The 69,615-nt window shown below is 48.5% G+C and overlaps 15 non-coding genes and 3 pseudogenes across 15 annotated transcripts; all 18 read right to left on the reverse strand.

Annotated features, from left to right (window-relative positions):
• Positions 1-14,703: 14,703 nt before the first annotated feature.
• Positions 14,704-14,822, reverse strand: LOC133117401 (5S ribosomal RNA). Its single transcript, XR_009706095.1, has one exon. It is a non-coding gene; the product is annotated as a 5S ribosomal RNA (ribosomal RNA).
• Positions 14,823-14,885: 63 nt separating this feature from the next.
• On the reverse strand, positions 14,886-15,054 carry LOC133117225 (U1 spliceosomal RNA). Its single transcript, XR_009706018.1, has one exon. It is a non-coding gene; the product is annotated as a U1 spliceosomal RNA (small nuclear RNA).
• Positions 15,055-19,304: 4,250 nt separating this feature from the next.
• LOC133117591 (5S ribosomal RNA) lies at positions 19,305-19,423 on the reverse strand. Its single transcript, XR_009706137.1, has one exon. It is a non-coding gene; the product is annotated as a 5S ribosomal RNA (ribosomal RNA).
• Positions 19,424-19,486: 63 nt separating this feature from the next.
• On the reverse strand, positions 19,487-19,650 carry LOC133117726 (U1 spliceosomal RNA). Its single transcript, XR_009706268.1, has one exon. It is a non-coding gene; the product is annotated as a U1 spliceosomal RNA (small nuclear RNA).
• An 842-nt stretch (positions 19,651-20,492) lies between these two features.
• LOC133117603 (5S ribosomal RNA) lies at positions 20,493-20,611 on the reverse strand. Its single transcript, XR_009706148.1, has one exon. It is a non-coding gene; the product is annotated as a 5S ribosomal RNA (ribosomal RNA).
• Positions 20,612-20,674: 63 nt separating this feature from the next.
• On the reverse strand, positions 20,675-20,838 carry LOC133117727 (U1 spliceosomal RNA). Its single transcript, XR_009706269.1, has one exon. It is a non-coding gene; the product is annotated as a U1 spliceosomal RNA (small nuclear RNA).
• Positions 20,839-21,680: 842 nt separating this feature from the next.
• On the reverse strand, positions 21,681-21,789 carry LOC133117414 (5S ribosomal RNA; annotated as a pseudogene).
• Positions 21,790-21,852: 63 nt separating this feature from the next.
• LOC133117729 (U1 spliceosomal RNA) lies at positions 21,853-22,016 on the reverse strand. Its single transcript, XR_009706270.1, has one exon. It is a non-coding gene; the product is annotated as a U1 spliceosomal RNA (small nuclear RNA).
• An 828-nt stretch (positions 22,017-22,844) lies between these two features.
• On the reverse strand, positions 22,845-22,963 carry LOC133117638 (5S ribosomal RNA). Its single transcript, XR_009706182.1, has one exon. It is a non-coding gene; the product is annotated as a 5S ribosomal RNA (ribosomal RNA).
• A 63-nt stretch (positions 22,964-23,026) lies between these two features.
• On the reverse strand, positions 23,027-23,190 carry LOC133117212 (U1 spliceosomal RNA). The gene has a single exon (XR_009706012.1). It is a non-coding gene; the product is annotated as a U1 spliceosomal RNA (small nuclear RNA).
• Positions 23,191-24,031: 841 nt separating this feature from the next.
• Positions 24,032-24,140, reverse strand: LOC133117484 (5S ribosomal RNA; annotated as a pseudogene).
• A 63-nt stretch (positions 24,141-24,203) lies between these two features.
• On the reverse strand, positions 24,204-24,367 carry LOC133117197 (U1 spliceosomal RNA). The gene has a single exon (XR_009705998.1). It is a non-coding gene; the product is annotated as a U1 spliceosomal RNA (small nuclear RNA).
• Positions 24,368-25,209: 842 nt separating this feature from the next.
• LOC133117615 (5S ribosomal RNA) lies at positions 25,210-25,328 on the reverse strand. The gene has a single exon (XR_009706160.1). It is a non-coding gene; the product is annotated as a 5S ribosomal RNA (ribosomal RNA).
• Positions 25,329-25,391: 63 nt separating this feature from the next.
• LOC133117223 (U1 spliceosomal RNA) lies at positions 25,392-25,560 on the reverse strand. Its single transcript, XR_009706016.1, has one exon. It is a non-coding gene; the product is annotated as a U1 spliceosomal RNA (small nuclear RNA).
• A 14,065-nt stretch (positions 25,561-39,625) lies between these two features.
• Positions 39,626-39,744, reverse strand: LOC133117741 (5S ribosomal RNA). Its single transcript, XR_009706282.1, has one exon. It is a non-coding gene; the product is annotated as a 5S ribosomal RNA (ribosomal RNA).
• A 63-nt stretch (positions 39,745-39,807) lies between these two features.
• On the reverse strand, positions 39,808-39,974 carry LOC133117241 (U1 spliceosomal RNA). The gene has a single exon (XR_009706031.1). It is a non-coding gene; the product is annotated as a U1 spliceosomal RNA (small nuclear RNA).
• A 7,502-nt stretch (positions 39,975-47,476) lies between these two features.
• Positions 47,477-47,595, reverse strand: LOC133117765 (5S ribosomal RNA). Its single transcript, XR_009706304.1, has one exon. It is a non-coding gene; the product is annotated as a 5S ribosomal RNA (ribosomal RNA).
• An 8,251-nt stretch (positions 47,596-55,846) lies between these two features.
• On the reverse strand, positions 55,847-55,956 carry LOC133117563 (5S ribosomal RNA; annotated as a pseudogene).
• Positions 55,957-69,615: the final 13,659 nt, after the last annotated feature.

Below are 69,615 nucleotides of genomic sequence, written 5' to 3' on the forward strand. Positions count from 1 at the left end.
CAGGTATCATCCGTCTCAAACCCGCTGAAGAAAATGACAACAGTTCTTGGGATTAGTCGCTGCCCATTAGCTAAAATGAAATTATCAACCTTTAAGAGAATAGCAGCTGCAGGGCTGGCTGGGGGGATAGTGCTGATAATAGGCTTACTGTGCAAGCCCATTCCAAAACAGGTAACTGATTATCATAAAAGAGTGGCTGCGAGCAGCAATTGGTACTGGTGGGTTAACAAAACAACACTGCCTCACCATCCCACAGGTGACTGCCTGGTGTGTAGTGGGCCTCAATTTGCCTATAGTTCCACACCCTCATACGTGGAGTAAATGTGAGGCCTTCCACACAGGGCCAGAAATGAAGGCGTGGGATAAAGAACAGGAGAGGTTAAACTGCAAGTGCCCAACGTGTGCAGTGGCGGGGCTGTGTAACATTAAATGTCCTGAGAAAAACTGCACAAGCAGCATATCGTGGTGTGTTAATGGGAAAGCAAACGCCACCTCCTGTTTGCCACCAGAACACTGTGCAAACTAGACGAGACCGCTGTGTGAAGCCGAATGACTAACAATGCTGTCAACAGGATTGTACAATCTGACTAGCTCTCATATGGCTGCAAACTGTTCCCATTTTGAATGGAGGTTCATGCCCGATACTGAGTGTCTGTCAAGGAATAGATCTAATAATAGTAATCAGGAAGTGGGCAACTTCCCGGCATTCGCCAGGACCATTAAAGTAACCGGAGGGCGAGAGCCCCTCAATCCAGGAGACCAATGTAATACTGCCTTCTGCCTAAATACTGTACTAATGTATGACCAAGGTACAGCAATGGCTGACTTGTGGTGGATGTGCGGAGGCACCCAATTGGATGGGAACCTGTGCTAGAGTAATGTTAGCAAGGCCATTCCAAATTACCACAGGACCAAAAGAGCACCCAAAAAGGCAGAAAAGAGAGGTACTCCTGCCACCAGAATTAGATGGAAATTGGTTTGATGGAATAAGCACTCCCCACAGGGTACCTGACCAGTACAAAGTGCTTAACCTTGTAGGATATCATGTTCTCTCGGTATTCTGCCCCTGGTGTGAAATGGGTAACCATGCAGGTTGGATAAATTTGATATATTATATGCAAATGTATGAGGCAAACTTAACCACGACTGCATTAGGATTGATTAGGAACACTATAACCACCAGACAAAATAGAGCAGCATTGGACATGATAACCGCAAAAGAAGGCGGAGTCTGTTTAATGTTGGGGGAGCAGTGTTGTATTGTATTTGCAGCACTATGGGGGATGGAGAGGGACTAGACGCGGTTCTGACTCGGATGAAGATGTCTGAAAAGATGCAGGAAGGAGCAGGGACCACTGATTTGCTAGGAGGCCTAGGAAGGTGGTTCTCCGGCTGGACTGGCATCCTGATAACCGGACTGACGATTGTCGGACTGTTTCTGCTGCTCCTCGGGTGCTGTGGATGCTGCGTCCTCCCAATGCTGCAATGAAGAGAACAACGGCCAGTCTGTACCTCAGACTCGAACAGTCCAATAGAGAACCGGAGTATGATGATCAATATGATGATGTGAAGAGTAGAGTCTACTATAAAAATTAACCCTCTGTTGAAAACCTGAAGGGGAGAGGCAGATGGGTGGAAAATTGTAATAGTGTAGATTAATCATTAGGAGCGTTGTAATGATAAAAAGGAGGGAAATGTGGGGAAAAGTTTAAATATAACTGAAATATAACTCATATGGCATTAACTGTGTCATTTGTGCAAAGCATTAATGTGCTCACTTCTACTAATGTGCAGAGAGAAGCTGTCTACAAGTGGAAATGTCCTCTGAACTGTAGCAACGCAAGCAAATATGTGTCATAGGGCATGCATACCAGTAAGATAAGAGAAGCAGAAACATTTGTTTCAAATATCATCACGAGCTTGCAGAAAAAAAGGAGAACACCTAACCATGAAGGAGGGGGCCACACTGGATTGACCCCAGAGCTTAGAATTGTTTCTCTTGGTGCATGTGCTGGCTGCTGACTGGAGGGAGACAGGGACTGCCCCACTCTCCCCAGCAACTGAATGTGTATATAAGCTGTAACAAAGTATGAGGCATTGTTCTCCTCTTTGCAAGCGCTGGACCCGATATGTATATTGTATAAAGCTGTTAAACTCTCACTTGTGCAGAGCTGTTATTGTGTTACAGATTTGTATCCAACAAAAGTCATCACAAAGACGAGTGCATAATAAACGATGAAAACTTCCACTTGGCATCTTAGCTAGTTTGCTGGGTAGATCGCTATTGAAAAATCTTATCCATAAATGTACTGTTTAAAAACAATTTACTTGATATACATGTCTACTTGATTATTGAGTTGCAAAATGCCATGAAATGCCACTGAAAAATGATGCTGTGTGCAGAAAATATGTTTTACTGTTAGTGAGTGACTGATTAAACCCGCTGAGTGTAGATTTAACGTGAGGCTATGTGACTGTTAGCTAGTTACGTAGTTAGCTTATTTCGGATTTAAAGTTATTTTTTCTTCATTTATAAATGAAAATATTATTTTCATAAATGAGTTTTCATTGAACTAAAAATAACTAATAGAAAAGAATAAAACAATAAAAAAGATATAAAGGAAACCTATATAACTAATCAAAAAACGAGGAGAAAGAAGAGTACATTGATTTTTATTATTTTTTAATAGATTTTTTTTTATCAATTGTTTTTTTATTCAAATTGTTTTTAAACAGTTTTTTTTTTTAATCGGAATACACTATTGATACTTTTTTGGATTAGATTTTTTCTGTAAGACATTAAACAAATACATTTAATTTATTTTCTCGATCCTTCTCTCCTGCCCTCTTTCTCTTTTCTTGTCCTCTCTTATCTTCCCTTTAATTTTTCTCTCCTTCTCCTGAATTTTCCTTTACTTTCTCACTTTCTTTTCCTCCTCTCTCCATCTCATTCTTTTTCATTTTTCTCTCCCTCTTTTTTCTCTCTGCCCACTTCTGAATCATCCAGTTCTCTCCTCCACTGTTCTTCCTCTTGCTTCATCCTTTCTATCTTTTCCATCACTCTCAACCTCCTGTATTTCTGTCCCTTCGTTTTCTCTTCTGCTTATCCTCCCTTTTCCTCCGCTCATTCTCAGCTTGCCATTTCTCCTCTGCCCTCTCCTTTTCTTTCCTGTCCCTCTCGAGGCCTTTCTTCTTTTCCTGTTCCCTCTTTATCTGCTTTCTGGCCTCCATTTGTCTTCTCTCCATTTCCTCAGCCCTCCTTTCATTGTCTCTAACCAGTTTTTCCTTCACCTGCCTGTTCTTCTCCTGCTCTTTTCTTTCCATCTCCTGCACTTGTTTCCTCTGCTTTTCTCTTTTTCTCTGCTCCTCCATCTTCATTCTCTCTCCCTCCTTTGCCGCCATTTCCAATTCCTTCGTGTATTTTTTCCTCTTCCTCTTGCCTACCTCTCTCAGCAATCTTCCTTTTCTGTTCCTTCCTCATCTTGTATTCCTCCGCTCGCCTTTTCTCCTCCTCCCCTTCTCCTTCCTCTCCTCTCTCTACATCTTCTCCCTTTTCTCTTTTATTTTCCTCTCCCTCTCCAGGTTTCCTTCATCTTTTTCTCTCCTTTTCCGTTCCTCTAATCTTCCTGTTTTTTCCTTTCCCTCCATTTTGTTTTTCCCATAAACCTTTTCTACTGCTATTTTCGCTTTTGCTTTTCTCTCCTTTTCTCTGTCTGCCTTCTCAGATTTTAATCTTCCGTTTTCTTTCATTTTCTGGGCCCTTTCTATCTTTCCTGCATCCCCCATTTCACAATTTGTTGAGTCCTCCTTGTCTTTGTTTTTCCTGTCCGCCATTACCTCCGTCCTCTTACCGTGGGCTTTCCTCTCCTGTGCTCTCCAATTTCTCTCCTTCTCTAGTTTTGAATCCTCCACTGCCTGCTTTTTCATGTCCTCTATTCTTTTCTTTTCATGGCGGTCTTTTCTCTCTCCCTCTCTTCTCTCCCTCTCCTCCTCTTCCTTCTTTTTCTTCTTCTCCTCCATCACCCTCCTTCTTTCACTTTTTTTCTTCTCTCTTATCTTATCTTCCTTTTCTTTAGCTTTTCTCTCCTTCTCCTGAGTTTTCCTTTCCTCCTCTCTCTTCATCTTCTCTACTTTCTCTTTCATTTTCTTCTCCCTCTCCAGGTTTTCTTTCGCCTGCTCTCTCCCTTTCCGTTGCTCTAATCTTATTTGCTTCTGTTCCCTCTCCCTCCGTTTGGCTTCTTCCAGAAGCATCTTCTTCTCCATTTCCTCTTTTTCTATCCTATCCTTCTCCCTTTTCTCCTGCCTTTCCCTCAATCTCTGCGCCTCCAGCTGCCCTATCGTCTCCACCATTGTTTTCAACTCCTTCCTCTTCTCTCGGAGTTCATTCTCCCTACTTTTCTTCCCCCGCTCCTTGGATCTAATTTTCTCCGTCAGTTGTTGCTCCTTCCTGAGCTTCGCAAACATTTTCCTCTCCAACAGTTCTCTCCTCATGTCTCCCTCCACTCGCTTCCTCCCGTTCTTCTCCTTCTTCTTCCTCATCTTTTCCAGGAATATCTTCTCCTGCATTTCTCTCTTCAACTGCTCATTTTCTTTCTTTTTATCCTGGGCTTCCTTCTCTCTCTCTGCCCGCTTCTGAACGATCCTTTCCAGTTCTCTCCTCCTCTGTTCTTCAGCTTGCTTCATCCTTTCTGTCTTTTCCATCATTCTCTCAATCTCCCGTATCTCTCTGTCCCTTTGTTTTCTCTCCTGCTTATCCTCCCTTTTCCTCCGCTCATTCTCAGCTTGCCATTTCTCCTCTGCCCTCTCCTTTTCTTTCCTGTCCCTCTCGAGGCCTTTCTTCTTTTCCTGTTCCCTCTTTATCTGCTTTCTGGCCTCCATTTGTCTTTTCTCCATTTCCTCAGCCCTCCTTTCATTTTCTCTAACCAGTTTTTCCTTCACCTGCCTGTTCTTCTCCTGCTCTTTTCTTTCCATCTCCTGTTTCCTCTGCTTTTCTCTTTTTCTCTGCTCCTCCATCTTCATTCTCTCTCCCTCCTTTGCCGCCATTTCCAGTTCCTTCTTGTGTCTTTTTTCCTCTTCCTCTTGCCTGCCTCTCTCAGCAATCTTCTTTTTCTGTTCCTTCCTCATCGTCTGTTCCTCCGCTCGCCTTCTCTCCTCCTTCTCCTTTTCCAGGACTCTATTTGTTGCCTTTGTCCATTTTTGCTTCTTTAGGGTAAAACAAAATGGGACACCAGTTAGAATTTAGCAGTGGTGCAGTTAATACCCATAGTGGATTATATTATCCAATATTAAACACCGTTGGCAAAAAAAAGCAGACACAACTGGTAAGATATGTATGTCTATCAGATAGAGCCAGATTAAGTAGTTATAGTCCACCGTGAGTTTGCATCTTTAGTTATGGTAAAACCATAAAATGTTAACTATTTCAGTGGGTACATCACAGTGAGAACTTCACAGCAACATCGTGGTGCTGCAGATTATTCCTCTACAACATCAAGAGGATTGGACCTGACCATATACTCCATTGGTACCCTGACTTCACAGCTCTGTTAATACTATTCAGTGAAAACTTCACAGTCTATTTTGTGGTCCCTCGTCCTAAACCCTTCCCATGAGACATTATCGAATTCAAGGTACAGTGGAGTTCATTCGGGGCCTCGTGCTTCCAGAGCATTTGCATTTTGTTCAGCAAACAATCGCTTCCGTATGAACCACGGAACAGTCACAAGCCCATCAAAAAGTATTGTGCTAAAGTGATTGACCCTGAAATAAGTGCATATTTGCATTTCTATTTGAAAAAGCCCCAAATATTATTTTTTGAAATACTGACACTTGTTAGCATGCTCTAATCAATTTAGTTTAATTACCAGTAAACACTGGTGTCATTTTTGATTCATGGTACAACATATTACCATCCGCGCGTGCCAATGTGTGCTGAAACATTTGAATCTCTGGCCTCATATACTACATACTAAAAACGTGTGTGAGTAGAGACTATTAGATTTGGTTTTACGAATACTGCAGTACATACTTCCGTAGGGGAATGGCCACAGACCATCAGTGGCTCCACTTTGTTGTGCTTCGACTGGACAAGAAACACAAGAGTGAAAGAATAGTGAAGATAATGTACAGGCTAAAATATCCAATTAAGATGTATACAGTTAAGCAATAACTCTTTGGAAAGTAACATGTTTATTTTCTTCCACTACCTTCTTATTTACAATATTTCGTATGATTAACGTTAAATAATACATTCTCATTACTTACGAACATCGTGCATTCTCTAGTCTCTGAAAACGAATAATGAGCATGAACATATAGTTTTGCCATTTTATGTGGCACCCCCTTGTGACGCCACAGAAGAAAATTGATCTCATCTGTGAAGCGCCACAGCACTTCAACCTGTGTCTATCGTTGTGTATGTTTTCAAATTCGTCTTCTGTATCGCAGTCAACTACAATACAATTCTGCATGATTCACTGTCTCTAGCCTTGATCAATTAGTTAAGACATACATTTTAAGCCATACGTATGAATTTATTGATAGAACATCACTAACTCAATAGTCAATTGTATTTGTATAGCGCTTTTCACAACAGACTGTCCCAAAGACGCTCTGCGTAGTAACGGAAGGGAAGAAAAAATAGGAAATATCAGCCCTAAGCCCCACATAGCATATGAGGTAAACAACTCCCTCAAACAGTGGCGAGAAGAAAAATAAATCTCTGGATGAGCTGTAGGGGGACGCCCATCCTCATAAATTGAAACAGTTCAGGTATTAAACTAGCAGGTAAATTAGAAATTCCACATGGATGGAAGTAGAGTAGGCTATGCAGTTTAGAGGGTATGTGGATTCCAAATATGATTCCACAGTACGAGGAGCTTAGCAATACATTAACACATTTTACGAAATAATGCGTGCCCAAAGGCCTATAGATCGTTCTTAATACACATCACAAACCACGCGACCATGACTCGTGGAGGGACAACCTTGCCATATAACTCAATGTATTTTTTCCTCCAAAAATAGTTTTTTTAAAAATATCTCAGGTCAACGACAAAGGATACAAATACAGCGATAACACAGGTTTATATGGTTGCTTAAGTCGAGCTGATCCAGAGTGAGACAAGTCGTTCTTTCAAGTTGGATTTGCTATTTAAGTAGGCAAAATGTTACACCAGAACAAATTGAATATATACGAGTTCGTATCACTTTGTCACCGGTAAGCTTACTTTTAATGCGTTCAATCATATAACGCATTAAGTGATATAACTAACCAGTGAGCTGGAAAAATCCCAAGGATTTACCATGTGTAAAGTCCAAACTACCGAGCTACGAGATACTTTACAACAAAATCAGCTAATAAACGTTGTGCGACATGATTACTTGTATGTCCTAGCTAACTGGTTATATCGTAACCCTTTGGACGTAAAGTCATTCCGAAGACGTGTGGATAATCAACGATGAAAAACTTCCACTTGGCATCTTAGCTAGTTTGCTGGGTAGATCGCTATTGAAATATCTTATCCATAAATGAAACCTCTACGTGATTATTGAGTTGCAAAATGCCGAAGTGTTCTAGAAAAATGATGCTGTGTGCAGGAAATATGTTTTACAGTTCGTGCTGAGTGTAGGTGTAACGTTAGGCTATATGACTGTTAGCTAGTTACGCTGATGAGCTGATTTCGGTTGTCATCGCTTTTATGTTAGTATACTAGTAATGCATTAATCAAGGATTTAAAGTTATAGCTATCTAGGCTACGTTTGAACTGAAGTACAGCTGGTGCAACCCAATCCTACATAGGCCGACGTTAGATAATTTTATAGCTAGGCCTACTGCTTCAAGACGTTGGTGAGGACTCCCATTTCGATGAAGTAGCATAGTAGGCGAGAACGACTAGAACGACATGTAATGTGCTATCAAATTAGGTTTTTATAAAATTCATTTATTGTTCAAATTAACAGGACTACCGCTAAATTAAAATTGACAAGTTTCTACGTTTTGTTGAAGCAGCATATCCTTATTGAATAATTATTTCCGGTTTATCACAATGGGGCGTTTCACATCAATTTGCTTATTCGCTCCAGTTAGATTCAGTCGCCACGAGGATAAGCAGGCATTTGATGTCCGAAGTTGTGTTCCGTGTTACGTGTTTTATTTAATTAGAAAGTTAGAAACCAGAACTTGGGCATTGAATTTCATTTCTTGTCTTGTGTGAATGTATTTTCTATGTAGATTTTGGGCAGCTGTGTGTTTTTCTGTGGATTGTGTGCTTTGCAGCAGACTGTGTTTTTTAGGCTTGTTTCTTTTACATCTTATTTTGTAGTATTTGTCTTATTTTTTGGTATTATTCTTAGAGATGACTTTTTATACAATTCTTTACCACAGTCTTGCTTACTTTAAAAGTATCGTTGAAATTCTGTCTTTAACCAATTATGTTAATCCATAGCTTCACAATTCACAGTGGCTGACCATTCCAAACACGGGCAAACGCCCAAGAAGAAGTGCCCTCGGAGGATATTGGTAATACTGACCCCCGCGTGTTATATAAAAAAGAAGTTATATAAAAATCATGTTTTTTTTGTATGTTCTTATCGAAATTATTGTGTCTCACTGCATTAAAACATAAAGAAAACATATATGAATTCTTACTTGATTATGGCCCCTTTCATATACAGTGACTTATAAAAAATGGATATGAAAATTGTATGATTTATGCATGTAGAAATATAGTATTTATGCATGTCAACATATTAGAAATGAATGTAAATTTAACATAATTGTATGTATCTGTATGATTAATATAGTAAACGTACATGATTGTTGTGTGCCTCACTGCATGAAATGTGTAAGAATCATATATTGTTCTTATATGATTTTTGGCTTTTTAATGTATGTTAACATATTAGAAATGAATGAGACAGTAAACATGCGATTATTGTCTCACTGCATTAAAACATAAAGAAAACGTATATTAATTCTTACTTGATTATGGCCCCTTTCATATACAGCAAACATATAAATCTGTACAATTTGTATATGTTAAAACATAATGTTTATTTGTCAGCATACATAGCCATTTTCAGTCATTCAATCATGCTACTTACACAGCAGACATTCTCTTTAAACCAAAAGGAAACAAGAAAATAAATGTTTTGGTTTCAAGTCAGTAAGTGTAAAAGGGTGAACTATCCCTTTAACATTGAACACGCTGTTAAAACGCTTACCGTACTTGGATAAATGTCCATCATTAATAACCCTTTTTAACAAGACCAGGAAAGCCTAGTTGAAGTAGACAACTGCTGGTCACAACTGGTACTGCATGCAGTCCAACGATGGGAATAACTCACCCACTCACATAGGGGGCATTCTCTATTCTAGACAGGGGGCCTGCATGGGTCAGGCAAAAAGTTCTTCAGAGCCATCGGAAGGGCAAACCTAGCCTTAATTGTCAAAAAGCAGTAGGTTCCATCCTTTTGTTTGTCTTGCTGCCGTTTCTTGTGGCGGAGCTCATTGAGTTGATCCCATTTGAGAGGTTGTAGCATTGGGTAATGTAGCTATACTTTTATAATTATTATTTAGTCATACTCGCATCCTGTTCCGTTTCATTACATAATCTATTTTTGGTTAAGAATTGTCATCATTTACAGTGTTAATTTAATTAAATTAGCTTACTGTAGCATATTAAATTTAAAATACATATGTTTACAAACTGATGAGTGCAAACCGATGACTTCTAATTATTTTCAGGGTGGCAATTCATGCGTAATGCCTATGCAGTGCAGGAACCTGTAATATCATTATTTAGCTAATAATAACTACTGCAAATTAACAGGAACCATAGAATACTAACAACCTTTACAGAATCGTGTCATTTGAGTGAACCATCCCACACACACACCGCATCGCGCACACACACCTAAACTTACTGTAAAGTGCATCGACTTTCTTGGCATCCAGAGGCTCCCTGCTCTGTCTTCCCACTCAGGTTTGTCCTCGCAAATTGCTGTTCAGAAGGACATCCACAGGAAAGACAGACATGAGCAGTGTCTGTATGAAGACAAACATCAAAGTCGCGTTCCCAGCTGCAGCCCATGCCAGTTTGTCACAGAAGACCTGTGTTCCTGGATAAATTTCAACCTGTGAACACACAAAGAATAAAAATAATGGTAATAATTTGCCCCCATACATTAACTCCTTTTTTTATTGGGTAAGCAATTCCATTATTTTCTCTACAGTTTTCAAACACAAAAACTGATTTTAAAAAATATTTACTGAAGCTTTTCGCAAGTGTGAAATGTAGCACTTGTTGTCGTGGTGTAAAAAGTAACTTCAAAGCAGTGACTTCAGAAGTTGTGTTTGTGTATTACCACATTATTCTATTAAAACAATGTTTGGTTCGTGTCCAATAATGAACCATTTCTTGTAGAATCAATTCAAGCATGCTTTTAGCAAATAAGTTCCAACTGAAAAATAAAATAGAATGAACACAGAAAACGTCTGAAGACACCAAGACAGTCACTGTACACGCTGGATTCAAGGATACTGGTTTAGATATTGTAGTTTGAAAGCTACCATTTCAGTAAAGACTTCATCAGATGACTCTCTAAGTCTGAACATCTGTGGCATAGGAGAAGCTGATGTCTGTGGCCTGGGCGAACAGGATGATTTTAATGAAACTTCAGATGAGACATTCATACTTTCCAGACCTGGGTCGATTACTATTTGCCCTTCAAATACATTAAGTGCTGATTGAGCCTGCCTGGAGTGCCAGAAGGCCAGGGCTTGAAATCTCTGGGACCATTCCACTGGTTTGCTGTGTCAAGCAAGGGCAATCAAGCCGATATTTCGTTTTCTTGCATACATTCACCATATATTTCTACTTGGTACAATCAATTAAATAAAGACTAAAGAGAAAAGTAACGTGAGTAGTAAATAAATAGTATCCATACAGCCTTATTTTTATTCAGAGCTAGAAGCTGAGAGTAAGTTACCTGACTTTTATCAATGTCTGTTGAATCATCAGTCTTCTTCAAACCTCTTTGTTGGAAGGTGTTGACGTTTCAGTGGGGCCAAAGGTGAACTTGGAGCCAAATCCCTCAGCATATTTTGGATGTTGAACTTGTTGTCTTAAGTAAACCAAACACAATGTTAATTAATTTACTTAATTTGCTTAAACGTGACTTGAACTGTCCTAAGAAGCATGTTGATGGATAGGACAAAGCAGGATAGGGTAGATACTGTAATAAGGTAATTTGTTTTGCACATTCAAACGTCAGTTAAAACATACTCCATTATAACATTACAGACACAAAATAAAATACTTAATTCCATAATAACTCATTTCAAATATGTTATCAATGTCTGAGGTGTGACTGATCCAATCATTCACATATTGTTAATTTTGACTAAAAACGAATTACCAAGAAACTTACCAAGAAACTTACTTGGCTAGCTAGCTAGCACATTTTCTTATGCCTTAACTATTTAGCTAGCTACGTTAGCTGCCTCCAGGCTGTGTTGACGTTAGTCTACGACGTTAACGGTATTACCAGCTGTCGAATTACGTATATATCATGCTATGCATATTTTAATAATGATAGCGATATATTTTATGTGACAATTTATAGTATAGCGTACACGGTTTAACTTACCGAGTAACGTGAATGCTGTCCTCCACTGCCAAATTAAAGCCAACAAGCTATTTCAAATAACCGCAGCCGTTGCTCGCACGCTAAAATGTTTGACCAAAACATGTCTATTTAGGGGTGGTGGTAACAACTCATTTATTATAGCTCAAGTCACCTTACCATCTTTGATGGTTACATAACTAAATTCGAGCAGTTGATTAATAACATGGTGTGAGTGGGTGATCATACAGGCACATATGAATAGCCTACGCGTAAAAACGTTTATGAACCGTTATTAATTGCTATAATATTTAAATGGATCCTGTTACCCGTAATTTAATGCAGTGCTGCATTTAATCTATAAATTAAACCTCTACTTGATTGAGTTGCAAAATGCCATGTTGTTACCGAAAAATGATGCTGTGTGCAGAAAATATGTTTTACCGTTAGTGACTATGTGATTACAACTGCTGCGGTTTAACGTGAGGCAATATGACTGTTAACTAGTTATGTTGTTAGCTTATTTCGGATTGAAATTTATTTCTCTTCTTTTTTTCTTAATTTATAAATGAAATTTATTTTTTTCATTTAACTAAGAATAACTAATAAAAAAGAATAAAACAGAATCAAAAATGATATAAAGGAAACCTATACAATCAAAAAACTAGGAGAAAAGAAAAGAGACAACAAGAGTGTACATTGATTTTTATTTTTTTCATAAAAAAAATTTTTATGTAAAAATGAAACCGAATACTTGACTTTCTTTTTCTTTCTTTTTTAATTTCTAAATGTACATGCAAGAATAACAAATAAAAAAATCAAATATATGTAAAGGAAACCTGCATGATCTCCAGATTTTCTTTCGTCTACTCTGTCCTTTTCCGTTGCTCTAATCTTTTTTGCACTTCCTGTGTTTCTTTTATTTTCCTCTCTGTAGAATTTTTAAAGAGTTCAATATATTCCTCCGTACGATTGTCAGTAGAAAAATAAATGCAGATACGCCTTTGTTTCAAATAGATAGTTTAATATTGTAGAGTGGTTTTTAACAATTTAACGATTTTTACAATTTAAAAATCTTAAAACACACTCAATAACACAAAGGTCTACAGATGTCTTTTGGTAGACCTTGATGTTCCTCGTCTCCCACAGGACCTGCTTCACGGTGTTAATGATCCTCTGGACGCTGGAGATCGGTGGTCTTGCACCCTGCTGGCGGACCGTAGAGGATGCCCTCAGCCATCGGGGAGGACCTCGGCAGGCACCTGCTAAGGGAGAAAGAGGAACAAACAAGGCCCCAGACCCGCCTGGCCATGGAGCACTCCCAGAACAAATGGTAGATGTGTTCTGAGTCAGTGCATCTGTGGGGGGCGATACATAAATGTTCTAGTGGGGAGACACCTATGGGCTGTCATCCAGGCAATGTCTTTTTATTTGTTAGTAAGTCACTTGTGTGTCATATTTGCCCAGATCCCGGTCTTGCGGGTCCCGGACTGGCCCCCCCCCTCGGGAGCGTTACAATTTAGCCAGATCGTAAATGAGCCATGATCATTTTGTAGCTCCACGAGGTTAGGCCAGCCCTGGGCAGACCCGTCCTGTAGGCAAAGTCCTTCAGGGCTCGATAGACATAGGGGGGGTCCCAGCTGTAGGGTATGGTGAGGTCCAGCACACCCAAGCCCATTGCCCTGAGGAAGGGGGTGGCATAGTACCTGGCAAAGGTACCAGAGGCCTTACCCACCTTTCCTACGTTCTGGACAAGGGTGGCCAGACCCTGTACCATAATGATGGTTACGATATCTGGGACCCCCCGCCCCCCCCTTGAGGAGGGTGACACGTTTCAGTTTTTCCATCGTGCTCCCCCAGACAACGCTGAAAGCCATCCGGGTGATTAACTTCCCGGTGGCTTTATCTGGGGGAAACACCCTCCCCAAATAGAGCAGAATGGGTAGGACAATTGCCTTCAGGACAAGGATCTTACCCGCCAAGGGCCGTGCACTCCAGCTCCTGATTTTATTTTGGACGTGGCAGAGGGCTCCCTCCCAGCCGGGAAGGTCACCCCCAAGAGCTTGATGGTATTCCTACGCACAGGGAAGGAAACGGTCAGCTCCTCACTCCAATGTGGAGACAGAAACAGTTCACTCTTGTCCCTGCAGAAACCCCAAAAGATTTCGATACTGCCGCACAGCAAGAAAGAAAGAAACACGTGATCACAGTATCTCCCCTGCCAGGTAAGTATGAGTTGGAATCCGCAAGGGATGGGCCGGACCGCTAGGTGGTAGGTTGCACAGTTACGGTTTCTGAGTATTCGGCTAGCAGCCCGTCAAGTCACTATGTCTAGCCGGTTCAAAAGTCTGATTTGCGCTCTTGCGGCTAGCCGCATAAACGATGGCAACCTTTTCATTCATGTACTTCTTTTTTTTTCATGTGTTTATTATTTTGGCGTTTTCCCACCGCATTTCAAGGACGACTTTCTGTTTCCCCACAATGCAACAGTGTACATTGCCCTCAACCGCAAACAGAGCGCATTTCAGTCGCGGTGATGTCACGTCGAACACCAAGCCAGAGCCCTGCCGAAATGCGACACCTAAATGGACAAGTGACCGTGTGCAAGATGCGACGTGAGTTCCAAACGGTTCGTCGGGTGTGCTTGAAAATGGCCTCAAATTAAAGCTGACAGTCTGCACTTGAACTTGGTTGTCGTTGTGTCCTTTCAAACTGAAATCGCTAGAGCGCAGAACCAAAAGAAGAAAAACACGTGCCACTGTCCAATGAAGTGCGGCGCTCACTGTAACTCGGCAATCCTGCTTCATGATAGGCTACAGACGTGTAAGGAAAATGTGCGGTACTCTTGGTGTGAAGTGAATTTGCATTGCACTGATTTAGCCTGTGTTGTGTCTAAAATAGCGCCGTACGTAATGAATTTGGATGCTAGCCTTGTTCCTTTGCAATGCGCTGCCCAAGTGTCTGGGTAAGACATGAGAAGCATAAACGGGTAATAGACTAAACGATATAGCACTGTGCGCGACGTGTTTTGAACGTTGTGAAACAGCAGCGCCTGTCCAAAAGCATAGTGAAAAAAGCTTACAGCACCTGGTATTCCCAGGCGGTCTCCCATCCAAGTACTAACCAGGCCCGACCCTGCTTAGCTTCCGAGATCAGACGAGATCGGGCGTATTCAGAGTGGTATGGCCGTAAGCGAAGGAAAGGCAGCACAAGGGGGTATTTGCACATTAATCGAGTCTATCGTTTGACCACGTGATCAGGGGAGAGCGCGAACGCAGTCCCCCACTAGCAGAAATTATGCAGTCGAGATTCCCACATTTGAGGAATTCGCAGGGGTCAACACAGCCGGAGTGCAATGGCCGAGCCTCGCCCTGGGTGAACCGTTATTTCTTTTATTGAGTTTCACTTACTCTCCCTTTTACATTTCATTTACATTCATACTTACATTTACTTACATTTACTTACATAACACATATTTACATTGCAAACGTCAGACAGTAACAAACAGAGTTACATTTAAACATGACCGCAGACAATACCACAATACATTAAGACAGTAGACAGTACACAGTAAACATTACATACATTACCCAAGGGAAGGCTTCGGGAGTGTAGGTGTCCGGCTGTAGGTGTATTGTCCAGGGTGTCCGTGTCATATGTGTAATTCTGTGCTGTTGTGAATTTTCCATTTTGTGTTTGTGGTGCTCTTTCCGGCTTTGTGACAGTCCAGGTGATAGTAGTCCTTGATGTGGTTGGTGATCTGCCGGGTGATGATGATGTTGTGAAGTTCCTGTTTTTGAAAAAACATGATGTTGCGTGCGTCCCATAAAGTGTGCTTGGTGATGTTGATCACCCTCCAGGCAATCTCCTCCTCAGCAGATGTGATCCCGTTGCGGGGGCCGAGGAGGATATCCCGGAGGGTCAGTGACTGTGTGTCAGTGTATGTGTCCAGGAAAGTGAAAATGGATTGCCAGATAGATTTGGCCTTTCTGCAGTGCCACAGGAGGTGATCTCCGGTTTCCTTTTCGTTACAGCGTGGGTACGGGCATGTCTCCGCCAGGGCCAAGCTCCTCCTGAACATGAACACCTTGGTGGGGAGAGCTTTCAGCACAGCTAGCCACGCCAGGTCTTTCTGTGTGTTCAGAAGGCATGGGTGATTTATGTTTTTCCAAACTGTAGTGGCTGTGCTGTGGGTCGTGTTGTCGGGTCTGTGTAAATGTTCCTGTGCATTTGTGGTGTTTTTGATTTCCTGAAATGTCCAGTGAGTGAGCTGTGCAGTGTGCAGACGTGCTGTGTAGATGTACCGGCGGAGTGACCTGTAGGGCTGGGGGGGGTCCCAGGAGTAGGGGTGCCTGTGATCCAGGATGCAGAGCCCCAGGGGTCTTATGCTGGTGGTGAAGTAAAAACGGGTCATGTATCCGGTTTTGTTATTGCGGTTTTTTATGGAGTTGATGTGGTAGGCGAGGCTCTGCATCCTGATCAGTTCTGCGACGTTTGGCACGCCTCTACCCCCGTTCCTAGGGTCCTTCCACATGATCAGCCTCTTTACCCTCTCCTGCCTACTCCCCCAGACAAAACCAAAGACAATTTTGTTAATTTGTTTCTCGATATGCTTGTCTGGGGGAAAGATCTTTCCAACATAGGCGAGGATCGGGTAAAGGATAGTCTGTACTATGAGGATTCTCCCCGTCATTGACAGTGCCCTGGAACTCCAACTGCAGGTCTTAGCTCGAGCCCGGCCGAGGGCCCCGGCCCAGCTCCGGCCCCCGGAGTTGGTCCTGTCGAACGTGACGCCAAGGATGTTCACGGATGTACGAATGGGAAATGTGTCCGACAGGACCTGGTCGACCGCCCAGGCCCTGGACACAAACACCTCGCTCTTGGTCTTGTTAATTATTGCGGAGGTGGCTGTGCAGAAGTGGTCCACAGTCCTAATGATGTGCTGTACAGAGGTTTGTTCAGTGCAGAAAAGTGTGATGTCGTCCATGTATGCAAGTGCCTTGAGTTGTTCTGTGCACCCTGGGAGTGTGTAGCCGGTGATGTCTGTGTTTGTCCTGATTTTGTGTAAGAGTGGTTCCAGGCAGTGTATGTACAGTAGTGCAGAAAGTGGGCAACCCTGTCTAACCCCTGAGTGTATGGGAAAGTGTTCTGTAGTGTGTCCATTAACCAGTATTTTTGCTGTGTTGTTTTGATAGATGATGTGAATCCATTTTCTAAGACCAAGAGGGAGGTTCATTGCCTCCAGGACCTTAAACATGTAGCTATGGCCCACTCTGTCGAAGGCCTTCTCCTGATCTAGGTTAAACATGCAAAAAGGTTTCGACCGTTCGACAGAGTGGGCCATGATGTCCCGAATGAGCACCAGGTTATCGGCGGTCGACCTCTCCGGGACCCCGCAAGCCTGGTCCGGACCCACGACCTGAGGGGTAGTCTCCTGGAGCCTGTACATGAGGGCCTTCGCCAAGAGCTTGTAGTCGGCCCCCAAGAGGTTAATAGGCCTCCAGTTTGTCAGGCTACGCTCATCACCCTTGCCCTTGTAAATAAGGGTGATGACGCTCTCTGTCATCGAGGGGGCCAACCGGCCCTCACTGTACACCGCGGAGAGCACCGATGTTAAATCTACCTTGAGGTGTTCCCAAAAGGTTTGGTAGTACTCGGCCGGGAGCCCGTCGGGACCCGGAGTTTTGCCGGTGTTCAGGCCTTTCACCACGTGGGTGAGCTCCTCCACGGACAGACTCTCCTCCTCCTCTCCTTCTCCTGCCCGGGGTGCTATGGCTGGGATGTCCTGTAGGTATGTGTCCACCATGTGCTCATCCATGTGCTTTGTGCTATACAGATCAGTGTAGAATGCCCTGATGTGGTTGTGTATATTCTGTTCACCCGTGATGATTTGTCCTGTGTTGTCCAGTAATGTCTGTATGTGATTCTTTTTGTTCTTGATCTTCCTAAAAAAGTAACGGGTGCATTTTTCATTTTGTTCTAGGTGTTGAACTCTGCTTTGATGTCTAATTTTTTCCTGTTCCTGTCTATAGAGTGCTGAGAGGTTGTGTTTGGCCTGTGTGATTTCTTGTGCGACCTGGAATCCCTGTGCCTGTAGTGCTGCTAGTCGTTGGAGTGTGCTGTGCAATTTTTTTGTTTGTTCCCTCCTTTTCTGTGCCTGCCTGCGTCCTGCCGTGATGAAGTAACCCTTAGTGCGTGTCTTGACCATTTCCCACCATTCTACGGGTGACGTGAAGAGTTCCTTGAGTGATGCCCATTCTTGTAGTCTATTGATGTATGCCTGTTTTACTGCTTTGTCCTCTAGTAATGATGTGTTTAGTTTCCAGATTCCTCTCCCCCTGTGTGTTTGTGCTGGTGTTGTAATCTGGATGGTGAGTGCTTTGTGATCTGAAAAGAAGACTGTTTGTGCTGTGATGTTCTGTGATTGTATCTGATGGCTCAGAAGGAGGAGGTCTATCCGGGAAAAGGATTTGCCACAGGAACTCACCCACGTGTAGCGTGGCACCAGGTCCCGACCGGCGTCAGTGAGGGAGTAGTCCGCTATGACTGACGCCAGCTCCCGACTCGAGCGGTCCCTCCACGGCCGGCTCCGATCCTCATCCCTCAGGACACAGTTGAAGTCCCCTGCCATCACGACGGGGAGGTTTCCCAAAAGGATTGGACGCAGCTTGGGGAAAAAGGCTGTGTGCTCATTTTGGTTTGCGGGTGCATAAACATTAATAAGCTTAAAGTGAAAATTGTTATAAACAAGTTCAACTGCTAAAATCCTTCCTGCCTCCACCACTTTTTTCCGGGTTTTCGCCCTGGGTGAACCGCCTTCGTGATCACGGTATCTCCCCTGCCAGGTAAGTATGAGTTGGAATCCGCAAGGGATGGGCCGGACCGCTAGGTGGTACGTTGCACAGTTACGGTTTCTGAGTATTCGGCTAGCAGCCCGTCAAGTCACTATGTCTAGCCGGTTCAAAAGTCTGATTCGCGCTCTTGCGGCTAGCCGCATAAACGATGGCAACCTTTTTTTTCATGTGTTTATTATTTTGCCGTTTTCCCACCGCATTTCAAGGACGACTTTCAGTTTCCCCACAATGCAACAGTGTACATTGCCCTCAACCGCAAACAGAGCGCATTTCAGTCGCGGTGATGTCACGTCGAACACCAAGCCAGAGCCCTGCCGAAATGCGACACTTAAATGGACAAGTGACCGTGTGCAAGATGCGACGTGAGTTCCAAACGGTTCGTCGGGTGTGCTTGAAAATGGCCTCAAATTAAAGCTGACAGTCTGCACTTGAACTTGGTTGTCGTTGTGTCCTTTCAAACTGAAATCGCTAGAGCACAGAACCAAAAGAAGAAAAACACGTGCCACTGTCCAATGAAGTGCGGCGCTCACTGTACCTCGGCAATCCTGCTTCATGATAGGCTACAGACGTGTAAGGAAAATGTGCGGTACTCTTGGTGTGAAGTGAATTTGCATTGCACTGATTTAGCCTGTGTTGTGTCTAAAATAGCGCCGTACGTAATGAATTTGGATGCTAGCCTTGTTCCTTTGCAATGCGCTGCCCAAGTGTCTGGGTAAGACATGAGAAGCATAAACGGGTAATAGACTAAACGATATAGCACTGTGCGCGACGTGTTTTGAACGTTGTGAAACAGCAGCGCCTGTCCAAAAGCATAGTGAAAAAAGCTTACAGCACCTGGTATTCCCAGGCGGTCTCCCATCCAAGTACTAACCGGGCCCGACCCTGCTTAGCTTCCGAGATCAGACGAGATCGGGCGTATTCAGAGTGGTATGGCCGTAAGCGAAGGAAAGGCAGCACAAGGGGGTATTTGCACATTAATCGAGTCTATCGTTTGACCATGTGATCAGGGGAGAGCGCGAACGCAGTCCCCCACTAGCAGAAATTATGCAGTCGAGATTCCCACATTTGAGGAATTCGCAGGGGTCAACACAGCCGGAGTGCAATGGCCGAGCCTCGCCCTGGGTGAACCGCCTTCGTGATCACGGTATCTCCCCTGCCAGGTAAGTATGAGTTGGAATCCGCAAGGGATGGGCCGGACCGCTAGGTGGTACGTTGCACAGTTACGGTTTCTGAGTATTCGGCTAGCAGCCCGTCAAGTCACTATGTCTAGCCGGTTCAAAAGTCTGATTTGCGCTCTTGCGGCTAGCCGCATAAACGATGGCAACCTTTTCATTCATGTACTTCTTTTTTTTTCATGTGTTTATTATTTTGGCGTTTTCCCACCGCATTTCAAGGACGACTTTCTGTTTCCCCACAATGCAACAGTGTACATTGCCCTCAACCGCAAACAGAGCGCATTTCAGTCGCGGTGATGTCACGTCGAACACCAAGCCAGAGCCCTGCCGAAATGCGACACCTAAATGGACAAGTGACCGTGTGCAAGATGCGACGTGAGTTCCAAACGGTTCGTCGGGTGTGCTTGAAAATGGCCTCAAATTAAAGCTGACAGTCTGCACTTGAACTTGGTTGTCGTTGTGTCCTTTCAAACTGAAATCGCTAGAGCGCAGAACCAAAAGAAGAAAAACACGTGCCACTGTCCAATGAAGTGCGGCGCTCACTGTAACTCGGCAATCCTGCTTCATGATAGGCTACAGACGTGTAAGGAAAATGTGCGGTACTCTTGGTGTGAAGTGAATTTGCATTGCACTGATTTAGCCTGTGTTGTGTCTAAAATAGCGCCGTACGTAATGAATTTGGATGCTAGCCTTGTTCCTTTGCAATGCGCTGCCCAAGTGTCTGGGTAAGACATGAGAAGCATAAACGGGTAATAGACTAAACGATATAGCACTGTGCGCGACGTGTTTTGAACGTTGTGAAACAGCAGCGCCTGTCCAAAAGCATAGTGAAAAAAGCTTACAGCACCTGGTATTCCCAGGCGGTCTCCCATCCAAGTACTAACCGGGCCCGACCCTGCTTAGCTTCCGAGATCAGACGAGATCGGGCGTATTCAGAGTGGTATGGCCGTAAGCGAAGGAAAGGCAGCACAAGGGGGTATTTGCACATTAATCGAGTCTATCGTTTGACCACGTGATCAGGGGAGAGCGCGAACGCAGTCCCCCACTAGCAGAAATTATGCAGTCGAGATTCCCACATTTGAGGAATTCGCAGGGGTCAACACAGCCGGAGTGCAATGGCCGAGCCTCGCCCTGGGTGAACCGCCTTCGTGATCACGGTATCTCCCCTGCCAGGTAAGTATGAGTTGGAATCCGCAAGGGATGGGCCGGACCGCTAGGTGGTACGTTGCACAGTTACGGTTTCTGAGTATTCGGCTAGCAGCCCGTCAAGTCACTACGTCTAGCCGGTTCAAAAGTCTGATTTGCGCTCTTGCGGCTAGCCGCATAAACGATGGCAACCTTTTCATTCATGTACTTCTTTTTTTTTCATGTGTTTATTATTTTGGCGTTTTCCCACCGCATTTCAAGGACGACTTTCTGTTTCCCCACAATGCAACAGTGTACATTGCCCTCAACCGCAAACAGAGCGCATTTCAGTCGCGGTGATGTCACGTCGAACACCAAGCCAGAGCCCTGCCGAAATGCGACACCTAAATGGACAAGTGACCGTGTGCAAGATGCGACGTGAGTTCCAAACGGTTCGTCGGGTGTGCTTGAAAATGGCCTCAAATTAAAGCTGACAGTCTGCACTTGAACTTGGTTGTCGTTGTGTCCTTTCAAACTGAAATCGCTAGAGCGCAGAACCAAAAGAAGAAAAACACGTGCCACTGTCCAATGAAGTGCGGCGCTCACTGTAACTCGGCAATCCTGCTTCATGATAGGCTACAGACGTGTAAGGAAAATGTGCGGTACTCTTGGTGTGAAGTGAATTTGCATTGCACTGATTTAGCCTGTGTTGTGTCTAAAATAGCGCCGTACGTAATGAATTTGGATGCTAGCCTTGTTCCTTTGCAATGCGCTGCCCAAGTGTCTGGGTAAGACATGAGAAGCATAAACGGGTAATAGACTAAACGATATAGCACTGTGCGCGACGTGTTTTGAACGTTGTGAAACAGCAGCGCCTGTCCAAAAGCATAGTGAAAAAAGCTTACAGCACCTGGTATTCCCAGGCGGTCTCCCATCCAAGTACTAACCGGGCCCGACCCTGCTTAGCTTCCGAGATCGGGCGTATTCAGAGTGGTATGGCCGTAAGCGAAGGAAAGGCAGCACAAGGGGGTATTTGCACATTAATCGAGTCTATCGTTTGACCACGTGATCAGGGGAGAGCGCGAACGCAGTCCCCCACTAGCAGAAATTATGCAGTCGAGATTCCCACATTTGAGGAATTCGCAGGGGTCAACACAGCCGGAGTGCAATGGCCGAGCCTCGCCCTGGGTGAACCGCCTTCGTGATCACGGTATCTCCCCTGCCAGGTAAGTATGAGTTGGAATCCGCAAGGGATGGGCCGGACCGCTAGGTGGTACGTTGCACAGTTACGGTTTCTGAGTATTCGGCTAGCAGCCCGTCAAGTCACTATGTCTAGCCGGTTCAAAAGTCTGATTTGCGCTCTTGCGGCTAGCCGCATAAACGATGGCAACCTTTTCATTCATGTACTTCTTTTTTTTTCATGTGTTTATTATTTTGGCGTTTTCCCACCGCATTTCAAGGACGACTTTCTGTTTCCCCACAATGCAACAGTGTACATTGCCCTCAACCGCAAACAGAGCGCATTTCAGTCGCGGTGATGTCACGTCGAACACCAAGCCAGAGCCCTGCCGAAATGCGACACCTAAATGGACAAGTGACCGTGTGCAAGATGCGACGTGAGTTCCAAACGGTTCGTCGGGTGTGCTTGAAAATGGCCTCAAATTAAAGCTGACAGTCTGCACTTGAACTTGGTTGTCGTTGTGTCCTTTCAAACTGAAATCGCTAGAGCGCAGAACCAAAAGAAGAAAAACACGTGCCACTGTCCAATGAAGTGCGGCGCTCACTGTAACTCGGCAATCCTGCTTCATGATAGGCTACAGACGTGTAAGGAAAATGTGCGGTACTCTTGGTGTGAAGTGAATTTGCATTGCACTGATTTAGCCTGTGTTGTGTCTAAAATAGCGCCGTACGTAATGAATTTGGATGCTAGCCTTGTTCCTTTGCAATGCGCTGCCCAAGTGTCTGGGTAAGACATGAGAAGCATAAACGGGTAATAGACTAAACGATATAGCACTGTGCGCGACGTGTTTTGAACGTTGTGAAACAGCAGCGCCTGTCCAAAAGCATACAGCACCTGGTATTCCCAGGCGGTCTCCCATCCAAGTACTAACCGGGCCCGACCCTGCTTAGCTTCCGAGATCAGACGAGATCGGGCGTATTCAGAGTGGTATGGCCGTAAGCGAAGGAAAGGCAGCACAAGGGGGTATTTGCACATTAATCGAGTCTATCGTTTGACCACGTGATCAGGGGAGAGCGCGAACGCAGTCGCCCACTAGCAGAAATTATGCAGTCGAGATTCCCACATTTGAGGAATTCGCAGGGGTCAACACAGCTGGACTGCAATGGCCGAGCCTCGCCCTGGGTGAACCGCCTTCGTGATCACGGTATCTCCCCTGCCAGGTAAGTATGAGTTGGAATCCGCAAGGGATGGGCCGGACCGCTAGGTGGTACGTTGCACAGTTACGGTTTCTGAGTATTCGGCTAGCAGCCCGTCAAGTCACTATGTCTAGCCGGTTCAAAAGTCTGATTTGCGCTCTTGCGGCTAGCCGCATAAACGATGGCAACCTTTTCATTCATGTACTTCTTTTTTTTTCATGTGTTTATTATTTTGGCGTTTTCCCACCGCATTTCAAGGACGACTTTCTGTTTCCCCACAATGCAACAGTGTACATTGCCCTCAACCGCAAACAGAGCGCATTTCAGTCGCGGTGATGTCACGTCGAACACCAAGCCAGAGCCCTGCCGAAATGCGACACCTAAATGGACAAGTGACCGTGTGCAAGATGCGACGTGAGTTCCAAACGGTTCGTCGGGTGTGCTTGAAAATGGCCTCAAATTAAAGCTGACAGTCTGCACTTGAACTTGGTTGTCGTTGTGTCCTTTCAAACTGAAATCGCTAGAGCGCAGAACCAAAAGAAGAAAAACACGTGCCACTGTCCAATGAAGTGCGGCGCTCACTGTAACTCGGCAATCCTGCTTCATGATAGGCTACAGACGTGTAAGGAAAATGTGCGGTACTCTTGGTGTGAAGTGAATTTGCATTGCACTGATTTAGCCTGTGTTGTGTCTAAAATAGCGCCGTACGTAATGAATTTGGATGCTAGCCTTGTTCCTTTGCAATGCGCTGCCCAAGTGTCTGGGTAAGACATGGAAGCATAAACGGGTAATAGACTAAACGATATAGCACTGTGCGCGACGTGTTTTGAACGTTGTGAAACAGCAGCGCCTGTCCAAAAGCATAGTGAAAAAAGCTTACAGCACCTGGTATTCCCAGGCGGTCTCCCATCCAAGTACTAACCGGGCCCGACCCTGCTTAGCTTCCGAGATCAGGCGTATTCAGAGTGGTATGGCCGTAAGCGAAGGAAAGGCAGCACAAGGGGGTATTTGCACATTAATCGAGTCTATCGTTTGACCACGTGATCAGGGGAGAGCGCGAACGCAGTCGCCCACTAGCAGAAATTATGCAGTCGAGATTCCCACATTTGAGGAATTCGCAGGGGTCAACACAGCCGGAGTGCAATGGCCGAGCCTCGCCCTGGGTGAACCGCCTTCGTGATCACGGTATCTCCCCTGCCAGGTAAGTATGAGTTGGAATCCGCAAGGGATGGGCCGGACCGCTAGGTGGTACGTTGCACAGTTACGGTTTCTGAGTATTCGGCTAGCAGCCCGTCAAGTCACTATGTCTAGCCGGTTCAAAAGTCTGATTTGCGCTCTTGCAGCTAGCCGCATAAACGATGGCAACCTTTTCATTCATGTACTTCTTTTTTTTTCATGTGTTTATTATTTTGGCGTTTTCCCACCGCATTTCAAGGACGACTTTCTGTTTCCCCACAATGCAACAGTGTACATTGCCCTCAACCGCAAACAGAGCGCATTTCAGTCGCGGTGATGTCACGTCGAACACCAAGCCAGAGCCCTGCCGAAATGCGACACCTAAATGGACAAGTGACCGTGTGCAAGATGCGACGTGAGTTCCAAACGGTTCATCGGGTGTGCTTGAAAATGGCCTCAAATTAAAGCTGACAGTCTGCACTTGAACTTGGTTGTCGTTGTGTCCTTTCAAACTGAAATCGCTAGAGCGCAGAACCAAAAGAAGAAAAACACGTGCCACTGTCCAATGAAGTGCGGCGCTCACTGTAACTCGGCAATCCTGCTTCATGATAGGCTACAGACGTGTAAGGAAAATGTGCGGTACTCTTGGTGTGAAATGAATTTGCATTGCACTGATTTAGCCTGTGTTGTGTCTAAAATAGCGCCGTACGTAATGAATTTGGATGCTAGCCTTGTTCCTTTGCAATGCGCTGCCCAAGTGTCTGGGTAAGACATGAGAAGCATAAACGGGTAATAGACTAAACGATATAGCACTGTGCGCGACGTGTTTTGAACGTTGTGAAACAGCAGCGCCTGTCCAAAAGCATAGTGAAAAAAGCTTACAGCACCTGGTATTCCCAGGCGGTCTCCCATCCAAGTACTAACCGGGCCCGACCCTGCTTAGCTTCCGAGATCAGACGAGATCGGGCGTATTCAGAGTGGTATGGCCGTAAGCGAAGGAAAGGCAGCACAAGGGGGTATTTGCACATTAATCGAGTCTATCGTTTGACCACGTGATCAGGGGAGAGCGCGAACGCAGTCCCCCACTAGCAGAAATTATGCAGTCGAGATTCCCACATTTGAGGAATTCGCAGGGGTCAACACAGCCGGAGTGCAATGGCCGAGCCTCGCCCTGGGTGAACCGTTATTTATTTTATTGAGTTTCACTTACTCTCCCTTTTACATTTCATTTACATTCATACTTACATTTACTTACATTTACTTACATAACACATATTTACATTGCAAACGTCAGACAGTAACAAACAGAGTTACATTTAAACATGACCGCAGACAATACCAAAATACATTAAGACATTACTGAGTTTCACTTACTTTCACTCTTACATTTCATTTACATTCATACTTACATTTATTTACATTTACTTACATAACACATATTTACATTGCAAACGTCAGACAGTAACAAACAGAGTTACATTTAAACATGACCGCAGACAATACCACAATACATTAAGACAGTAGACAGTACACAGTAAACATTACATACATTACCCAAGGGAAGGCTTCGGGAGTGTAGGTGTCCGGCTGTAGGTGTATTGTCCAGGGTGTCCGTGTCATATGTGTAATTCTGTGCTGTTGTGAATTTTCCATTTTGTGTTTGTGGTGCTCTTTCCGGCTTTGTGACAGTCCAGGTGATAGTAGTCCTTGATGTGGTTGGTGATCTGCCGGGTGATGATGATGTTGTGAAGTTCCTGTTTTTGAAAAAACATGATGTTGCGTGCGTCCCATAAAGTGTGCTTGGTGATGTTGATCACCCTCCAGGCAATCTCCTCCTCAGCAGATGTGATCCCGTTGCGGGGGCCGAGGAGGATATCCCGGAGGGTCAGTGACTGTGTGTCAGTGTATGTGTCCAGGAAAGTGAAAATGGATTGCCAGATAGATTTGGCCTTTCTGCAGTGCCACAGGAGGTGATCTCCGGTTTCCTTTTCGTTACAGCGAGGGTACGGGCATGTCTCCGCCAGGGCCAAGCTCCTCCTGAACATGAACACCCTGGTGGGGAGAGCTTTCAGCACAGCTAGCCACGCCAGGTCTTTCTGTGTGTTCAGAAGGCATGGGTGATTTATGTTTTTCCAAACTGTAGTGGCTGTGCTGTGGGTCGTGTTGTCGGGTCTGTGTAAATGTTCCTGTGCATTTGTGATGTTTTTGATTTCCTGAAATGTCCAGTGAGTGAGCTGTGCAGTGTGCAGACGTGCTGTGTAGATGTACCGGCGGAGTGACCTGTAGGGCTGGGGGGGGTCCCAGGAGTAGGGGTGCCTGTGATCCAGGATGCAGAGCCCCAGGGGTCTTAAGCTGGTGGTGAAGTAAAAACGGGTCATGTATCCGGTTTTGTTACTGCGGTTTTTTATGGAGTTGATGTGGTAGGCGAGGCTCTGCATCCTGATCAGTTCTGCAACGTTTGGCACGCCTCTACCCCCGTTCCTAGGGTCCTTCCACATGATCAGCCTCTTTACCCTCTCCTGCCTACTCCCCCAGACAAAACCAAAGACAATTTTGTTAATTTGTTTCTCAATATGCTTGTCTGGGGGAAAGATCTTTCCGACATAGGCGAGGATCGGGTAAAGGATAGTCTGTACTATGAGGATTCTCCCCGTCATTGACAGTGCCCTGGAACTCCAACTGCAGGTCTTAGCTCGAGCCCGGCCGAGGGCCCCGGCCCAGCTCCGGCCCCCGGAGTTGGTCCTGTCGAACGTGACGCCAAGGATGTTCACGGATGTACGAATGGGAAATGTGTCCGACAGGACCTGGTCGACCGCCCAGGCCCTGGACACAAACACCTCGCTCTTGGTCTTGTTAATTATCGCGGAGGTGGCTGTGCAGAAGTGGTCCAGAGTCCTAATGATGTGCTGTACAGAGGTTTGTTCAGTGCAGAAAAGTGTGATGTCGTCCATGTATGCAAGTGCCTTGAGTTGTTCTGTGCACCCTGGGAGTGTGTAGCCGGTGATGTCTGTGTTTGTCCTGATTTTGTGTAAGAGTGGTTCCAGGCAGTGTATGTACAGTAGTGCAGAAAGTGGGCAACCCTGTCTAACCCCTGAGTGTATGGGAAAGTGTTCTGTAGTGTGTCCATTAACCAGTATTTTTGCTGTGTTGTTTTGATAGATGATGTGAATCCATTTTCTAAGACCAAGAGGGAGGTTCATTGCCTCCAGGACCTTAAACATGTAGCTATGGCCCACTCTGTCGAAGGCCTTCTCCTGATCTAGATTAAACATGCAAAAAAGGTTTCGACCGTTCGACAGAGTGGGCCATGATGTCCCGGATGAGCACCAGGTTATCGGCGGTCGACCTCTCCGGGACCCCGCAAGCCTGGTCCGGACCCACGACCTGAGGGGTAGTCTCCTGGAGCCTGTACATGAGGGCCTTCGCCAAGAGCTTGTAGTCGGCCCCCAAGAGGTTAATAGGCCTCCAGTTTGTCAGGCTACGCTCATCACCCTTGCCCTTGTAAATAAGGGTGATGACGCTCTCTGTCATCGAGGGGGCCAACCGGCCCTCACTGTACACCGCGGAGAGCACCGATGTTAGATCTACCTTGAGCTGTTCCCAAAAGGTTTGGTAGTACTCGGCCGGGAGCCCGTCGGGACCCGGAGTTTTGCCGGTGTTCAGGCCTTTCACCACGTGGGTGAGCTCCTCCACGGACAGACTCTCCTCCTCCTCTCCTTCTCCTGCCCGGGGTGCTATGGCTGGGATGTCATGTAGGTATGTGTCCACCATGTGCTCATCCATGTGCTTTGTGCTATACAGATCAGTGTAGAATGCCCTGATGTGGTTGTGTATATTCTGTTCACCCGTGATGATTTGTCCTGTGTTGTCCAGTAATGTCTGTATGTGATTCTTTTTGTTCTTGATCTTCCTATAAAAGTAACGGGTGCATTTTTCATTTTGTTCTAGGTGTTGAACTCTGCTTTGATGTCTAATTTTTTCCTGTTCCTGTCTATAGAGTGCTGAGAGGTTGTGTTTGGCCTGTGTGATTTCTTGTGCGACCTGGAATCCCTGTGCCTGTAGTGCTGCTAGTCGTTGGAGTGTGCTGTGCAATTTTTTTGTTTGTTCCCTCCTTTTCTGTGCCTGCCTGCGTCCTGCCGTGATGAAGTAACCCTTAGTGCGTGTCTTGACCATTTCCCACCATTCTACGGGTGACGTGAAGAGTTCCTTGAGTGATGCCCATTCTTGTAGTCTATTGATGTATGCCTGTTTTATTGCTTTGTCCTCTAGTAATGATGTGTTTAGTTTCCAGATTCCTCTCCCCCTGTGTGTTTGTGCTGGTGTTGTAATCTGGATGGTGAGTGCTTTGTGATCTGAAAAGAAGACTGTTTGTGCTGTGATGTTCTGTGATTGTATCTGATGGCTCAGAAGGAGGAGGTCTATCCGGGAAAAGGATTTGCCACAGGAACTCACCCACGTGTAGCGTGGCACCAGGTCCCGACCGGCGTCAGTGAGGGAGTAGTCCGCTATGACTGACGCCAGCTCCCGACTCGAGCGGTCCCTCCACGGCCGGCTCCGATCCTCATCCCTCAGGGCACAGTTGAAGTCCCCTGCCATCACGACGGGGAGGTTTCCCAAAAGGATTGGCCGCAGCTTGGGGAAAAAGGCTGTGCGCTCATTTTGGTTTGCGGGTGCATAAACATTAATAACCTTAAAGTGAAAATTGTTATAAACAAGTTCAACTGCTAAAATCCTTCCTGCCTCCACCACTTTTTTCCGGGTTATCTTGACTGAGTTATTCTTGATTAATATTGCCACCCCATCTGCACGTGCCACACTCGAACCCGACCACACCGAATCCCCTATGGCCCATTCATTCTGATAATCTATGTAATCTGTTAAAAAGGGGATTCTACACTCTTGTAAACATAAAATGTCTGTGTTTTGTGTTGTGAGGAATGCCATGACGTCTGCCCTTTTCTTATTGTTGTGAATACTGCGTACGTTTAATGTGAGGATGTTTAATGTGCTCATGATTGTTGTTGTAGTGGTAACTAGTGCAATGACAGTGGTGTATGTATGGTACTGCGTCCAATCCATAGCTGATCACGGGAGGTGATATTTACTTCTGCCCTTTCCCTGTTCTAGATTCTGGAGGACCCCCCCCGGGTGGATTGGAGGAGGACCTGGCGGGCAGAGTGGTGAGGGGTGTGGCTGGCTTACCGGCTCTCGACGCACCCAGGGCTGCCTGCGAAGCGTGCACTGGTCCAGCTGTGTCCGGGCGGGTGTCAATGTAAAGTTTGGTGAGTCGGAGTGTTTCCCTAGATACGCGTGTCTGTGGGGGTGGTCGTGTCTGTGGGTGTTGTAATTTGACCGTCCTGTCTATAACTTCTCCCCATATGTAGTCCAGTTCAGGTGCGTCGTCTTTGTCAGGTGTGCTGTGTGAAGTTCTGGGTCTGGTGGGTTTTGCTGGTGCTGGTTGTGCTGGTTCTGTCATCGTTTTCCCAGAGGAGCGGTGTGTCCTTGGGGTGACTACGGGTTTGGGGGATATTTGGGTAGTGGTCGGGCTGTCCGTCTGTGCGTGTTTTACTGGCTGTGCTGGTTTGTCAGGTTGTGTCGGCGGTTCCACTGTCTGTGGAGGTGGCGGTGGTGTCTGTTTTTCTGGTGGTGGTGGTGGTGGTGCTGGGGGTTGTTTTTCTGCTTGTGTGGGTTCTGGTTCTGTGTCCTGATTGGTGGAGGTGGTGGTAGTTCTTTTCCTTTCCCGTGGTCGGGGGTCTCTTTTTCTTTTTCCAAGGATGTCTGGTGACAATGTGTCTGTTGTGTTGTCTGTGTCTGTGGGCAGAGTGGAGGGTGTGCTGTCTGTGATCTCAATCTCCTCGTCCTCGCTCTTGACTTCTATCTGTTCAGTGTCTGTAGTGGTGGAAGGGGAGTTGGTGCTAGTACTGTCTTGTGTCGTGCACTGTCCAGGATTTCCACACGGGAGTGAGTCTGTCTGTGTGTCTGGTCCAACTGTCTCCATCTGTGAGGGGTTTGGGGGCTGGTCTGTGTCGGGTTCTGTCTCGGACTGTGGTGTAGGGGTGGGTTGTTCTGTGGTGGTGGGGTGCTGAGGGGGGGTCTGTGCGGGTTCTGTGGTTGCATCGTGTGTTTGTGGGTTTGTGTTGGTTGTGTTTTGTGGGGGTGGTGCTGTGTTCTGTGGAGGGGGTGCTGTGTCCTGTGTAGGGTGGTCTGTGCCCTGTTGTGCGTTGCTGTCTGTGCGTGCTCGTGTTTTGTTGGCATATGAGGATGGACAGTCCCTGAAAACATGCTCCTGGCTCCCACATAGATTACACCTCCGTGCCTCTGTGCATTTGTTTGTCTGGTGCTCCCCTCCACAATTTTTACATTTAATCACCGTGCATGCTGCTGCAAGGTGCCCCAGGTTCCCACAGGTGCGGCAAAGTTTTGGCATCCCATTATAAAAAATTTGTCCCCTGTTCTGTCCCAAAGTGATGGTGCTGGGTAAATGCCTGACCCCCCCGATGGATGTGTCGTCTGGGTGCAGACGGACTAACCATTTTCTGGCGCCTGTCCACACCCCGTCCTCGTCGTATATCCGTCTCACGTCCGATACCAATGTGCCGTGTCTGCTTAACCAAAGTGAAATGTCATAATCTGAAACTGATTCATTATAAAATAAAACTGTGATAACCTTAACTTCCCTGTCAGTGAGTGCTTCTACTGTGAATTTGTTCAGTGGTGTTTGTGTGGCTTTCTGTCTGTACTGATTCCAAAACATCTCTAGTGTCTGTGCATTCTTAAAACTGGTTTCAAATATGTCCCTAGGACCAGGCAGCTTGAACAGGCAGTTCAAGTCAGACGGAGCGAAGCCCAAACCTCTCTGCAGCACTGCTCTGCTGAACTCCAGGCGTGTCAGTGATGGTTCCGGGTCAGTGCGGTTGTGGATGAATCTGACTGCGTTGTGCCTTCTCGTGCCGGGTGCTCGCTGGTTCTCCATGATGTTTCGGGTGTGCAGGTAGGTGGAATGAGAAGGTGGGGGGGAGGGGGAATGGGGAGAAGGGGGAAGGGTGGGGAAAGGAAAAGGGGTAGGGAAACACTCACAAACAAAAGAAATAAAAGTAAAATAGAGGTTCAAAATCAAAATGAGGGTGAAAGAAAAAGGGGAAAAAAGGAACAGGTATTTAGTGGGGTTTAACTGAGAAAACAACTCAAAGAAACTAAAACTGGAAAGGGAGAAGGCTGCAGTGCAACCTCCTCCAATATTACTCCCCTAAGAATCTGGGGTCTGGCGCATAGACACTCAGCTGATTGCAGGTCTCCTCTGGCTCCCTCTGCAGGGTCAGGCTCCAGGATCTGGCTCCAGGCTCTTTCAGGCAGCAGGCCCTGGCTCCGGGCTCCTCCAGGCAGCAGGCCGCAGGCTCCGGGCTCCTCCAGGCAGCAGGCCGCAGGCTCCGGGCTCCTCCAGGCAGCAGGCCGAAGTCCCTGGCTCCGGGCTCCTCCAGGCAGCAGGCCGCAGTCCGCAGTCCCTGGCTCCGGGCTCCTCCAGGCAGCAGGCAGCAGGCCGCAGACCTCGGCTCCGGGCTCCTCCAAGCAGCAGGCAGCAGGCCGCAGGCCTTGGCTCCGGGCTCCTCCAGGCAGCAGGCCGCAGTCCGCAGTCCCTGGCTCCGGGCTCCTCCAAGCAGCAGGCAGCAGGCCGCAGGCCTTGGCTCCGGGCTCCTCCAGGCAGCAGGCCGCAGACCTCGGCTCCGGGCTCCTCCAGGCAGCAGGCCCTGGCTGCAGGCTCCTCCAGGCAGCAGGCCGCAGGCCTCGGCTCCGGGTTCCTCCAGGCAGCAGGCCCTGGCTCCTGATCAGTGCAGCTATGTGCCACTGATCTGGGTTTCCGGGGTGTTCCGCTGGGCTACAAGGTCGAGCCAGCCGCGGTCAAGCCACGTACTGAACCCAAGCCTTGCAGCCCGTCCAGAAAGAAGGAGGAAAATGGGAAGGGAAAGAGAACGGACTAAGAAAAAGAAGGGAAAATAACAAAAGAACAAAATGCTCTTAGAAAGCACCTAAACAGCCCAGTGACCTCCTGTCCACCACTAGAACCCCAATGGTGGGCAACAGGACCAACTGAACTGAAAAGAAGCCAGAGCAAAATGCACAGCAAGAAAGGTTGTTTTATTGGTTTAAATTTCTTTTACATTTTAAAATTCTTTTCCTTTTTAAAACACACTCAATAACTCAAAATAATGATTTCAACAAAAACAAAGACTCGACAAAACTAGACAACAACTGTAAATCACAAGAAACATAACTCCAAACAAAAACGTGCAAACAGATGACTAAACATATGAGAAACAAGTCTAAGGAAAATCATATCAGAACAAACGAAAAACAACAAAGTGAGTCTTTTTAAGAAAGCCCAAAGCGGGCAAAAATGCTTAAAAAGGGTCCATCTTGCTCGGGTTTGGCAGGTGTTGAGAATGTCTTGCCCCTCTTGGGGGGGTGGACTATATAACCAGTTCTTTCCAGTGGTCCACCCCCCATTTCTCTCTCGCCAGGGTCTTGTTGGTGTGACTGTCCAACATCACGCCGTCTTGGAGGAGGTTTTGAATCCTCCTCCGGAGAGTGATCAGGTCTACAGTTGTTTTTTGGTAGACCTTGATGTTCCTCGTCTCCCACAGGACCTGCTTCACGGTGTTGATGATCCTCCACTGACGCTGGAGCACGGTGGTCTTGCATCCCCCCGGCGGACCGTAGAGGATGCCCTCAGCCATCAGGGAGGACCTCGGCAGGAACCTGCTTAGGGAGACAGAGGAACAAACAAGGCCCCAGACCCGCCTGGCCACGGAGCACTCCCAGAACAGGTGGTGAATGTGTTCAGAGTCAGTGCATCCGTGGGGGCAGCGTTCAGTCAGGGCTAAGTGCCGGCGATACATAAAAGTTCGTGTGGGGAGACACCTATGGGCTGTCATCCAGGCAATGTCTTTTTGTTTGTTGGTAAGACACTTGTGTGTCACATTTGCCCAGATGACTTGCGGGTCCAGGTCTGGCCCCCCCCTCGGGAGCGTTACAATTTGGCCAGATCGTAAATGAGCCATGATCATTTTGTAGCTCCACGAGGTTAGGCCAGCCCTGGGCAGACCCGTCCTGTAGGCAAAGTCCTTCAGGGCTCGATAGACATAGGGGGGGTCCCAGCTGTAGGGTATGGTGAGGTCCAGCACACCCAAGCCCATTGCTCTGAGGAAGGGGGTGGCATAGTACCTGGCAAAGGTACCAGAGGCCTTACCCACCTTCCCTACGTTCTGGACAAGGGTGGCCAGACCCTGCACCATAATGATGTTTACGATATCTGGGACCCCCCGCCCCCCATTCCGCTCCTCCTTGAGGAGGGTGACACGTTTCAGTTTTTCCATGGTGCTCCCCCAGACAAAGCGGAAAGCCATCCGGGTAATTAACTTCCCGGTGGCTTTGTCTGGGGGAAACACCCTCCCCAAATAGAGCAGAATGGGTAGGACAATTGCCTTCAGGACAAGGATCTTACCCGCCATGGTCAAGGGCCGTGCACTCCAGCTCCTGATTTTATTTTGGACGTGGCGGAGGGCTCCCTCCCAGCTGGTTCTCCCTCCTCCATCAGCCTGGAAGGTCACCCCCAGGAGCTTGATGGTATTCCTACGCACAGGGAAGGAAACGGTCAGCTCCTCACTCCAATGTGGAGACAGAAACAGTTCACTCTTGTCCCTGTTGACCAGGGCGCCAGTGGCCACACAGAAGTCGTCCAACACCTTGGTGGCACAAGCGATAGAACGACTGTCTGTGGCGACGATGGCAATGTCGTCCATGTACGCCATCACCTTTAGCCGTTCCCCCCCGGCTCCAGGTAGTGGGTAGCCCACCACCCCTGGATTGGCCCTGAGGGCCTGGAGGAACGGTTCCAGGTAGATGACGTACAGGAGAGATGCTAGAGGGCACCCCTGCCTGACGCCAGACCTGACATCGAACGGGGCAGAGGGCTGCCGATTGACAACCACTCTGCCCGTTATATCTGTCAGACAGATCTTTGTCCAGCGCAGGAGGGGGCCAGGAATGTTCATTTTCTCTAGCACTCTCTCCAAGCACACATGACTCACCCGGTCAAATGCCTTCTCTTGATCGAGACTGAGAAGGCACAAGGGGGACCTCCGCTCCCCGGAGTGGATGATTAGATCCCTCACGAGGAGCAGGTTGTCATTAATGGACCTCCCCTGCACGCTGCAGGTCTGGTCCGGTCCGATCACCGATGTTATCAGGCCTTGGAACCTCCCCATCAGCGCCTTCGCCATGATCTTGTAATCGACTGAGAGGAGGTTGATCGGCCGCCAGTTACGGAGGTCCTTCAGGTCCCCCTTCTTTGGGACAAGAGCTACTGAGCTCTGTCTCAGTGAGGCGCCTAACCGCCCCTCCCTGTACGCAGCCCTGAACACTTCCGCCACGTCCCCCTTCAGGAGATCCCAGTGAGCCTGGTAAAACTCAGCTGGGATTCCGTCAGGGCCCGGAGCTTTGTGTGTATTCAGGGAGTGCACGGCCCTGGTGAGCTCCTCAGTGCTCAACTCCGCCTCCATCTGCTCATCTCCCAGGCGTCTGTCCAGGCAGCCCAGGAAGGTGTCCATGAGAGCCCCGTCTGAGGGCCTCTCGCTGTAAAGGCCCTCATAGAACTCCCTGGCCACCTCCCGGACCTCCGCCTCTTCAGACACCACCACACCTCTGCTGTTATAGAGAGACAAGATGTTATTCGTCTTGGTCCGTGCCCTGCGGAAGAAGAACCGTGTGCATTTCTCATCCTCCTCGAGGCCCTGGAGTTTGGAGCGGAAGGTCTGTTTCTTCCGCTCTTCCCGGTAGAGGGTGGTGAGGTTCTGCCGAGCTTGCGCGATCTCGCTGCTAACATCCAGGCCTCGGGACTGGAGGAGGCTTAGTCTTTGAAGGGCAGCATTGTGGCGTTCAAAAACTGCCCTCCCTTCCTTCGCCTTCCTCCGCCCGACTGCCCGGAAGTAGCCCCGCACTCGCTCCTTCACCATCTCCCACCACTCCACCGGGGAGTCAAAGAGATGTTTCAGACTCACCCACTCCTGGTATCTTCTCGAGAAGGAGAGACGCACCTGGGGGTCTTGGAGATGGCTGATGTTCATTCGCCAGAGCCCCTTACCCACGGTTATCGATTTCTCCCAGACCAGGGACACGTTTACCATGTGGTGGTCCGAGAAGTGCACCGCCTTGGTGGAATAGCTGTGCACCCTCAGGCCTGGGGAGAGCAGAAACATGTCAATTCTGGATGAGGAGGAGCCAGAGGAACTCACGAACGTATGCTGGGGAGGAGAGGCGCCCCCGGCGTCGCAGAGGGAGAAATCCTCGATGAGGGACCGCAGCAGGGTGCCGGAGCGATCCGGCCTTGGTTTGCTGCGGTCCTCATCTCTTAAAGCACAATTGAAGTCTCCCCCTACGACGACGGGCATTGTAGTGTGTAATATGGAGCGTAATTTTGTGAAAAGGGAGACTCTCTCGGCCACACTGGTGGGGCCGTACACGTTGACGACCCTGAGTGGGGAACCCCCGACATCGAAATCAGTGACGAGGATTCGCCCACTCTCCACAATGTTGTGTGCTGTTGTTTTTACAAAGGGATTCTTGGTCAACGTGCCGACCCCATCAGCTCTGGCGATGTTGGAGCCAGACCAGAGAGAGTCTCCCATTCTCCATTCCCCCCCCAGAACGCCATCCAACTCCCGGAACGGGATTCCACATTCCTGGAGCAGGACGACGTCCGAGGGGATTTGTGAAAGAATGGAGAAAACTGTTGAGCGTTTGTCTGGATGTTTAATACTGCGAGTGTTGAGTGTTGTTAATGTGATTGTATTTTCCATAAGAGTTTATTTTTGATGTGTATCTGGTGTACCGGGGTTATTACTGGAAATTTTTTGGCACATTTGGTCTATTGTAGTAAAAATTGTGTCTGGGTTATTTTGGCGCCTACTCACCCCCTGACCATGTGCTCCCATGGGTCTCCCCTCCCGACTGCCTGGGAGGTTCCGTCCTGGAGAGGTGGGGGCAGATGTTCTTACCCCAGGCTTCCCCCCAGCCCCTGGAGGGCCCTGAGAGGCGGATGTTGTTTGGGTCCCGTTTACAGAGTCTGGACCAGGGGCTGGCTGGTCCTTAGTGGTTCTAGGATGAAAGGTGCTAAGGGTGTGGTGACCGGTTTGTCTCGGCTTTGATGGTGGTGGGGTTGGTTTGTTTGGGCGTGGTAGGGGATTTGGCCTAACGGAGGTTTGTGGGGTTTCTTTTGGGTTTGTCATAACGGCTCTTTTGGCTAATTTTGTTTGGCGTGTTATTGCTGGATTTGCAGGCTGGGTGGGAAAATTGTGCTGAGCTGTAGTTTTTGGTGATCTCATTCTTTTGCCCTTTTTGGATTTTGCCTTCTGCCAGGGTGTGATGGTGTCATCAGTGTCTGTGGTTGAGGAGTCTGACTCCTCCACCGTGATGAGGATGTCGGAGTCAGGCTCCTCCTTTACTGTGGTGATTGGGGATAGGGTAATCAGAGGAACTGTGCTGTTTGGGGTTTCCGAAATAGTGCTACAGGGGAGGTCTTGTGCCGTGCTCGGTGCTTGTGTTGGTATGTTATCAGGCTGAATGGGGGGGGACGTGTATGTATTTTCAATTATTGTGGGTATAAGAGGGGTAGGGAGCGGGGGGGCAGTCAATGACGATGGTAGGGGCGCGGTGCTCCGGGCCCTGTTCGCGTACGAGAGGGGGCAATCCCGGAAGAGATGCCCCCTCACCCCGCAAAGATTACAGGGCCTCGGGTCACGGCACGCCCTGGTCTCGTGCTCGCCGCCACACGACTTGCACTTGACCACTGTGCAGGCTGCGGCCAAGTGACCTAACTCGCCGCAGTTCCTGCACAGCTTGGGCATGCCGTGATAAAACACCACGCCCCGGTGTCTCCCCAGCGTAATGGTGCTGGGGATATGACATACCCCCCCAACTGCAGAGGGGTCAGGTTTTAGCTGGACCAGCCATTTTCTGGCCCCGGTCCAGACTCCGTCCTCATCCAGGACCCTCCGAGATCCTGATTTAACTTGGCCATACCTGCCCAACCACGTACTCACATCGTGGTCCTGTACAGCTTCATTATAAAACTGTACAGTGACCACTTTGTTTTCCGTGTCGGACAGGGGCTCTACCTCAAAGTTGCTGAGGGGGGCCTTGTCCTTCCCCTCTCTAAAGAGGTTCCAGAACCTCTCCAGGACATTAGCGTTTTTAAAGCTAATTTCAAAAATATCTGCATTTCCTGGAACCTTCACCAGGCAGTTCAGGTCGCCAGGCACAAAGCCCATGGCTCGCTGAAGGACTGCCCGACTAAATTCCAGGCGGGTCATACCTGTCACTCTCCTGTCCTGTCCGCTCACTTTTGGGGCAGCAGCTCCATTTCCTCCACTGGTGGCAGCTGGCCCAGTGGTGCCCTCAGCGGCTGCACCACCTGCCCCTTGCTCCACCAGAGGACCCACACTACTGCTGCTGCCCCCTTCTCCACTGGGCAGGAGAGTCATGCGGACGGCGTGATGTCTTCTGACACCTGGCTGGACTCCTGTCGCCATCCTCCCTCTCGCTCAGGCCGGACCTTTGCCGTTGGGAAGAAAAGCAGACACAGCGCTCAAAGATGTTGTCCCCAGGGGACCAAAAGGCAAGCCCAAAAGGAGCTGATCAAAGATCAGCTCCCCTGGTGCAGTGGCACCTCCCTTCTTGAAGAAGACGCCAAGCGTTGGATCCAAGCAGGGATGGCAAAGCTGGATCCGGTCGGCGTCGTCTGGGTGAGGGAGGTCCTTGGTCCCTGTCTGCCTGCTCCTCTGCCTCGTCTTCGGGGAGCCTCAGGTGGAGCTGCTGCAGAGCCTGGAAGACCAGAGGGAGAGCGCAGCAGGAATGGTGAAGGCCCAGCGAAGAAAAGCTGGCGGTGGCCCGGAGAGCAACCCTATCCGGGAGATCTCTCCGGGCAGCTCTGGAACTCCCCTCCGGTCCTCGGCAAAAAGGCGTTCCGCAGCAGTCGTGGCTCTTCCTCCGGATGGTAGAAGACTTCTGGCAGGGGAGACTTCTGGCAGGGGATCCTCCAAGCGCTGCGTCGGCTTCGGCAGGCCGCGGTCAGGCCACTGGTACCTGCCTAGCCCCAAAACGCTGTGTTGGCTTCGGCGTTTGGGGTTCGGCAGGCCGCGGTCAGGCCACTGGTACCTGCCTAGCCCCAAAACGCTGTGTTGGCTTCGGCGTTTGGGGTTCGGCAGGCCGCGGTCAGGCCACTGGTACCTGCCTAGCCCCAAAACGCTGTCGGTCCGGCCTGGTCCGCCGGCCTGCTGATCCACCGAAGCCGCGGTCAAGCCACTGGTACTTCGGTTTCACAACAGACCTTCAAAGAGAAAAATGCACAGCAAGAAAGAAACACGTGATCACGATATCTCCCCTGCCAGGTAAGTATGAGTTGGAATCCGCAAGGGATGGGCCGGACCGCTAGGTGGTACGTTGCACAGTTACGGTTTCTGAGTATTCGGCTAGCAGCCCGTCAAGTCACTATGTCTAGCCGGTTCAAAAGTCTGATTTGCGCTCTTGCGGCTAGCCGCATAAACGATGGCAACCTTTTCATTCATGTACTTCTTTTTTTTTCATGTGTTTATTATTTTGGCGTTTTCCCACCGCATTTCAAGGACGACTTTCTGTTTCCCCACAATGCAACAGTGTACATTGCCCTCAACCGCAAACAGAGCGCATTTCAGTCGCGGTGATGTCACGTCGAACACCAAGCCAGAGCCCTGCCGAAATGCGACACCTAAATGGACAAGTGACCGTGTGCAAGATGCGACGTGAGTTCCAAACGGTTCGTCGGGTGTGCTTGAAAATGGCCTCAAATTAAAGCTGACAGTCTGCACTTGAACTTGGTTGTCGTTGTGTCCTTTCAAACTGAAATCGCTAGAGCGCAGAACCAAAAGAAGAAAAACACGTGCCACTGTCCAATGAAGTGCGGCGCTCACTGTAACTCGGCAATCCTGCTTCATGATAGGCTACAGACGTGTAAGGAAAATGTGCGGTACTCTTGGTGTGAAGTGAATTTGCATTGCACTGATTTAGCCTGTGTTGTGTCTAAAATAGCGCCGTACGTAATGAATTTGGATGCTAGCCTTGTTCCTTTGCAATGCGCTGCCCAAGTGTCTGGGTAAGACATGAGAAGCATAAACGGGTAATAGACTAAACGATATAGCACTGTGCGCGACGTGTTTTGAACGTTGTGAAACAGCAGCGCCTGTCCAAAAGCATAGTGAAAAAAGCTTACAGCACCTGGTATTCCCAGGCGGTCTCCCATCCAAGTACTAACCGGGCCCGACCCTGCTTAGCTTCCGAGATCAGACGAGATCGGGCGTATTCAGATTGGTATGGCCGTAAGCGAAGGAAAGGCAGCACAAGGGGGTATTTGCACATTAATCGAGTCTATCGTTTGACCACGTGATCAGGGGAGAGCGCGAACGCAGTCCCCCACTAGCAGAAATTATGCAGTCGAGATTCCCACATTTGAGGAATTCGCAGGGGTCAACACAGCCGGAGTGCAATGGCCGAGCCTCGCCCTGGGTGAACCGTTATTTCTTTTATTGAGTTTCACTTACTTTCATTTACATTCATACTTACATTTACTTACATTTACTTACATAACACATATTTACATTGCAAACGTCAGACAGTAACAAACAGAGTTACATTTAAACATGACCGCAGACAATACCAAAATACATTAAGACATTACTGAGTTTCACTTACTTTCACTTTTACATTTCATTTACATTCATACTTACATTTACTTACATTTACTTACATAACACATATTTACATTGCAAACGTCAGACAGTAACAAACAGAGTTACATTTAAACATGACCGCAGACAATACCACAATACATTAAGACAGTAGACAGTACACAGTAAACATTACATACATTACCCAAGGGAAGGCTTCGGGAGTGTAGGTGTCCGGCTGTAGGTGTATTGTCCAGGGTGTCCGTGTCATATGTATAATTCTGTGCTGTTGTGAATTTTCCATTTTGTGTTTGTGGTGCTCTTTCCGGCTTTGTGACAGTCCAGGTGATAGTAGTCCTTGATGTGGTTGGTGATCTGCCGGGTGATGATGATGTTGTGAAGTTCCTGTTTTTGAAAAAACATGATGTTGCGTGCGTCCCATAAAGTGTGCTTGGTGATGTTGATCACCCTCCAGGCAATCTCCTCCTCAGCAGATGTGATCCCGTTGCGGGGGCCGAGGAGGATATCCCGGAGGGTCAGTGACTGTGTGTCAGTGTATGTGTCCAGGAAAGTGAAAATGGATTGCCAGATAGATTTGGCCTTTCTGCAGTGCCACAGGAGGTGATCTCCGGTTTCCTTTTCGTTACAGCGAGGGTACGGGCATGTCTCCGCCAGGGCCAAGCTCCTCCTGAACATGAACACCCTGGTGGGGAGAGCTTTCAGCACAGCTAGCCACGCCAGGTCTTTCTGTGTGTTCAGAAGGCATGGGTGATTTATGTTTTTCCAAACTGTAGTGGCTGTGCTGTGGGTCGTGTTGTCGGGTCTGTGTAAATGTTCCTGTGCATTTGTGGTGTTTTTGATTTCCTGAAATGTCCAGTGAGTGAGCTGTGCAGTGTGCAGACGTGCTGTGTAGATGTACCGGCGGAGTGACCTGTAGGGCTGGGGGGGGTCCCAGGAGTAGGGGTGCCTGTGATCCAGGATGCAGAGCCCCAGGGGTCTTAAGCTGGTGGTGAAGTAAAAACGGGTCATGTATCCGGTTTTGTTACTGCGGTTTTTTATGGAGTTGATGTGGTAGGCGAGGCTCTGCATCCTGATCAGTTCTGCGACGTTTGGCACGCCTCTACCCCCGTTCCTAGGGTCCTTCCACATGATCAGCCTCTTTACCCTCTCCTGCCTACTCCCCCAGACAAAACCAAAGACAATTTTGTTAATTTGTTTCTCAATATGCTTGTCTGGGGGAAAGATCTTTCCGACATAGGCGAGGATCGGGTAAAGGATCGTCTGTACTATGAGGATTCTCCCCGTCATTGACAGTGCCCTGGAACTCCAACTGCAGGTCTTAGCTCGAGCCCGGCCGAGGGCCCCGGCCCAGCTCCGGCCCCCGGAGTTGGTCCTGTCGAACGTGACGCCAAGGATGTTCACGGATGTACGAATGGGAAATGTGTCCGACAGGACCTGGTCGACCGCCCAGGCCCTGGACACAAACACCTCGCTCTTGGTCTTGTTAATTATTGCGGAGGTGGCTGTGCAGAAGTGGTCCAGAGTCCTAATGATGTGCTGTACAGACGTTTGTTCAGTGCAGAAAAGTGTGATGTCGTCCATGTATGCAAGTGCCTTGAGTTGTTCTGTGCACCCTGGGAGTGTGTAGCCGGTGATGTCTGTGTTTGTCCTGATTTTGTGTAAGAGTGGTTCCAGGCAGTGTATGTACAGTAGTGCAGAAAGTGGGCAACCCTGTCTAACCCCTGAGTGTATGGGAAAGTGTTCTGTAGTGTGTCCATTAACCAATATTTTTGCTGTGTTGTTTTGATAGATGATGTGTATCCATTTTCTAAGACCAAGAGGGAGGTTCATTGCCTCCAGGACCTTAAACATGTAGCTATGGCCCACTCTGTCGAAGGCCTTCTCCTGATCTAGATTAAACATGCAAAAAGGTTTTGACCGTTCGACAGAGTGGGCCATGATGTCCCGAATGAGCACCAGGTTATCGGCGGTCGACCTCTCCGGGACCCCGCAAGCCTGGTCCGGACCCACGACCTGAGGGGTAGTCTCCTGGAGCCTGTACATGAGGGCCTTCGCCAAGAGCTTGTAGTCGGCCCCCAAGAGGTTAATAGGCCTCCAGTTTGTCAGGCTACGCTCATCACCCTTGCCCTTGTAAATAAGGGTGATGACGCTCTCTGTCATCGGGGGGGCCAACCGGCCCTCACTGTACACCGCGGAGAGCACCGATGTTAAATCTACCTTGAGGTGTTCCCAAAAGGTTTGGTAGTACTCGGCCGGGAGCCCGTCGGGACCCGGAGTTTTGCCGGTGTTCAGGCCTTTCACCACGTGGGTGAGCTCCTCCACGGACAGACTCTCCTCCTCCTCCTCCTCCTCCTCCTCCTCTCCTTCTCCTGCCCGGGGTGCTATGGCTGGGATGTCCTGTAGGTATGTGTCCACCATGTGCTCATCCATGTGCTTTGTGCTATACAGATCAGTGTAGAATGCCCTGATGTGGTTGTGTATATTCTGTTCACCCGTGATGATTTGTCCTGTGTTGTCCAGTAATGTCTGTATGTGATTCTTTTTGTTCTTGATCTTCCTAAAAAAGTAACGGGTGCATTTTTCATTTTGTTCTAGGTGTTGAATTCTGCTTTGATGTCTAATTTTTTCCTGTTCCTGTCTATAGAGTGCTGAGAGGTTGTGTTTGGCCTGTGTGATTTCTTGTGCGACCTGGAATCCCTGTGCCTGTAGTGCTGCTAGTCGTTGGAGTGTGCTGTGCAATTTTTTTGTTTGTTCCCTCCTTTTCTGTGCCTGCCTGCGTCCTGCCGTGATGAAGTAACCCTTAGTGCGTGTCTTGACCATTTCCCACCATTCTACGGGTGACGTGAAGAGTTCCTTGAGTGATGCCCATTCTTGTAGTCTATTGATGTATGCCTGTTTTATTGCTTTGTCCTCTAGTAGTGATGTGTTTAGTTTCCAGATTCCTCTCCCCCTGTGTGTTTGTGCTGGTGTTGTAATCTGGATGGTGAGTGCTTTGTGATCTGAAAAGAAGACTGTTTGTGCTGTGATGTTCTGTGATTGTATCTGATGGCTCAGAAGGAGGAGGTCTATCCGGGAAAAGGATTTGCCACAGGAACTCACCCACGTGTAGCGTGGCACCAGGTCCCGACCGGCGTCAGTGAGGGAGTAGTCCGCTATGACTGACGCCAGCTCCCGACTCGAGCGGTCCCTCCACGGCCGGCTCCGATCCTCATCCCTCAGGGCACAGTTGAAGTCCCCTGCCATCACGACGGGGAGGTTTCCCAAAAGGATTGGACGCAGCTTGGGGAAAAAGGCTGTGCGCTCATTTTGGTTTGCGGGTGCATAAACATTAATAACCTTAAAGTGAAAATTGTTATAAACAAGTTCAACTGCTAAAATCCTTCCTGCCTCCACCACTTTTTTCCGGGTTATCTTGACTGAGTTATTCTTGATTAATATTGCCACCCCATCTGCACGTGCCACACTCGAACCCGACCACACCGAATCCCCTATGGCCCATTCATTCTGATAATCTATGTAATCTGTTAAAAAGGGGATTCTACACTCTTGTAAACATAAAATGTCTGTGTTTTGTGTTGTGAGGAATGCCATGACGTCTGCCCTTTTCTTATTGTTGTGAATACTGCGTACGTTTAATGTGAGGATGTTTAATGTGCTCATGATTGTTGTTGTAGTGGTAACTAGTGCAATGACAGTGGTGTATGTATGGTACTGCGTCCAATCCATAGCTGATCACGGGAGGTGATATTTACTTCTGCCCTTTCCCTGTTCTAGATTCTGGAGGACCCCCCCCGGGTGGATTGGAGGAGGACCTGGCGGGCAGAGTGGTGAGGGGTGTGGCTGGCTTACCGGCTCTCGACGCACCCAGGGCTGCCTGCGAAGCGTGCACTGGTCCAGCTGTGTCCGGGCGGGTGTCAATGTAAAGTTTGGTGAGTCGGAGTGTTTCCCTAGATACGCGTGTCTGTGGGGGTGGTCGTGTCTGTGGGTGTTGTAATTTGACCGTCCTGTCTATAACTTCTCCCCATATGTAGTCCAGTTCAGGTGCGTCGTCTTTGTCAGGTGTGCTGTGTGAAGTTCTGGGTCTGGTGGGTTTTGCTGGTGCTGGTTGTACTGGTTCTGTCATCGTTTTCCCAGAGGAGCGGTGTGTCCTTGGGGTGACTACGGGTTTGGGGGATATTTGGGTAGTGGTCGGGCTGTCCGTCTGTGCGTGTTTTACTGGCTGTGCTGGTTTGTCAGGTTGTGTCGGCGGTTCCACTGTCTGTGGAGGTGGCGGTGGTGGCTGTTTTTCTGGTGGTGGTGGTGGTGGTGCTGGGGGTTGTTTTTCTGCTTGTGTGGGTTCTGGTTCTGTGTCCTGATTGGTGGAGGTGGTGGTAGTTCTTTTCCTTTCCCGTGGTCGGGGGTCTCTTTTTCTTTTTCCAAGGATGTCTGGTGACAGTGTGTCTGTTGTGTTGTCTGTGTCTGTGGGCAGAGTGGAGGGTGTGCTGTCTGTGATCTCAATCTCCTCGTCCTCGCTCTTGACTTCTATCTGTTCAGTGTCTGTAGTGGTGGAAGGGGAGTTGGTGCTAGTACTGTCTTGTGTCGTGCACTGTCCAGGATTTCCACACGGGAGTGAGTCTGTCTGTGTGTCTGGTCCAACTGTCTCCATCTGTGAGGGGTTTGGGGGCTGGTCTGTGTCGGGTTCTGTCTCGGACTGTGGTGTAGGGGTGGGTTGTTCTGTGGTGGTGGGGTGCTGAGGGGGGGTCTGTGCGGGTTCTGTGGTTGCATCGTGTGTTTGTGGGTTTGTGTTGGTTGTGTTTTGTGGGGGTGGTGCTGTGTTCTGTGGAGGGGGTGCTGTGTCCTGTGTAGGGTGGTCTGTGCCCTGTTGTGCGTTGCTGTCTGTGCGTGCTCGTGTTTTGTTGGCATATGAGGAGGGACAGTCCCTGAAAACATGCTCCTGGCTCCCACATAGATTACACCTCCGTGCCTCTGTGCATTTGTTTGTCTGGTGCTCCCCTCCACAATTTTTACATTTAATCACCGTGCATGCTGCTGCAAGGTGCCCCAGGTTCCCACAGGTGCGGCAAAGTTTTGGCATCCCATTATAAAAAATTTGTCCCCTGTTCTGTCCCAAAGTGATGGTGCTGGGTAAATGCCTGACCCCCCGATGGATGTGTCGTCTGGGTGCAGACGGACTAACCATTTTCTGGCGCCTGTCCACACCCCGTCCTCGTCGTATATCCGTCTCACGTCCGATACCAATGTGCCGTGTCTGCTTAACCAAAGTGAAATGTCATAATCTGAAACTGATTCATTATAAAATAAAACTGTGATAACCTTAACCTCCCTGTCAGTGAGTGCTTCTACTGTGAATTTGTTCAGTGGTGTTTGTGTGGCTTTCTGTCTGTACTGATTCCAAAACATCTCTAGTGTCTGTGCATTCTTAAAACTGGTTTCAAATATGTCCCTAGGACCAGGCAGCTTGAACAGGCAGTTCAAGTCAGACGGAGCGAAGCCCAAACCTCTCTGCAGCACTGCTCTGCTGAACTCCAGGCGTGTCAGTGATGGTTCCGGGTCAGTGCGGTTGTGGATGAATCTGACTGCGTTGTGCCTTCTCGTGCCGGGTGCTCGCTGGTTCTCCATGATGTTTCGGGTGTGCAGGTAGGTGGAATGAGAAGGTGGGGGGGAGGGGGAATGGGGAGAAGGGGGAAGGGTGGGGAAAGGAAAAGGGGTAGGGAAACACTCACAAACAAAAGAAATAAAAGTAAAATAGAGGTTCAAAATCAAAATGAGGGTGAAAGAAAAAGGGGAAAAAAGGAACAGGTATTTAGTTGGGTTTAACTGAGAAAACAACTCAAAGAAACTAAAACTGGAAAGGGAGAAGGCTGCAGTGCAACCTCCTCCAATATTACTCCCCTAAGAATCTGGGGTCTGGCGCATAGACACTCAGCTGATTGCAGGTCTCCTCTGGCTCCCTCTGCGGGGTCAGGCTCCAGGATCTGGCTCCAGGCTCTTTCAGGCAGCAGGCCGCAGTCCCGGGCTCCGGGCTCCTCCAAGCAGCAGGCCGCAGGCCTTGGCTCCGGGCTCCTCCAGGCAGCAGGCCCTGGCTGCGGGCTCCTCCAGGCAGCAGGCCCTGGCTGCAGGCTCCTCCAGGCAGCAGGCCGCAGACCTCAGCTCCGGGCTCCTCCAGGTAGCAGGCCCTGGCTCCTGATCAGTGCAGCTATGTGCCACTGATCTGGGTTTCCGGGGTGTTCCGCTGGGCTACAAGGTCGAGCCAGCCGCGGTCAAGCCACGTACTGAACCCAAGCCTTGCAGCCCGTCCAGAAAAAAGGAGGAAAATGGGAAGGGAAGGGAAGGAGAAAGAGCTAAGAAAAAGAAAGGAAAATAACAAAAGGCTCTTAGAAAGCAACTAAACAGCCCAGTGACCTCCTGTCCACCACTAGAACCCCAGTGGTGGGCAACAGGACCAACTGAACTGAAAAGAAGCCAGAGCAAAATGCACAGCAAGAAAGAAACACGTGATCACGGTATCTCCCCTGCCAGGTAAGTATGAGTTGGAATCCGCAAGGGATGGGCCGGACCGCTAGGTGGTACGTTGCACAGTTACGGTTTCTGAGTATTCGGCTAGCAGCCCGTCAAGTCACTATGTCTAGCCGGTTCAAAAGTCTGATTTGCGCTCTTGCGGCTAGCCGCATAAACGATGGCAACCTTTTCATTCATGTACTTCTTTTTTTTTCATGTGTTTATTATTTTGGCGTTTTCCCACCGCATTTCAAGGACGACTTTCTGTTTCCCCACAATGCAACAGTGTACATTGCCCTCAACCGCAAACAGAGCGCATTTCAGTCGCGGTGATGTCACGTCGAACACCAAGCCAGAGCCCTGCCGAAATGCGACACCTAAATGGACAAGTGACCGTGTGCAAGATGCGACGTGAGTTCCAAACGGTTCGTCGGGTGTGCTTGAAAATGGCCTCAAATTAAAGCTGACAGTCTGCACTTGAACTTGGTTGTCGTTGTGTCCTTTCAAACTGAAATCGCTAGAGCGCAGAACCAAAAGAAGAAAAACACGTGCCACTGTCCAATGAAGTGCGGCGCTCACTGTAACTCGGCAATCCTGCTTCATGATAGGCTACAGACGTGTAAGGAAAATGTGCGGTACTCTTGGTGTGAAGTGAATTTGCATTGCACTGATTTAGCCTGTGTTGTGTCTAAAATAGCGCCGTACGTAATGAATTTGGATGCTAGCCTTGTTCCTTTGCAATGCGCTGCCCAAGTGTCTGGGTAAGACATGAGAAGCATAAACGGGTAATAGACTAAACGATATAGCACCGTGCGCGACGTGTTTTGAACGTTGTGAAACAGCAGCGCCTGTCCAAAAGCATAGTGAAAAAAGCTTACAGCACCTGGTATTCCCAGGCGGTCTCCCATCCAAGTACTAACCGGGCCCGACCCTGCTTAGCTTCCGAGATCAGACGAGATTGGGCGTATTCAGAGTGGTATGGCCGTAAGCGAAGGAAAGGCAGCACAAGGGGGTATTTGCACATTAATCGAGTCTATCGTTTGACCACGTGATCAGGGGAGAGCGCGAACGCAGTCGCCCACTAGCAGAAATTATGCAGTCGAGATTCCCACATTTGAGGAATTCGCAGGGGTCAACACAGCCGGAGTGCAATGTGGTTTTATTGGTTTTTTTACATTTCTTTACATTTTAAAATTCTTTTTCTTTTTTTAAAACACACTAATTAACACAAAATAATCATTTAATCAAGAACTTAAACTAATGAAACAAAGACATCAAAGGAATGAAAACAAACTTAAAGAAAGAGTGATTACAAAATATTCCAAAGAGACCTTACAAAACTTAACAAAATCAATTTCAACAATAAAGAAATTAAGGTGAATTAAAAGACGAGAAAAATAGTAAAGAAAGAGTCCATTCCGCTCAGGTTTGGTTGTCCCGAGAGGCTTCTGTGTCCCTTCTGTGTCCCTTGGGGGGGTGGGCTAGATGATGAATTCTTTCCAGTGGTCCACCCCCCACTTCTCTCTCGCCAGGTTCTTGTTTGTGTGCATGTCCACCAGAATGCCGTCCTGGAGGAGGTTTTGGATCCTCCTCCGGAGAGTGACCAGGTCTACAGATGTTTTCTGGTAGACCTTGATGTTCCTCGTCTCCCACAGGACCTGCTTCACGGTGTTAATGATCCTCCACTGACGCTGGAGCACGGTGGTCTTGCATCCCCCCGGCGGACCGTAGAGGATGCCCTCAGCCATCGGGGAGGACCTCGGCAGGCACCTGCTAAGGGAGAAAGAGGAACAAACAAGGCCCCAGACCCGCCTGGCCATGGAGCACTCCCAGAACAAATGGTAGATGTGTTCTGAGTCAGTGCATCTGTGGGGGGCGATACATAAATGTTCTGGTGGGGAGACACCTATGGGCTGTCATCCAGGCAATGTCTTTTTGTTTGTTTGTAAGACATTTGTGTGTTACATTTGCCCAGATGACTTGCGGGTCCAGGTCTGGCCCCCCCCTCGGGAGCGTTACAATTTCTCCAGATCTTAAATGAGCCATAATCATTTTATAGCTCCACGAGGTTAGGCCAGCCCTGGGCAGATCCGTCCTGTAGGCAAAGTCCTTCAGGGCTCGGTAGACGTAGGGGGGGTCCCAGCTATAAGGTATGGTGAGGTCCAGCACACCCAAGCCCATTGCTCTGAGGAAGGGGGTGGCATAGTACCTGGCAAAGGTACCAGAGGCCTTACCCACCTTCCCTGCATTCTGGACAAGGGTGGCCAGACCCTGCACCATAATGATGTTGACAATGTCTGGGACCCCCCGCCCCCCATTCCGCTCCTCTTTGAGGAGGGTGACGCGTTTAAGTTTTTCCATGGTGCTCCCCCAGACAAAGCGGAAAGCCATCCGGGTGATTAACTTCCCGGTGGCTTTGTCCGGGGGAAACACCCTCCCCACATAGAGCAGAATGGGTAGGACAATTGCCTTCAGGACAAGGATCTTACCCGCCATGGTCAAGGGCCGTGCACTCCAGCTCCTGATTTTATTTTGGACGTGGCGGAGGGCTCCCTCCCAGCTGGTTCTCCCTCCTCCGTCAGCCTGGAAGGTCACCCCCAGGAGCTTGATGGTATTCCTACGCACAGGGAAGGAAACGGTCAGCTCCTCACTCCAATGTGGAGACAGAAACAGTTCACTCTTGTCCCTGTTGACCAGGGCGCCAGTGGCCACACAGAAGTCGTCCAACACCTTGGTGGCACAAGCGATAGAACGACTGTCTGTGGCGACGATGGCAATGTCGTCCATGTACGCCATCACCTTTAGCCGTTCCCCCCCCGCTCCAGGGAGTGGATAGCCCACCACCCCTGGATTGGCCCTAATGGCCTGGAGGAACGGTTCCAGGTAGATGACGTACAGGAGAGATGCTAGAGGGCACCCCTGCCTGACGCCAGACCTGACATCAAACGGGGCAGAGGGCTGTCGATTGACAACCACTCTGCCCGTTATGTCTGTCAGACAGATTTTTGTCCAGCGCAGGAGGGGGCCAGGAATGTTCATTTTCTCTAGCACTCTCTCCAAGCACACATGACTCACCCGGTCAAATGCCTTCTCTTGATCGAGACTGAGAAGGCACAAGGGGGACCTCCGCTCCCCGGAGTGGATGATTAGATCCCTCGCGAGGAGCAGGTTGTCATTTATGGACCTCCCCTGCACACTGCAGGTCTGGTCCGGTCCGATCACCGATGTTATCAGGCCTTGGAACCTCCCCATCAGCGCCTTCGCCATGATCTTGTAATCGACTGAGAGGAGGTTGATCGGCCGCCAGTTGCGGAGGTCCTTCAGGTCCCCCTTCTTTGGGACAAGAGCTACTGAGCTCTGTCTCAGTGAGGCGCCTAACCGCCCCTCCCTGTACGCAGCCCTGAACACTTCCGCCACGTCCCCCTTCAGGAGATCCCAGTGAGCCTGGTAAAACTCAGCTGGGATTCCGTCAGGGCCCGGAGCTTTGTGTGTATTCAGGGAGTGCACGGCCCTGGTGAGCTCCTCAGTGCTCAACTCCGCCTCCATCTGCTCATCTCCCAGGCGTCTGTCCAGGCAGCCCAGGAAGGTGTCCATGAGAGCCCCGTCTGAGGGCCTCTCGCTGTAAAGGCCCTCGTAGAACTCCCTGGCCACCTCCCGGACCTCCGCCTCTTCAGACACCACCACACCTCTGCTGTTATAGAGAGACAAGATGTTATTCGTCTTGGTTCGTGCCCTGCGGAAGAAGAACCGCGTGCACTTCTCATCCTCCTGGAGGCCCTGGAGTTTGGAGCGGAAGGTCTGTTTCTTCCGCTCTTCCCGGTAGAGGGTGGTGAGGCTCTGCCGAGCTTGTGCGATTTCGCTGCCAACATCCAGGCCTCGGGACTGGAGGAGGCTTAGTCTTTGGAGGGCAGCATTGTGGCGTTCAAAAACTGCCCTCCCTTCCTTCGCCTTCCTCCGCCCGACTGCCCGGAAGTAGCCCCGCACTCGCTCCTTCACCATCTCCCACCACTCCACCGGGGAGTCAAAGAGATGTTTCAGACTCACCCACTCCAGGTATCTTCTCGAGAAGGAGAGACGCACCTGGGGGTCTTGGAGATGGCTGATATTCATCCGCCAGAGCCCCTTACCCACGGTTATAGATTTCTCCCAGACCAGGGACACGGTTACCATGTGGTGGTCCGAGAAGTGCACCGCCTTGGTGGAATAGCTGTGCACCCTCAGGCCTGGGGAGAGCAGAAACATGTCAATTCTGGATGAGGAGGAGCCAGAGGAGTTCACAAAAGTGTGTTGGGGAGGAGAGGCGCCCCCGGCGTCGCAGAGGGAGAAATCCTCGATGAGGGCCCGCAGCAGGGTGCCGGAGCGATCCGGCCTTGGTTTGCTGCGGTCCTCATCTCTTAAAACACAGTTGAAGTCTCCCCCTACGACGACGGGCATCGTGCAGTGTAACAGTGGTGGTAGTTTAGTGAATAGGGAGACTCTCTCGGCCACGCTGGTGGGACCGTACACGTTGATGACCCTGAGTGGGGAACCCCCGACCTCGAGATCGGTGACGAGGATTCGCCCACTCTCCACAATGCTGTGTGCTGTTATTTTTGCATAGGGATTTTTCATCAACGTGCCGACCCCATCAGCTCTGGCGATGTTTGAGCCAGACCAGAGAGAGTCTCCCATTCTCCATTCCTCCCCCAGAACGCCATCCCACTCCCGAAACGGAATCCCACATTCCTGGAGCAGGACGACGTCTGAGGGGATCTGTGACAGAATGGAGAAAACGGTGGTGCGTTTATCGGGGTGTCTGATACTGCGGGTGTTAAGTGTGGTAAGTGTAAAGTTGTATGCCATGATATTTTATTGTTTTTGGGTGTCTGGTGATCCAGTATGGCTGTTAGCCATATTCTGACAAATTTGATTTATTGTGTTGAAAATTGTATCCGGGTTATTGTGGCGCCTACTCACCCCCTGACCATGTTCTCCCATGGGTCTCCCCTCCTGACTGCCTGGGAGGTTCCGTCCTGGAGAGGTGGGAGTGGTTGTTTTTGCCCCAGGCCTCCCCCCCGGGCCTAGGAGGGCCTGGGAGGAGGGGGATGTTGTCGCCTCCCTTTGAGAGTCCGGACCGGGGGCTGGCTGGTCCCTGATGGAGTGGGGGTGAAGTGTGCCGATGTTTTGTAGGTTTTCCTTGTAATGTACTGATTTTGGTGGATGGGTGGGAGGTTTGGGAAGGGTATTAGGCCTGGCGAGAGATTTGGGACTGTGTACCGGTTTTTTATTAGATTGTACTGTGTGTCTTTTGGCGTTGATCGGTTGGCGTGTTATTGCTGGGTTTGGAGGCTGGCTGGGTGTATTTTGCGGTTTGGCTGTTGTGGGTGATCGAATTCTTTTCCCCTTTCGTTTCGGTTTTTGCCACGGGGTGATGGAATTTGTGTCCGATTCTGCAGATGAGGAGTCTGACCCCTCCACCACAATGGGGGTGTCAGAGTCAGGCTCCTCTTTTACTGTGATGACAGAGGGTTGGGTAACAGGGGGTGCTGTTGAGGTGGGGGTTGCCGGTGTTGTGCTGCAGGGAAGGATTGGTAGTGTTTGTGTTGTGGGGGTTAGGCTGTCAGGCTGGGGCAAAGGGGGAGTGGGTGCTCTGATGCGTGGTGTGGGGGTAGGGTGGGGTGGGGGAGGGGGGGCAGTCATTGACGGTGGTGGGGGCGCGGTGCTCCGGGCCCTGTTCGCGTACGAGAGGGGGCAATCCCGGAAGAGATGCCCCCTCACCCCGCAAAGATTACAGGGCCTCGGGTCACGGCACGCCCTGGTCTCGTGCTCGCCGCCACACGACTTGCACTTGACCACTGTGCAGGCTGCGGCCAAGTGACCTAACTCGCCGCAGTTCCTGCACAGCTTGGGCATGCCGTAATAAAACACCACGCCCCGGTGTCTCCCCAGCGTGATGGTGCTGGGGATGTGACATACCCCCCCCACTGCAGAGGGGTCAGGTTTGAGCTGGACCAGCCATTTCCTGGCCCCGGTCCAGACTCCATCCTCATCCAGGACCCTCCTGGCTTCAGATTTAACTTGGCCATACCTGCCCAACCACGTACTCACATCGTGGTCCTGTACAGTTTCATTAAAAAACTGCACAGTGACCACTTTGCTTTCCGTGTCGGACAGGGGCTCAACTTGAAAGTTGTTAAGGGGAGACCTGTCCTTCCCCTCTCTATAGAGGTTCCAGAACCTCTCCAGGACATTAGCGTTTTTAAAGCTAATTTCAAAAATGTCAGCGTTGCCTGGAACCTTCACCAGGCAGTTCAGGTCGCCTGGCACGAAGCCCATGGCTCGCTGAAGCACTGCCCGGCTAAACTCCAGGCGGGTCATACCTGTCACTCTCCTCTGGCTGTTGGCTGTTGGGGCAGCAGCATTGGTTCCCCCCCTAGTGGACGCTGGCTCGGTGGCGCCCTCCACAGCTGCGCCATTCACCCCGTGCTCCACCAGGGGGCCTACCCTGTCGCTGCTGCCCCCCTCTCCGCTGTTCAGGGTGGCGCCGCACACCTGGCTGAGCCGCCGTCGCCATTCCTGCTGGGGGCCGGAGTCCAGCTGTGGGCAGAGAAACGAGAAACGCCTGAGGTTGATGGCCTGTCCCAGGGGGACCGAACATGCAAGGGGGGCCGATGGTTCAGCTCCCCTGCCGCTAGTGAACCTCCCTTCCGGTGGGGAGCGCCAAGCGTTGGTCCGGTACACAGTGAGCAGGTCCGGATCCAAAGGGCGCCGCCGTCTTCTGGGGGGAGGTCCACGGATCCCCCTTTCTGCCTGCTCCGCACGCCTCGTCCTCCGGAGGGGTTCCGCTGGATCTGCTGCAGGGCCTGAAAAACCAGAGGCAGAGAGAGCAACCGGCGAAGGCCCAGCAAGGCTGGTACAGGCCCGGAGAGCAGCCCTTCCGGGCGTTCTCTCCGGGCAGCTCTTGTACTCGCCTCTGGCTTCCGGCAGAAAAGCGTTCTGCAGCAGTGGAGCTCGTCCTCCGGATGGCGGGAGTCTTCTGGCAGGGTAACCTCCAGGCGAGTCTCTGCCTCCGCTGGCTGGCTCTCGAGGATCCTCGTCGCCGCCTCAGTCCAGGAAAAGGTGGTGGAGTCCCGGGCTTCCTGGCTGGCTCTCTGGATCCTCGAGGCTCCTCCGGGTCCGGCTCCCTCTGGTGGCAGGCTCTGGCAACGGCAGCTCCCTCCGCAGTTCCTGGATCAGCTCCCTCGCTCCTTCTCTCCAGCCACCTGGTTGGTTCCTCCCAACAGGCCCTGGGGTACCTGGAGGTCAGAGAGGGCCGCGGTCAAGCCACTGGTACTCTCTCCTCGCTCCAGGTACAGCTGTTCCGGGGGTGGTCCGTGAACTGCGAGCCCGCACCAGCCGCGGTCAAGCCACGTACTGGGAACGGAACTCGCAGTCCGTCAGGTTAGGAGGAAAAACCAGGTGGAAAAAAGGGAGGGGCGAAGGAGCCAAGAAAGGGAGGAAAAAGGAGAGAAAGAAGGGACACAAGCTCTGAGAAGCCTCTCGAGAACAGCCGAAAACCCCTTGTCTACCACTAGCAAGCCAGTGGTAGGCAACAGGTTAATTCGTGCTGAAGAGAAACCCGAGCGAAATGCCGGAGTGCAATGGCCGAGCCTCGCCCTGGGTGAACCGCCTTCGTGATCACGGTATCTCCCCTGCCAGGTAAGTATGAATTGGAATCCGCAAGGGATGGGCCGGACCGCTAGGTGGTACGTTGCACAGTTACGGTTTCTGAGTATTCGGCTAGCAGCCCGTCAAGTCACAATGTCTCGCCGGTTCAAAAGTCTGATTCGCGCTCTTGCGGCTAGCCGCATAAACGATGGCAACCTTTTTATTCATGTACTTCTTTTTTTTCATGTGTTTATTATTTTGCCGTTTTCCCACCGCATTTCAAGGACGACTTTCTGTTTCCCCACAATGCAACAGTGTACATTGCCCTCAACCGCAAACAGAGCGCATTTCAGTCGCGGTGATATCACGTCGAACACCAAGCCAGAGCCCTGCCGAAATGCGACACCTAAATGGACAAGTGACCGTGTGCAAGATGCGACGTGAGTTCCAAACGGTTCGTCGGGTGTGCTTGAAAATGGCCTCAAATTAAAGCTGACAGTCTGCACTTGAACTTGGTTGTCGTTGTGTCCTTTCAAACTGAAATCGCTAGAGCGCAGAACCAAAAGAAGAAAAACACGTGCCACTGTCCAATGAAGTGCGGCGCTCACTGTAACTCGGCAATCCTGCTTCATGATAGGCTACAGACGTGTAAGGAAAATGTGCGGTACTCTTGGTGTGAATTGAATTTGCATTGCACTGATTTAGCCTGTGTTGTGTCTAAAATAGCGCCGTACGTGATGAATTTGGATGCTAGCCTTGTTCCTTTGCAATGCGCTGCCCAAGTGTCTGGGTAAGACATGAGAAGCATAAACGGGTAATAGACTAAACGATATAGCACTGTGCGCGACGTGTTTTGAACGTTGTGAAACAGCAGCGCCTGTCCAAAAGCATAGTGAAAAAAGCTTACAGCACCTGTGTTACGTTCCACGTATGTATGTCTGTCTGTTTCCCCCCCTTAAACTCTACAGATGAAGCCATCAACCATTTCCATTCGCTGTCCCTGCTGTCCATCATCATTGCCCTGGTCCCGCCTCCACCAATCACATCCCTCTGCTTATATAAACTGTGTTGGCTGCCCTATAGGGGGCGATGCTTGACTTGCCTATTCATTCGCTTCATAACCCTGTTGTGTGCATGCGTGTTCCTCCGTTCTCCTACTCCTGTGAATGTGGTTGTCCGTGTGTAGGCCCTGGGGCAGGTAAGACAGAGGCCTCTATACACTGTTGCTGCACGTAGGGTGAACCATTGTTTAGACACCTTAGGAAAGGGGTGATTGCCACCTATGTACTTTTGATTATAGAGTAGAGATATATTATTTTGTTCAGAGAACAGTTAGTATGTATTTTGTTTTTAGCTCTCTTTGGTTTTGTTCATTTAATTGATTTGGCAACACCCAGGTCCCTTGGCCTCGTACCCGATGTGTCTTTGTCTTGTGAGTTTTTGTTTGAAAACTGTAAATAGCACCGCCACTGTAAATTTTTGTAAATACACCTATTGCACCTCAAACCTGGTTTGTTCGATCATTTTTACTCCAATAGCGCTCAAATACATCCTCCCGGTCATTTTTATTTCATTATAATTTTGTTGCGTACTCCCTCCTACCCCTGGACGCCTGAGAACGTAACAACCTGGTATTCCCAGGCAGTCTCCCATCCAAGTACTAACCGGGCCCGACCCTGCTTAGCTTCCGAGATCGGGCGTATTCAGAGCGGTATAGCCGTAAGCGAAGGAAAGGCAGCACAAGGGGGTATTTGCACATTAATCGAGTCTATCGTTTGACCACGTGATCAGGGGAGAGCGCGAACGCAGTCCCCCACTAGCAGAAATTATGCAGTCGAGATTCCCACATTTGAGGAATTTGCAGGGGTCAACACAGCCGAGCCTCGCCCTGGGTGAACCTTTTTCCTTTTAAAAGATTTTATTGTATCTTCACAGATATACAGTTTAAATCACGTTTACATATTACATGGTCAAGGTTTTCCTCTTAAATATAAATACAGTCACATACATAAATACACACATAAATAATTTATGACATAAAACACACACAAAAACCACATACTAACATCCATGGATACATAAAAAACATATAAAGCACATACAAATCTAAAAGAGTAAAATGTAAGAAATTATCATTGTTATTATTATTATTATTTTTTTTTTTTAAAGGCAAGGTCTTACAAAACCCCAGACCACAACCCAAAAAGGTACACAATTTTTCCTTTAAAACCAACCACTTTTGTACAGAACAGAATGTGTCTTTAACAATATCACACCACCCAGACCATTCACCAACACATAGTACCTGGCTCCTGTGATCTGTCTCAGTCCAGGCCCACAGCGTCCCAAGCGTCTGCCCCCCACATGCTCCGTGCCTTCTCTCGTCCATGCCTCCTCCAGTCCCGCCTCATGTAGTCCTTTACGGAGGCCTTCGCGATCAGCCACGCCTCCTGTGGTGACAAGGCCCGGTCCTCCAACACGAGGAAAGACCTGCACGTCCAAAGGCCCCATCTGCAGGCGTTTAAAGACAGCCATGCTGTCCTCCCTTTAGGGCCTCCCAGCACTGTCCTGCCCCCACCAAACAACACCAGCTGCCCGTCTAAAATTCCTCCGGTCAGGAAAAACCGGAGCAGCGGTAGGGCCAGCCTCCAGAATCTCTGGGCGTACTCACAGTCCCACAGGGCGTGACGGACAGTCTCCGGCTCCAGGCAAGCTTCTCGGGGGCAGACCGCAGTCCTCGCCATTCGGCGTGCGTGCATCACTGCACGGACCGACAGGACGCCATGGGCGATTAGCCAGGCCATGTCTTTGTGTCGGTTAAACAGGTCCGGATGGGTCACCGCGCTCCAAATCCTCTCGGCTTGGCCTAGTGCCAGCCCGCGCACCGGACACATCGGATCCCTGGCCTGCACAAAAGAGAACAAAAGATGGTGAGAAGTTAAAACCTCCACTCCCTCCTTCTCCAACCCAAATCTTTTTAAAAAGCCGGTACTGGCTGATAAAAACTGGGCGTAACAAAGGCGACCGGTACTGTCAGCGGCACTTTCACTATTTCCAGTCGCCTAAAATAACCCCCCATAAAAAACCGAACAAAGAAACCCGCTTTAGTAGACAAAGACACACATAAAGACACATGTAACGAGACAAACCTACACATTAAAAATCTATAAAAATCGGGAACCCCCCTCCCCTCTTGCCCTCCAGCTCTTTTCACCCACTCCCTCCGGATCCGTTCCCATCCCCCTCCCCATAAAAAACGAAAAACAACACGGTCCAGCCGAGACAGAACAGAACGTGACGGTACAAACACAACACCCACGAACAACAACAACGGCAACAACACACTTAATAATTAAAATTTTTCCCTCCATAGTCAATTGCCTCAACTGCCAGAACTGGACCTTTTTTTCCACTTTCTTTAAAATGTTTTCCCAATTGCTCCCTCCCAGTCCCTCTGAATCAAACTCTACCCCTAAAACTTTTATAACCCCCCCGCTCTCTTTTAAGGGGAGTTCCCGCCTCTCTGCCTCCCCCCACTGTCCATACAGTTTCACCACAATCTTGTCTGTATTTAATTTAGCTCCCGATGCTTTCCCATATAGTTCTGTTTTCTTTAGAATTCTGGTTACCGACACCCCATCCACTGTTAAAATGGTGACATCATCCATGTACAGGATACACCTGGCCTCCCTCCCCCCACCCCCTGGGATTTTCAGCCCCAAAATCCAGGTGTCCCTTCTCAGGACCTGTGCCAGTGGTTCCATGCAGCAGACGAACAGGAGAGGGGATAACGGGCACCCTTGGCGGACACCGCAGTTTACTGACACTGCACTACTCTGAAACCCGTTAACCAGGAAAGTGCTCTTCGCCCCCGCGTACAGCAGCCCCACCCGTGCTATGAACCTGGCCGGAAAACCCATTTTTTGCAGCACAGCGAACATGTACTGGTGCGAGACCCGATCATAAGCCTTTTCAAAATCTAAATTTACCACCGCTAGTCTACTCTGTCTGTCTCTTGCTAGACAGATGGCGTCTCTCACCAAACCAATACCAGGGCGTCTGTGATCCTCCTCCCCGGCACTGCACAGGCCTGATCTGGGTGTATCAGGCCCCCTAAAACCCAACTCATTTTCATTGTTAAAATTTTTGAAAACAATTTAAAATCCAAATTCAACAAAGTAATCGGGCGCCAATTTTTTAAATCTGTTCTTTCCCCTTTCTTAAAAAGGAGAGTCACCAACCCATTTTTAAAACTGTGTGGTAACCTATCCAACTGATCAAATTCTTTAAAAACACAAAGCAAATCAGGGCCCACTACCTCCCAAAAAACCAGATAAAACTCCACTGGTAGTCCATCCATCCCTGGAGCCCTCCCACTTTTAAAAGACCCCAAACTGCTGTTTAGATCAGCCATTTTAAAATCTGCCTCCAAATCTGTTCCATCACCCACCACTTTTTCCAGAAAACTTAAAAATTCATTTTTCCCTTCCTCTAAAATCCTTTTTTCCCCGAATAATTCCTGATAAAAGGTCTCCACCACTCCTATCATCCCCTTCTGGTCAGATACTATGACCCCGTCCTCCCTCCACAGGCCTTTCATGGCTACACCTTTTGCCATAGTTTTTTTTTTTTAATATCGAGAGCAAGTCTCTCCCTCATCAATCTCCTTCTCCCTGCACCTAAACATGATTTCTCTGCCCCTTTTCTTTGACAGCGCTGCCATCTCCCGTTTCACCTCCCCCACCTCCTCCCGGAAATCAAAACCCCCTCTCAGTAGGGAGGAGTAGCGGTTCAGGCGTCTTTGGAGCCCTGCCCACACCCTCCTGTCCTTCTCCCTCCTCGCCTTACCTGCCCGCACAAAAAACACTTTAAATTTATTTTTGGCCTCCTCCCACCACTCTGCCTGTGTATCATAAAAACCCTGGAGTGTCTGCCAGTCCTGATACTGCTTTTTAAAAGCCATCACTACTGCTGGGTCCTCCAACAACCTGCAGTTCAGCTTCCAAACCCCGCTGCCGAAAGCTACTCCTGACTCCACAGTCAGGGAGCAGCGCAGCAGGGAATGGTCTGAGAAAAAGACCGGGTTCAGATCTGCCGTCTCACCGACAAAACCCCTTGCGAACAGGAAATCAATCCTTGACGCCCGGGAGCCGTCATCACTGTGCCATGTAAACCCCTCTGGGCCTGGGTGCAACCTAGGATACATATCTAAAAGTTTAAAATCTTTAATTAAATTTTGCAAATAAAAGGAGGTTCTGTCCACCTCATATTTCTCTGCTGCCCCCCTCCGGCCACTCCTGTTTAAAACACAATTAAAATCTCCCGCCATTAAAACTGGAGCTCGGCCCATTAAATACTGAGGGAGGTCCTGCAGTTCCTCCCACCTGCTCTGCCTTTGCGGCGAACAATAAATATTAATTAAATTAAAAGGCACTCCACACATTTTTAGTACCACCATTAAAATTCTCCCGCTCCTCACAACTGTGTTTTCTACAATTTCAATTTTTTTGTTCTTTATTAGCACCGCCACACCGTCACATTTATTTTCCTCTGAGCCGCTCCACAGAGATGGCCCCTGCGGCCACCTCTTCATCCAGGGCCCATAGGTGGTCCTGAAAGGCAACCAGCATTCTTGTAGGCAGATAATGTCTGCCTGCACTCCTTCCAGAAAAGCCAGGACAGACTGTGCCCTGTTTATTGCTCTCATGCTGCGCACATTTACTGTCGCAACAGAGAAGGACACCTGCTGAGAAGCCATTTTAAGGCTAACCAGGAGAGACAATAACCACATACATACACCTTCCATTCCACCACACATCATATCACCATCTTCTCCCCACCCCCTGGGTCACCAAAAAGTGACCCTTCAGTCAAAAGGGGTGACTCACATACATAGGGGGTCTGATTTGGGGAAGAGTCCCCATATACTGGAGACTCCCCCGACCCCTCACTGTCAGAGAGTTGGCCCATTAAATTCCACCTCTCCCTCACTCCTGGCCTCTGCTTCTTCCCTCCTCCTACCTCCTTATTTACTTCAGCCGGCCGTTTAACTGCTCCTCCTTCCTCTCCCCTGTCCTTCTCCTGCTCCTCTTCCAGATCTGAGCCCACCGTAACCATGGACTCTGCCTCAGAGTCTGAGTCAGCCTCCACCCCCTCCCTTCTCTTCCCCACCCCTACAGGACTCTTTTCGGTGGCTTGTCGCGCTTTTACACCTACCTGCGAGTTCCCGTCTCCCTCCCCCTCCCCACCTTCATGCTCCTCACTAGGCTGCTGGCCCCCAGCCCCTAAATCCTCCTTTTCCCCCTGCACCTCTCCTTCCCCCGCCTTCCCTGTTTCCCCCTTACCCTCCTCCCTTCCCTCACTCTCTCCATCTTGAGGCTTTTTCTCTGCCTCTCCCTCCTTACCCGTTTCCCCTCCAGCCTTCTTTGCCTCCCCCCCTTCCTCCTGCTGTTGTGCTCTGGAGGAAGGCCGCCCTCTCTTGGCCCTATTGGCGAAGGAGTCTGGGCAGTCCCTGAACATGTGGGAAGCCAACCCGCACAAATTGCATTTGCGGCCTGTTGGACACAGGGTTGCCTCATGGCCCACCTCCCTGCATTTTTGGCAAACAATTACTTCACAGGCTTCCACCAAGTGTCCAAAAGCTCCACATCTGCGACACAACTTTGGTTGGCCCATATAATGAATTAGGCCGCGATTCTCCCCAAGAACAATCATTGACGGGGGGTGCCTCCACCCTCCAAATCCCGAAGCATCAATTTGAAATTTTACCGGCACTCGCCAGCTCCCTGTCCAAATCCCATCCTCATCTTTAATTTTCATTGGTGAATCCCTCACCAAACAATACCTGCTCAACCAGGTCTCAATGTCCGAACAGTTTACCATTTCATTATACATTCTGACGATAATTACTTTCAAGGATTCGTCTGATAACCGTTCCATTGAGAAAAATTCGAACTTTTCCTTAACATTTTCAAAACGGTTCCAGAATTCCCGTAACCCGTCCGAGGTCTTAAAACTTACATCGAAACCTTTTCCATGTGGAAGCACTAGCAGGCAATTTATATCCGCCGCCGAAAAATGAAGAATTCCCTTCAAGAATTTACGGGAAAAATCTAACCTTGATAGTTCGTACAAAACCCCGTCTTTCGGTTTTAAGTTAAACCGCACGCAGTGGTGCCCCGGAGTGCCGACTCGAGCAGCCGACATCCTTAAAGCAAAACCCCGTGCACGAAACAGACAAACAATGATTTACAAAAGGGACAGAAATTTCAAAAAAGAAAAGAGAAAAAACGGGCCCCGAAGGGCTTACCCCTTAATCAGCTGCTGCTGATTAAAAGTCCGTCCACAGCAACACCTACAACAAATTTCAACGATTTAAATGCTATCTCAAGACGCCGAAGCCCCAAAAGATTTCGATACTGCCGCACAGCAAGAAAGAAACACATGATCACGGTATCTCCCCTGCCAGGTAAGTATGATTTGGAATCCGCAAGGGATGGGCCGGACCGCTAGGTGGTACGTTGCAGTTACGGTTTCTGAGTATTCGGCTAGCAGCCCGTCAAGTCACAATGTCTAGCCGGTTCAAAAGTCTGATTCGCGCTCTTGCGGCTAGCCGCATAAACGATGGCAACCTTTTTATTCATGTGTTTATTATTTTGGCGTTTTCCCACCGCATTTCAAGGACGACTTTCTGTTTCCCCACAATGCAACAGTGTACATTGCCCTCAACCGCATACAGAGCGCATTTCAGTCGCGGTGATGTCACGTCGAACACCAAGCCAGAGCCCTGCCGAAATGCGACACCTAAATGGACAAGTGACCGTGTGCAAGATGCGACGTGAGTTCCAAACGGTTCGTCGGGTGTGCTTGAAAATGGCCTCAAATTAAAGCTGACAGTCTGCACTTGAACTTGGTTGTCGTTGTGTCCTTTCAAACTGAAATCGCTAGAGCGCAGAACCAAAAGAAGAAAAACACGTGCCACTGTCCAATGAAGTGCGGCGCTCACTGTAACTCGGCAATCCTGCTTCATGATAGGCTACAGACGTGTAAGGAAAATGTGCGGTACTCTTGGTGTGAAGTGAATTTGCATTGCACTGATTTAGCCTGTGTTGTGTCTAAAATAGCGCCGTACGTAATGAATTTGGATGCTAGCCTTGTTCCTTTGCAATGCGCTGCCCAAGTGTCTGGGTAAGACATGAGAAGCATAAACGGGTAATAGACTAAACGATATAGCACTGTGCGCGACGTGTTTTGAACGTTGTGAAACAGCAGCGCCTGTCCAACTAACGGTCGCTTTACTTTCGTAAAGGCTTCTTCCGCCTCAGGTGTGCATCGGACATTCTCCTGGGCTGTCATAGGCCTGGTGTATATGAGGTCAGTCAGTGGTTGGGTCAGTTCCACATAGTTACAGATCCATGCTCTGCAGTAATTTACCATTCCTAAAAATGACATCACTTGCTGTTTGGTTTGTAGTTTTGGTGCATTTAGGATGGCCGTTTTTCTACCATCCTCCAGGCGTTTACCGTTCTGGGAAATTAGATGGCCCAAATATTTTACCTCCGGTTTCCACAATTGCAGTTTGCCCTTGCTGAACTTGTGTTCTTGCTCTGCGAGGAAGTTTAGACACGCCAAAGTATCCTTTTTGCAGGTCTCCTTATCAGAGGGACAAATCAGAATGTAATCAACATACAACATCATTTGACTGCCCCACTGCGGTTCGAATTTTGCCATATTTGCCGCCATCTCTTGTGAGAAAATGGTGGGCGATTCACAGAAACCTTGCGGGGCACCGAGTATAAGTCCATCTTTTTCCCTCGAATGCAAACCAAAACTGGCATTCTTTTGCAACAGGTATTGAGAAGAATGCATTTGCCAGGTCAATCACCGAGAAGAACCCTGATTCTGGTCACAGGTCATTCAGCAGAGTATGTGGATCTGGAACTATGGGAGCTCTTGGACTGATCGCCTTGTTTACAGCTTGCAGGTCTTGCACCATCCTCCTGTTCCTCACTGACACACCCTCCCGTATGCCCACCCCCATCCATTTTCTTGTTCCGCTTTCCCTCACGGATTTGTCTCTCAAAGTGGATGGTGTGAGTCTTTGCAGGGGCTAAGCCGCCTGTTGCCCATGTTATCAGATGTTGTTTCACCAGCCTTGTTATCTCTAGTTTCATGCCAGCCAGGAAAGCATTTTTTTAGTGGCATCGCATAGCCTCCTACATCATCCCATGCTCCTTGAGGGTATGGGATGCCCTAAATACCTTGTCGAGCCTAGCCAAACAGTGCATGACTGACTCGTCTGGTCCCTGCGTGCAATTGGCTACTCGAGAGTAGTCGGCATGCGCTGCATAGACCTGTCTGAGCCTGTCCTGCAGTCCCCTTATCGGGCTCTAGTAGGGTCTGCAGCTGGTCCAGGAGGATCTTGATAAGGGACAACTTGGTTTTGGTGAGTGGGTTCCAGGCGCCCTGCACCTGACACCACTCAATGCCCAACATCACTCTCATACATGATTCCAATTCCACCAGATTTGGTCTGTAACTTTGTATCAATTGTCTGATACAATCTTCTGGTCCCTCTGTAGGGTGTCCATCACCTTTTTATATCTTGCTGGGTCCATGGTCTGTAGACACACTGAGTTCCCCCTTGCCCATCTCCCGAGGGCATTTGTAGCATGGGGTACTGATCAACAGTGTAATTGTCTTTAGTCCATGCAATGCATGGACTGTCAGTCGGACAGTTATCAGAATTTAATGATTTGCCGGGTGGCGCCAGCGGGTATATGGTTGGGTTGCCGAATCCGCCTTCCGGCAGTGTGGGGTATAAGTTACCCACTGGCCCAGCCGGAGACAGACTCGGAAGCAATTTAGGTACAGTCCCAGAATACGGCGGTGGCATATTCTGGGGAGGGTTAACCCAAAAATCTCCTTAAGTGATCCGGGAAGAGGTCTTTACTCAGGAGTCCCAGACTCCCCCGTGCACGGTTTCAGGTTTGGTATTCAGTGAGAGTCGAAGTAAAGATCTTGGGATACCGGACGAGCCCCCAAGTTATGTTCGATGCAAATCTGCAATACAATAAAAGCTCTGCACAAGTGAGAGTTTAACAGCTTCATACAATATGCATATCAGGTCCAGCGCCTCCAACGCTGAGAACAATGCCTTATACTTCGTTACAACTTATATAAATATGCTGTTGCTGGGGAGAGTGGGGCAGTCCCTGTCTCCCTCCAATCAGCAGCCAGCACATGCACCAAGAGAAACAATTCTAAGCTCTGGGGTTAATCCAGTGTGGCCCCCTCCTTCGTGGTTAGGTGGGCTCCTGTTTTTCTGCAAGCTCGTGATGATATTTGAAACAAATGTTTCTGATTCTCTTATCTTACTGGTATTCATGCCCTATGACACAAATTTGCTCACGTTGATACAGTTCAGTAGAAATTCCCAGTGGTAGACAGCTTCTCTCTGCACATTAGTAGAAGTGGGCACATATTAATGCTTTGCACAAATTACACAGCTAATGCCATCTGAGCTATATTTCGTGACCCAATTTAAATTTTCCAACAGTCTCACTCTGGATCAGCTCGATTTAAGCAACCATGAACTGCGCATATAAACCTGTGTTATCGCTGTATTTGTATCCTTTGTCGTTCACCTGAGACGTAAAAAAACTATATTTTTGGAGGAAAAATGCATTGAGTTCTATGGCAAGGTTGCCCTCCACGAGTCATGGTCGCGTGGTTTGTGATGTGTATTAAAAACGATCTATAGGCCTTTAGGCATCATTTCGTAAAATGTGTTAATGTATCCCTAAGCTCCTCGTACTGTGGAATCACATTTGGAATCCCCATACCCTCTGAACTGCACAGCCTATTCTACTTCCATCCATGTGGACTTTCTAATTTACCTGCTAGTTTAATACCTGAACCGTCTCATTTCATAGGCCAGCGGATGGGCGTCCCCCAACAGCTCATCCCAAGATTTTTCTTTTCTCGCCACTGTTTGAGGGAGTTGTTTACCTCATATGCTATTTGAGGGCTTAGGGCTGATATTTCCTATTTTTTCTTCCCTTCTGTTACTTTGTAAAGTGTCTTTGGGACAGTCTGTTGTGAAAAGCGCTATACAAATACAATTGACTATTGAGTTGGTGATGTTCTATCAATAAATTAATACGTATGTCTTAAAATGTATGTCTTAACTAATTGATCAAGGCTAGCGACAGTCAACAAAGCAGAATTGTAGTTGACTGCAATACAGAAGACGAATTTGAAAACATACACAACGATAGACACAGGTTGAAGTGCTGTGGCACTTCACAGATTAGATCAATTTTCACAAGGGGTTGCCACATAAAAGGGCAAAACTATATGTTCATGCTCATTATTCATTTTCAGAGATTACAGAATGCACGATGTTCGTAAGTAATGAGAATGTATTTTTTATTTAAACATTTTAACAAAATATTGTAAAAAAGAAGGTAGTGGAATAAAGTAAACATGTTAAGAGTTATGTAAGAGTTATTATTGCTTAACTGGGTACATCTTAATTGGGTATTTTAGCCTGTACGTTATCTTTACTATTTTTTCACTCTTGGGTTTCTTGTCTAGTCGAAGCACAACAAATTGGAGCCACTGATGGTCTGTGGCCATTCCCCGATGGAAGTATGTACCACAAGATTCATGAATCCAAATCTAATAGTCTATAATCATACACGTTTTTAGTATGGAGTATATTTCAGCACACATTGGCACGCGCAGATTGTAATATGTTGTACCATAACTCGAAAATGACACCAGTGTTAACTGGTAATAAACCTAAATTGATTAGAATATGCTCACAAGTGGCAGCATTTAAATAAATTAAAAAATTAAAATAGAAATGGATATAGTCCTCTTATTTCAGGTTCAATCACTTCAGCGCTCTATACTTTTTAATGGGCTCGTGACTGTTCTGTGGTTCGTACGGAAGCGATCGTTTGCTGAACAAAATGCAAATGCTCTGGAAACATGAGGCCACTAATGAACTCCACTATACCTTGAATTCGCTCATGTCTCATGGGAAGGGTTTAGGACGAGGGACCACGAAATAGACTGTGAAGTTTTCACTGAATAGTATTAACAGAGCTGTGAAGTCAGGGTGCCAATGGAGTATATGGTCAGGTCCAATCCTCTTGATGTTGTCGAGGAATAATCTGCAGCACCACGATGTTGCTGTGAAGTTCTCACTGTGATGTACCCACTGAAATAGTTAACATTTTATGGTTTTACCATAACTAAAGATGCAAACTCAAGGTGGACTACAACTACTTAATCTGGCTCTATCTGATAGACATACATATCATAAGGATGACAGCCTTTAATGGACCAGTTGTGTCTGCTCTTTTTTTGCCAACGGTGTTTAATATTGGATAACATAATCCACAATGGGTATTAACTGCACCACTGCTAAATTCTAACTGGTCCCATTTTGTCTTGCCTTAAAGAAGCAAAAATGGACAAAGGCAACACTCAATAGAGTCCTGGAAAAGGAGAAGGAGGAGAGAAGGCGAGCGGAGGAACAGAAGATGAGGAAGGAACAGAAAAAGAAGATTGCTGAAAGAGGCAGGCAAGAAGAAGAGGAAAAAAGACACAAGAAGGAACTGGAAATAGCAGCAAAGGAGGGAGAGAGAATGAAGATGGAGGAGCAGAGAAAAAGTGAAAAGCAGAGGAAACAAGTGCAGGAGATGGAAAGAAAAGAGCAGGAGGAGAAGAACAGGCAGGTGAAGGAAAACCTGGTGAGAGAAAATGAAAGGAGGACTGATGAAGTGGAGAGAAGACAAATGGAGGCCAGAAAGCAGATAAAGAGGGAACAGGAAAAGAAGTAAGGCCTCGAGAGGGACAGGAAAGAAAAGGAGAGGGCAGAGGAGAAATGGAAAGCTGAGAATGAGCGGAGGAAAAGGGAGGATGAGCAGGAGAGAAAACGAAGGGACAGAGAGATACAGGAGATTGAGAGAGACAGAAAGGATGAAGCAAGCTGAAGAACAGGAGGAACTGGAAAGGATCATTCAGAAGCGGGCAGAGAGAGAGAAGGAAGCCCAGGATAAAAAGAAAGAAAATGAGCAGTTGAAGAGAGAAGTGCAGGAGAAGATATTCCTGGAAAAGATGAGGAAGGAGAAGAACGGGAGGAAGCGAGTGGAGGGAGACATGAGGAGAGAACTGTTGGAGAGGAAAATGTTTGCGAAGCACAGGAAGGAGCAAGAACAGGAGGAGAAAATTAGATCCAAGTGCGATCCAAGGAGCAGGTGAAGAAACTCCGAGAGAAGAGGAAGGTGTTGAAAGCAATGGCGGAGGCGATAGGGCAGCTGGAGGCGCAGAGATTGAGGTAAAGGCAGGAGAAAAGGAAGGAAGCCCTTCGCCACGTCCAAAACGAAATCAGGAGCTGGAGTGCACTGCCCTTGACCATGGCAGGTAAGATCCTTGTCCTGAAGGAAATTGTCCTACCCATTCTGCTCTATGTGGGGAGAGTGTTTTCCCCAGGCAAAGCCAGCGGAAAGCCACAGGGGCGACATGGCTCAGACAGTAAGAGCAGTCGTCTGGCAGTCGGAGGGTTGACGGTTCGATCCCCCGCCCGGGCTGTGTCGAAGTGTCCCTGAGCAAGACACCTAACCCCTAAATGCTCCTGACGAGCTGGTCGGCGCCTTGCATGGCAGCCAATCGCCGTTGGTGTGTGAGCGTGTCTATGAATGGGTGAATGAGAAGCATCAATTATACAGCGCTTTGGATAAAGGCGCTATATAAATGCCAACCATTTACCAAGCTAATCACGCGGATGGCTTTCCGCTTTGTCTGGGGGAATACCATGGAAAAGCTGAAACGCATCACCCTCATCAAGGAGGAGCGGAATGGGGGGCAGGGGGTCCCAGACATCATAACCATAATTATGGTGCAGGGTCTGGCCACCCTTGAACGCAGGGAAGGTGGGTAAGGCCTCTGGTACCTTTGCCAGGTACTATGCCACCCCCTTCCTCAGGGCAATGGGCTTGGGTGTGCTAGACCGTACCATACCCTATAGCTGGGACCCCCCCTACGTCTACTGAGCCCTGAAGGACTTTGCCTACAGGACGGGTCTGTCCAGGGCTGGCCTAACCTCGTGGAGCTACAAAATGATCATGGCTTATTTAAAATCTGCCCAAATTGTAACGCTCCCGAGGGGGGGGGGGGGGGCAGACCGGGACCCGCAAGACCGGGATCTGGGCAAATATGACACACAAGTGTCTTATTAACAAATAAAAAGACATTGCCTGGATGACAGCCCATAGGTGTCTCCCCACTAGAACATTTATGTATCGCCCCCCACAGATGCACTGACTCAGAACACATCTACCATTTGTTCTGGGAGTGCTCCGTGGCCAGGCGGGTCTGGGGCCTTGTTTGTTCCTCTGTCTCCCTTAGCAGGTGCCTGCCGAGGTCCTTCCCGATGGCTGAGGGCATCCTCTTCGGTCCGCCAACAGGGTGCAAGACCACTGATCTCCAGCGTCAGTGGAGGATCATTAACACCGTGAAGCAGGTCCTGTGGGAGACGAGGAACATCAAGGTCTACCAAAAGACATCTGTAGACCTTTGTGTTATTGAGTGTGTTTTAAGATTCTTAAATTGTAAACCACTCTACAATATTAAACTATCTATTTGAAACAAAGGCGTACCTGCATTTATTTTTCTACTGACAATCGTACGGAGGAATATACTGAACTCTTAAATTCTACAGAGAGGAAAATAAAAGAAACACAGGAAGTGCAAAAAAGATTAGAGCAACGGAAAAGGACAGAGTAGACGAAAGAAAATCTGGAGAGGGAAAAGAAAATGAAAGACAAAGTCGAGAAGATGAAGAGAGAGAAGGAAAGGAAACTCAGGAGAAGGAGAGAAAAGCTATCAAATCCAAAAAAGTATCATTCGTGTCTTCTGTTAAAAAAAATTCTGTTTAAAAACAACTTTAATGAAAAAACTATCTGTGTACATTTCATGCAGGTTTCCTTTACATATATTTGATTTTTTTATTTGTTATTCTTGCATGTACATTTAGAAATTAAAAAAAGAAAGAAAAAGAAAGTCAAGTATTCGGTTTCATTTTTACATAAAGAATTTTTGGATTAAAAAAATAAAAATCAATGTACACTCTTGTTGTCTCTTTTCTTTTCTCCTAGTTTTTTGATTGTATAGGTTTCCTTTATATCATTTTTCATTCTGTTTGATTCTTCTTTATTAGTTATTCTTAGTTCAATGAAAAAAATAAATTTCATTTTTAAATTAAGAAAAAAAGAAGAGAAATAAATTTCAATCCGAAATAAGCTAACAACATAACTAGTTAACAGTCATATTGCCTCACGTTAAACCGCAGCAGTTGTAATCACATAGTCA

Source organism: Conger conger, chromosome 17, assembly GCF_963514075.1.
Source record: "Conger conger chromosome 17, fConCon1.1, whole genome shotgun sequence".
Lineage (NCBI taxonomy): Eukaryota > Metazoa > Chordata > Actinopteri > Anguilliformes > Congridae > Conger > Conger conger.